Source organism: Haliotis cracherodii, unplaced genomic scaffold (genome assembly GCF_022045235.1).
Source record: "Haliotis cracherodii isolate W230 unplaced genomic scaffold, xgHalCrac1.p SCAF_6, whole genome shotgun sequence".
NCBI lineage: Eukaryota > Metazoa > Mollusca > Gastropoda > Lepetellida > Haliotidae > Haliotis > Haliotis cracherodii.
This window is the reverse complement of record NW_027266319.1, coordinates 53,805,364-53,877,452: the sequence shown is the minus strand read 5'-3', so window position 1 is coordinate 53,877,452 and position 72,089 is coordinate 53,805,364. Positions and strand designations below refer to the sequence as shown.

The 72,089-nt window shown below is 40.8% G+C and overlaps 2 protein-coding genes across 3 annotated transcripts; one reads left to right on the top strand and one right to left on the bottom strand.

Annotated features, from left to right (window-relative positions):
• Positions 1-43,705: 43,705 nt before the first annotated feature.
• Positions 43,706-53,815, top strand: LOC139444851 (betaine--homocysteine S-methyltransferase 1-like). The gene is made up of 7 exons (XM_071225838.1): positions 43,706-43,810; positions 46,671-46,861; positions 47,339-47,533; positions 51,802-51,913; positions 52,032-52,210; positions 52,377-52,458; positions 53,251-53,815. Exons 1-7 carry the CDS (start codon positions 43,798-43,800, stop codon positions 53,523-53,525), a joined length of 1,047 nt encoding a protein of 348 aa, XP_071081939.1. The 5' UTR covers positions 43,706-43,797; the 3' UTR covers positions 53,526-53,815.
• Positions 53,816-58,784: 4,969 nt separating this feature from the next.
• Positions 58,785-71,114, bottom strand: LOC139445633 (betaine--homocysteine S-methyltransferase 1-like). 2 transcript variants are annotated; one of them, XM_071226810.1, is made up of 7 exons: positions 70,924-71,114; positions 68,479-68,669; positions 65,799-65,993; positions 64,230-64,341; positions 63,965-64,143; positions 59,931-60,012; positions 58,785-59,107 (listed from the first exon to the last, which is right to left on the bottom strand). In XM_071226810.1, exons 1-7 carry the CDS (start codon positions 70,934-70,936, stop codon positions 58,830-58,832), a joined length of 1,050 nt encoding a protein of 349 aa, XP_071082911.1. In that variant the 5' UTR covers positions 70,937-71,114; the 3' UTR covers positions 58,785-58,829. The 2 variants fall into 2 exon arrangements, with proteins under 2 accessions (XP_071082911.1, XP_071082912.1); XM_071226811.1 differs by lacking the exon at positions 59,931-60,012.
• Between the last annotated feature and the right edge of the window lie 975 nt (positions 71,115-72,089).

Sequence of the window (72,089 nt, the reverse complement as noted above, 5' to 3'; positions counted from 1 at the left end):
CTTGAAACTGAATTCCATTGTGTTCACAACCATCTTCATCAAGATCTGGGATCGTACAACATTCTCAGCCAAATGTATATATCAATAGGTTTGCTTTCATCATGAAACATTGGTATCTGTTCTGTTGGTTGGTTGGTTTGTTGTTTAACGCCGCACTCAGCAACATTCCAGCTATATGACGGCGGTCTGTAAATAATCGAGTCTGGATAAGACAATCCAGTGATTAATGTAATGAGCATCGATCCACGCAATTGGGATCGATGACATGCATCAACCAAGTCAGCGAGCCTGACCACCCGATCCCGTTAGTCGCCTTTCACGACAAGCATAGTCATCTTTTATGGCAAGAATGGGTTGCTGAAGACCTATTCTACCCCGGAATCTTCACCGGTCGGTATCTGTTCTGTACATAGTACAGAGCACAGATCATTTCGTTCATATTCAGAAAGGAGTATCCCTGGGAATAACCACCTCTTTTTTCAAGTTCGGCAAAGGTGGAAAACTGGACTTCTATTTAACTCCCTTGCTTCGGGAAGATGGCACACTCCGAATATCCCTATCAAACTTTGAGAAAGAAATAATGCCAAAAGTTGGAACTAACCACCTATCAACGCATTATAAGTATAGGTTAGAGGACGAGGACCTGAGGTCTAATCGTTGAACCTATTTAAACAACGGTCCACATTCATTTAAAGAACCCAAGCTCCTAAGATGTTGAAACAACATTGATTTGATAAGTGGATCTTAAAAGATATTCATCCCCGTGAAGATCCAGATTAGACTAGGTCTTCAACAACCCATGCTTGCCGTAAGAGGCGACAATACATCAACGTGAGTGAGTGAGTGAGTTGGAATTAACGCCGCTTTTAACAGTATTCCAGTTATATCACGGCGTGTCAGCTTAATGTGGGAGGAAAACCCGAAGTGATGCAGGTCTTAGACGTTTACCACTTCGGTGAAACCCACGAGCACGGGTATGGTGCTGACAAACCTAGAAACATAATCAGGGCGAACCGGGATTCGAACCCACAATCATAGGTTTCTGGCGTGCCCAAGGGACGCAACTCTGCACAGCGAGTCGCGGCGCCTTAGACGACTGGGCCACCCGTGCCCCCCAATACAACAACGAACAAACAAGCAAATAAAAGACATTGAAGAACACTGCGAGATTCGCACCTGCGTGATGCACGTGAAATATGTTCCTCGAGTCTTTTGCACGTGCACCTCGCTCTATGGTGACTCGGATTATGAAATGCATGTCCCGGGATCAAGTATACAATTTATCTGGACCAACTCGAGCGCATTTATCAATCACCAAAATGATATTTGTCCATGTTGATGGGCCTATTATGAGCAAACAAAGCCCTGGTCAAGAAAGATTAATATTATTTCTTTCTATCTGTTAGTTTCTTTGAACAAAAAGCTACCATATCACACTTACAGTCTGTACGTGCAAAGTACAGAACCGTGTTCGAAATAGCTGTCTCCTTAAATTGGGGTGGTACTATTTGCGTATTGCTGGCCACACTGTCTAGTTGAAAATGCATAATTATTGATACGAATCATTTAATGCCATTTAGAAAGTGATCAATTGTAACAATGTTATATTTGGGATAACCCTTTCTTAGACAAGTACACATTGTCGCATTTGTTTGGGTTGAGTCCCATCCGAGAATCTGTACTTTACTAAGAAAGTGTTATCCCAAATATAACATTTTCTTACATTTGACCACTTTCTTAATGGCATTGAGTGTTCATAGCTTTCGGCCATGGGAACCCTGCCAATTTACGCTTGCCAGAGGGGTAAAAGTACGTGATTTAGACTACCAGTTGTCGGACTTTAATTTTAGTGGAAGCCTCTGTGGCTGAGTGGGTTAGATTGCTGACTTAATAGTGCGCTGGCGATTAGGTGCCTAACTTTGGCAGTGTGGGTTCGAATACCGGTTTGGACTCAACCCCCAAAAGTAGGCGAATCTGTATTTTACTAAGAAATTGCTATCCCAAATATAACATTTGTTACACGAATCATTCAGTCTGTTCAGGCGTCATTTAATGTCAAAGTCTGTTGGTTAGTTTTCTTTTCGTAGTTTATCGGAAACTCATGTGAAGTAGTAACTGGGTTTTTGGTGTTCACTGTTGCGTGTCGATTCCCAAATTAAAACAATATGTTAACCCAGAAATATGCACGTAAAGAACTTATCGTGAAAGCAACAAACAACCAACAAGTGGTATACAATCAACAAATGTTTTTAAAAAATCACTCAGCTGACAAATCAATACAAATTACTGCACAGCAATTAAAATGGCAGTACACGATACAGTGGTAGTACAATATTCAATGGCAATAAATATTAAGGGCGATCCTCACATCAAAGCCCGTTCCAAAGCTATGAAATACATGAGAGATCCCTAAACATGCTCTTGTCCCACTATATAGACGGACTGATAAGTTAATGGAAATGACTATAGTTTCCTCACCAGTATATCGGTACTAGAACATTAAAGAACTTCCCATAACATACTGTCACCGTCTGCGGTATGACGGACCGGAAGTTTACACACCTCACGAGCATCTAAATATAGTAACTGTCTGATGACTGATCACTATTCAAACAATCCAATGAGCGTCTACCGAATCCCAACATAAGCAATGCAACACAGCTACAATCACCGTTAAACAATAAATTACACTGTCTAATAACTTATTATGACTGGTATACATGTATCGTTATTAGCTTGTTCGGCAAGGGTGGAATCTGGACTTTCTTGCCTCGGGACGATGTGCGTGTTAAAGTAAGAACCACCACAATCGTCAGACAGGTGTTTAAGGTGATGGTACTAAAATACATTTAGGTAAGCATAGCAGGGTCAGTAAAATATGAAGAGGGCTTGCAACTTTAATTGTTAGCCAGCCCACCTGGCCAATAAACATTGGAAACTAATGTATACACTGGCCTAGTACAACGTACTGCATAAAACACACGTCTCACTCTTCATAAACGGACAGACTGTAAGTCCTTGGCCCACCTGCACAAAGCGATCTTAGCGCTAAGACTATCAGTCAAGTCAAAGACGTTTATTGTATCAAAGGCCATCGGCCCATATACAAGTTCAGATAAATACAGTGGGTGAGAATTTACAGATTGGGAGATACAACAAAAATTATAAAAATATAACATTCATTAAACAATCGGTGATAATCATGAGGACTTTCTAGGGTAAGGTAATTAAAATTCTGAATTTCTACTCAACATGTTATTTCGTAGTTCCATCCCATTTTTTACAAATAAAGACAGTTTAAACATTACGTCGGCATCATTCGGTGACAAAATAGAAACAAACGCTATTCTTCTCGTCTTAGATAAGAAACATTCTGGTATATATTTAGTACGTAGTTCTGCATAATAAGGACATTCAAAGGTAAAATGTATTTCGTCTTCTATAGCAGAGTTACAGAATGAACAAATTCTTCATATTCTTTCAAGTGATATATTCCGTCCATAATTAATCATAAGTTTTGACAAGCCAAGTCTGTATTTAATATATACACTTCTTAGGTGACTATTTGTTAAAACTGATAGATATTTTTCTGGCTCTAACAAAGTCTTACATGTTCCGTACCAATCATAACGTGAACTGTTTTCCAAGTTGCATTGCCACCTTGATAGAACATATTTATTGCTATTTTACGAAAATCATTTAGAAATAAATGTTGATCACCAACAGATTGGTTAAGCCATATATACCCATACCCATGTGAGAATAATAGTGTCCTAATATGCGATATCCATGTAACCTTACCGATACTATCTAAATGTAACAGCATGTTATAAGCTTTTTTCGGAAGCCGATGTTCTGGCATACGGATGATATTAAACCAATATTTTAAACACTTTATTTGCGAAATAATGTAAAGGGGGTATCTTCCACATTCTCGATATATCATATTATTTGGTGTTGCTATTCCAACGCGAAGAAACTTTTTACATGCCAGTAGGTGAATTCTTTCTAAACATTCATATCTTCGGTAACCCCACACTTCAGATCAATACAATAGAATTGGCTGTATTTGAGTATCAAATAATTTGAAAAATACTTTTGGTGTAATAACTCCAAGTTTATGTGAAACAGACATATTAGGTAAAGCTCGTTTCCCTCGCTGTGATATGTCAGATACACACTTGTCCATAGTCAGTGTTGAATTAAACATTATGCCGAGATACTTATAACAATTAACTACATTAATTTGTTGTCCATTTAAGTACCATCTTTCCTTAAAATTTAAAGGACCCCCTTTTCTGAATACTATAATTTCTGTCTCATCTAAATTTACAGATACATTCCATTCCTTAGTATATTAATCTAATACATACAACTGATTCTGTAGACCAATAACAGTGTCAGATAGTAAAATAACATCATCGGCAAAAAGGAGCATAAGAAGTTCAAGGATGTCAAGATACATCTGTATACCATGCTTACCGTTACTTGAGATTTCATAATATAATTCGCTAATGAAAAACGAAAATAACAGAGGACTCAATATATGCTAATATTTGCTTATCAAAGAGTTTGTGGAGAAATGGCATTATATCCAACTAGGAACATATAAGCATTTCTATCAGCACTTGATCGTGCATGGCAGATTTTCCTTTTTTTAACTTATTTATTGATGATGTAATTTCATGTTCAGTTATCGTAGAATTTAGTATGAATGCATCAATATCTGTAAACTGATTAGAACTGAGTTCATTTTCATCATCTGAGTGAGGAGAAAAAACATTGTCATTTGCAAAAACCTCTGTAAAATGGCAAAGCCGTTCTGCTTTCGTTAGATGATTCTTCTGTCTGGGTTTGTTTTGTAATGATTATATCTATTTCCAAAAGCTAGATTGATTATTTATGCTTCTATGCAATCTTTCAACTGATTTCTTACATGAAATGGATTTAAATTTTCTTCAAAAAAATTTATAATGATTTCTTTGTCTACAGTAAACAATTCTGTTAGCGACTGTTCTTTGTGTTCTAAATCTCCTAAGTGCCATACGTGTTTCTCGTTTCGCTTGTCTACATTCTAGACTTAGTGGTTTTTGATTGGCAAATTGTGAATTATGTCGTATTGTCTTTTTCATGCAGCTAGCAGAGTTTAATACAATGTCGACAAAGTGGCTAATTGCATTTTCAATAGCATTGTCAATTTCTTTGAGGACCATTTCTTTGTTTTCAGTAATATTATATCTCAGGTTATCAAGAAACAAACTGGAGTAATAATCATTCGATACAATGTTCTCTGATGCTTGTGGATCCATACATGAATCACTGTTACATCTATTACCCATATTTGGAAATTTATACATCAATTCTAATGGAAAGTGATCAGAATCATATCGATCACCGACAGTGAACATATTGATAAACTGAAAAAAATCTGGTGAACTTACAAAATAATCGTTCACACTAGAGCCATGTTGGCTACAATAAGTAAATCCCCCATTAGTATCACTATATACACGTCCATTTACGATGTAAAGTTTAAAAACATAGCATAAATCCAACAACATTTGACCAAATCTATTTACAACTGTATCCTGTGAAGTACGACCCTCAACATGGTCATCCTCCTCCTCAGGGAAAGGAGAGGTATGATTGAAGCTATCATCATTATTGCTAATATCAGGGTTATTTCTCTCAGGTGAAAGGTGACCCATCCCAACCAGAAGACTATCGCCCTATTACTTTTCTTAGCTGTTTGGGAAAATTATTCTTTTCAGTAATAAAAAATAGACACACTAATTTCATCGAAACAAATCAGCTTCTTAGTGAAACACAGACAGGAATCAGAAGAATTACTCAGCCGCAGACAATGTATTCATATTATACGACCTCACTGAATTGGTTGGGGCAATGAATACACAAAGCTATTTTTAGAAAGTGGTCAAATGTAACAAATGTTACATTTGGGATAACACTTTCTTAGTAAGTACAGATTCTCGTACTTTTTGGGGTTGAGTCCCGTCTGGGATTCGAACCCACACTTGCCAGAGTGAGGCAACCCAATCGCCAGCATACAAAGTCAGCTATCTAACCCACTCAGCCATCGAGGCTTCCACAAAAATGAAAGTCCGACAACTAGTAGTCTAGATCAAATTTTTCGAGCAGACCTCTCACAAGTGTGAATCGGCATGGCTCTCATGGCCGAAAGCTATGAATATACAATGCCATTTTTAGAAAGTGGTCAAATGTAACAAATGTTATATTTGGGATATAACACTTTCTTAGTAAAGTACAGATTCAAACCCTGGACGGAACTCAACCCAAAAAAGTACGAGAATCTGTACTTTACTAATAAAGTGTTATCCCAAATATAACAGTTGCTTAGGGAAAGAAAGAAAAAACTATTCTATGCTTTTATTGATTTTCGCAAAGCGTTTGACGAGTCAGCTTTAACAAAAAAAATGTCCGATAATAATGATATTTAAAATATGTTAACAAATATCAAATATGTGTCCGTAGTAAAGGTAATCTTCCCTTGGCTCAACTGGAGTGCGGCAAGGCGAATACCTGTTGCCAGTACTATTGTCACTTTTTGTAAATGATTTAGAGCAGTACCTTAGATTATAATTGCCATGGTATTTCTATTACTTCCCACTCAAATGATATATGTATGCTTTTAAATGTATTCATTGTCCTGTTGATGCAGATGATACTTTCTTGGAAACCACTAAAGAACTGCACAACACGTTGGATAACTTTCAGGTGTTCTGTAAACACATGACATGTAAAAAGTTATTTGTGGTTCTAAAACAAGTTAAGATTTGTCTTCACTATTCATGATCCAGTTATTGAAAATACTAACAAATTACGTATTTAGCAAGAATACTCTCTAAAAATAACCAATTCGTCTCATGTAATGCAACCTCGTTGATTACACTACAAAAGCCATGTTTTTTTTCTACCGAAAAAACGTCATTTACTTAATTTATCATTTCAGTGTCAAATTAGATTTGAATGTATGGTTAAACCAATATTGTTTTACGGTTCTGAAATATGGAGCGTAGGTAACTGTGCCATACTCGAAAATCTGCAATCACGCCTCATCCAAATGTTACTGAAAGTTACAAAAATCCACATCACTTACTATATTATATGGGGAAACAGGAACTTAATTGAAGTGTTCTTTGTTATTGGTCAAAATTAATGGAGACAAAAATCTGCGAAGTTTTCACATATTGTTTATAAGTTATTACTAATGGTGTGAATTCTGATATCTAAACATAAATGGGCTATTAATCTCCTATTAATAGAAGACCTGGGATTTAGTGATGCTTGTTGCAAAGTGGATTCGATATAGATAACCAGAAATCCTTTATGTCCAAAAGACTTAAAGACCAATATTTACAAATCCGGACCAATACAATTACAAACTGAAACATCTCATCTTACAAAATGAGGAAGTACTGTTATCATTTGAACAATACCTTAATATGTTTGATGCAATATATGGAATGCCACTATTGTCCCTTAGATTATCAAATCATCGGCTCCCAGTAGAAACTGGCAGATAGGGAAAAACAGTGTATGAAAGAAGAAGTCAACTCTAAAGGGAATTGGAGATGAATTCCACAATATGCCTGCCTACACAACCGACAGTATTTTACTTTTTACAGGCGGTGAACTGACAAATGATAGTTGATACTTGCATGAATAAATGTATTTTCTTTCTCCAACTAATGCTTAATCCTTGTGCAATGTAGTTCTATACACATGTTCAGCCGAATGATGGCTTCCTACATACCCGCTGGTAGTATATATTTTACAGCGCAAACATTTACTTGATACATAACAGTTCACAACTGACAGGGGAAAGTGTCCAATTGACTGCAATACGTTTTTTATTCTAAAATATTATTTTTCTTAAATCCAAAGGTTTGTGCTATTTGTGCACACGAGGTGCTACCTACTCCTACACCATACGGAACACACATACATTAACACGATGTATTCTTAACGATTAATCGCCCACTTTCATTAAGTCTGAAAATGGTGCAATGTTAATCACCAGCTGCATGTCACAGCCCTTAACACTAGTACCATTAAGGATGAATGTGGTATATCCTGGTTGATTAATGGATCACAAACCTTAATGCAACCCGACAAATAGAGACAAGTCCCATCCAATAGTGCTCTTGCAACAGATGTAAGCACACTTCAAACAACACTCGCGTAAAAGTATACTTAGGAAGTGCGAACAAACATATTTTATTATCATATTTACATTTGTAGGCTTCTCAATCAAGGACCTGACACTTTGCCCAAACAGAATAAGTTCACGGGGTATGAATGTATAAATACCAGGAGTGCTCCATCATTACTACTGTGGTGTGACTTGTCTCCCTCTGGTAAGTATTGCTTCCTACATTATTTATCCTGACTACTTTAATAGTTGGAGTTTTGCACATAACGTCAAGTGCCCTTTTGTAGACAATATATTGTACAGGCAGCTTTGATGTTTTGTAACGATAATCTTTTGTCAAGATCTATGAAGTACATATATCAGGTAATGATACCTTTTGGGGGCTCAGTATTGTTTTCCTGCCAACAATATGTAAACATTTCCTGAGTACATTTCGGGTCGATTGTGAGAGAGAGTTTCAGCTTAAACAATTTCATAAGATTTCGATTGAAAGTTTCCACAAGATTTCAACGATTTCAACAATCTAATAACATTTCGGGAACACCTTGTGTCAATTTCCACAGCTATTTGCCCTTTACACCAAGTGGAATCTCTTTCGGCAGAACATCTAGGAAGGTTACTCCCTTGCATTGACAATTTGTGTTATATTCACAATAGAAAACAGCTCAAAATGCATTTGTGCCTTGTCCTCCTGCTTGTGGCCGCAGCCGTGATCCAGTCAGATGCCTGGAGGCGGAGAATTAGATGGAGAAGAGTTGCCAGAATAGCACTGAGAGTCGCACCAATAGTCCTGGGTAAGCAATGCCTATGAGTGACTTTTAAAGTGCCCAACAAACAAACACATTCCATTTTTCAAAACTATGCATTACGTTTTTCAGTCTTCGTGGAATTTAGAATTTAAAAAAATGACCTCACTCCCTTCATGGAAGTATTTGAAAATTGATTACATGTCACGGCATCCCATATGCGTGGATTGATGCTCATCATGTTTGTTTGTTTGTTACGTTTTTCAGTCTTTGTGGTTTTAGAAAGGCGCGTAGGATAAAACATTCACCTCACTTCCTTATTGGAAGTATTTGATTTTTGATTGCATGTCACGGCATGGATTGATGTTCATTATGTAAGTCACTGCATTGTTTAGTCCACACTCAATTATTTAAAGACTACCGTCATATAGCTGGAATAAGGCTGAGAGAAAACACAGACAATCGAAAATTGTTTTTCAATGAAAATGGAAGTCTATTCCAGTAAACAAAGAATGAACATGTGGCCACGTTATAAATCACTACAGAATGAGTCAGAATGTTATTGGCTGCTTGTTTTTAAGTATATCTTAGACAGTCCCCCGAAGAGCTACATGCGGTGAGGGGATAAAATGGAAAGGAGTAATAGAATAGCTTTGTGTCCATTTGATTTCAATATTCATATTCATCGCCTGATTAAAATGACATATTGCTCATCTTCCATAACCCAAAATGCATTCATATTCTTTCATTTTGTATCTTTCCAAACATGACTATTTTCTTTTAAGGCAAACGTAATGTGGATAACCTTGATACAAACAAGGACGGCACAATTGACCAATCAGAAGCTGAGACGCTAATGGACAGACGATCGGCCATGGAGCTCCTTTCTTTCGCTGATGAAAATGGTTAGCGCTTTTGTATACGATTTCATTTATTCAAAGGAAATGTTTATTCCTAAAATAATTTTCGCTATTTCTCATGGGACAATATGGACCCGTTTTCCCCTTATGGATCTGTTGACTCCTGAATATATACATTCTGACTGACTGCCATAACTTTTCTACGTGTAGGAGACTCAAGCGTGAGTTTAGAAGAGTTCTCAAGGAGCATCGACTACTTTGGGCAGTGAGTTAAAGGTAAGGTATAGAAAATCTTACTGCTATGATTCTGTTTTATGAAGTAGAAACTGTCACTACTTCAACATAACTTTATCCGAAATTATATGTTCAAGCAACGAGTTCACAAGAGAATTTGTGGATGTCTACTTTCTTATGAGGCACACAACGTTTCGGAGCTTATACATGCTCCATCAGGTGAATGTTTCTAGGACGCAGAGAGCATATGTATATGTACATGTAAAAACAACAAAAGTAATAAGAAAACAAAGTTTGATACTAGGTAAACCAAAACTTAATTACGCAAATTGGTGATTAGCAATGGACAAATGAAAGTTAGCTGTAGTTCATGTCAAATAGAGGAAGATCGTTTGATTTGATGATTTTCTTTTATAGATCCTCCCATTGAAGAGGCTTTGATGTCGCCCTTTGAAAACGATTTTGAGGATGATACTGAATAGTTTTCCTCATACGTAAATGATTTCAATAAATCATAGCAATCACCTTTGTCATGCTTTGTTCATTAACTTTATAGTAGCAGTCATTGCAGAGAGCAAGTGATCCAATACGTAATGCTTAAAACTGAATTCCATTGTGTTCACAACCATCTCCATCAAGATGTGCAAGCACGTGCAATATGTTCCCCAGGCCTTTTGCACGTGCACCTAACTCTTTGGTGACTCGGGTTATGAAATGCATGTCCCGGGGCAAGTATTCAATTTGTTGGGACCAACTCGAGCATACTTATCAGTCATATAAATAATATTACTTGTCTGTGTTGATGGGCCTATAATGAGCAAACAAAGCCCTGGTCAAGAAAGATTAATATTTCTTTCTATCTGTCAGTTTCTTTGAACAAAAAGCTACCATATCACACTTACGTGCAATGTACAGAACCGTGTTGGAAATAGCTGCCTCCACTCTTGCCAAATGTCAGTGACGTTTAAATTGGGGTGGTAATATTTGCGTGCGTAATGCTGGCCACACTGTCTTATTGAAAATACATAATTATTTATACGAATCATTTAATGCTATTTACTCACTCACTCACTCAAATGTAACAAATGTTATATTTGGGATAACCCTTTCTTAGTCAAGTACAGATTCTCGTATTTGTTTGGGTTCGCCTTCCGAGAATCTGTACTTAACTGAGAAAGTGTTATCCAAAATATAACATTTGTTACATTTGAGTGAGTGAGTGAGTTGGGTTTAACGCCGCTTTTAACAGTATTCCAGTCATATCACGGCGTGTCAGCTTAATGTGGGAGGAAAGCCCGAAGTGATGCAGGTCTTAGACGTTTACCACTTCGGTGAAACCCACGAGAACAGGTATGGTGCTGACAAACCTAGAAACTTAATTGGGGTGAACCGGGATTCGAACCCACAATCATTGGTTTCTGGCGTGCCCAAGGGCCGCAACTCTGCACAGCGAATCGCGGCACCTTAGACGACTGGGCCACCCGTGCCCCCTTGTTTCTTTTGACCACTTTCTAAATGACATTGTGTGTTCATAGCTTTCGGCCATGGGAGCCATGTCCATTTAAGCCTGTCAGAGGCGTACACAAAGTACTTGATTTAGATACCACTTGGAAGCCTCGGTGGCTGAGTGGATTAGATTGCTGACTGTGTGCTCGCGATTAGGAGCCTCACTCTGGCAGTGTGGGTTCGAATCCCGGATGGGATTCAACCCCAAAAAGTACGCGAATCTGTATTTTACTAAGAAAATGCTATCCCAAATATAACATTTGTTACACAAATCACTTAGTCAGTTCAGGCGTCGTTTTATGTCAAAGTCTGTTGGTTAGTTTTCTTTTCGTAGTTTATCAGAAACCCATGTGAAGTAGTAACTGGGTTTTTGCTGTTCACTGTTGCGTGTCGATTCCCAAATTGAACCAATATGTTAAGCCAGAAATATGTACGTAGAGAACCTAGCGTGAAAGCAACAAACAACCAACAAATGGTATACAATCAACAAATGTATTACAAAATTCACTAAGCTGACAAATCAATACAAATTACTGCACAGCAATTACAATGGCAGAAAACGATAGAGTTGTACTACAATATTCAATGGCAATAAATGAAGTTAAGGGCGATCTTCACATGAAAGCCATTTCCAAAGCTATGAAATACATTAGAGATCCCTAAACACGCTCTTGTCCAACTATACAGACAGACTAATAAGCTAATGGAAATGACTATAGTTTCCTCACAAGTCTATCGGTACTAGAACATTAGGACTTCCCATAACATAACACCGTCCGCGGTATGACGGACCAGAAATTTACATGATCTAAATATAGTAACTGGCTGATGACTGATCACTATTCAAACAATGCAATGAGCGTCTACCGAATCCCAACATAAGCAATGCAACACAGCTACAATCACCGTTAAACAATAAAATACACTGTCTAATAACTAATTATGACTGAAATACATGTATCGTTATTAGCTAGCTCGGCAAGGGTGGAAGCTGGACTTTTACAGTCAGTTCACTTTCTTGCCTGGGGAGGATGTGCGTGTTTAAGTAAGAACCACTACAATCGTCAGACAGGTGTTTAGGGTAATGGTCTAAAATACATTTAGGTTAGCATAGCAGGGTTAGTAAAATATGAAGAGGGCTTGCAACTTTAATTGTTAAGAAGCCCACCTGGCCAATAAACATTGGAAACTAATTTATACACTGGCCTAGTACAACGTACTGCATAAAACACACATCTCACTCTTCATAAAGGGACTATTAGTCCTTGGCCGATTTGCACAAAGCGATCTTAGCGCTAAGACTATCAGTCAAGTCAAAGACGTTTATTGTATCAAAGGCCATCGGCCCATTTTCAAATTCAGATAAATACAGTGGGTGAGAATTTACAGATTGGGAGATACAACAAAAAATTTTAAAAATATAACATTCATTTAACAATCGGTGATAATCATGAGGACTTTCTAGGCTAAGGTAATTTAAATTCTGAATTTCTACTCAACATGTTATTTCGTAGTTCCCATGTTTTACAAATAAAGACAGTTTAAACATTATGTCGGCATCATTCGTGACAAAACAAACGCTATTCTTCTCGTCTTAGATAAGAAAAATTCTGGTATATATTTAGTACGTAGTTTCGCATAATAAGGACATTCAAAGGTAAAATGTATTTCGTCTTCTATAGCAGAGTTACAGAATGGACAAATTCTTTGTATTCTTTCAAGTGATATATTCCGTCCATAATTAATACCCATACCCATGTGAGAATAATAGTGTCCTAATATGCGATACCCATGTAACCTTACCGATAGTATCTAAATGTATGAGCATGTTATAAGCTTTTTTCGGAAGCCGATGTTCTGTCAAACAGCTGATATCAAACCAATATTTTAAACACTTTATTTGCGAATTAATGTAAAGTGGGTATCTTCCACATTCTCCTTATATGATATTATTTGGTTTGGCTATTCCAACGCGAAGAAACTTTTTACATGCCAGTAGGTGAATTCTTTCTAAACATTCATATCTTCGGTAACCCCACACTTCAGATCAATATAATAGAATCGGCTGTATTTGAGTATCAAATAATTTGAAAAATACTTTTGGTGTAATAACTCCAAGTTTATGTGAAACAGACATTATATTAAGTGAAACTCGTTTCCCTCGCAGTGATAAGTCAGATACACACTTATCCTTATTCAGTGTTGAATTAAACATTATACCGAGATACTTATAACCATTAACTACATTAATTTGTTGTCCATTTAAGTACCATCTTTCCTTAAAATTTAAAGGACCCCCTTTTCTGAATACTATAATTTCTGTCTCATCTAAATTTACAGATAAATTCCATTCCTTAGTATATTTATCTACTACATACAACTGATTCTGTAGACCAATAACAGTGTCAGATAGTAAAATAACATCATCGGCAAAAAGGAGCATAAGAAGTTCAAGGATGTCAGGATACATCTGTATACCATGCTTACCGTTACTTGAGATTTCATAATATAATTCGCTAATGAAAAACGAAAATAACAGAGGACTCAATATACATCCCTGAGTGAGTGAGTATGGTTTTACGCCGCTTTTAGAAATATTCCAGCAATATCACGGCGGGGGACACCAGAAATGGGCTTCACACATTGTACCCATGTCGGGAATCGAACCCGGGTCTTCGGCGTGACGAGCGAACGCTTTAACCACTAGGCTACCCGACCGCCCCCTATACATCCCTGACGTAAACCAGATGTGCAATCGATAAATTCAGTAACACCAGAATCACTACGTACACATGACTTGATATTTGAATACATTGATTGTAGTATATTAAACATCTTCCCTTGTAGTCCAGCTTTTCTTAAACAACACCATAATTTATAACGATCAACTGTATCAAATGCCTTTTTAAAATCAATAAAAGCAACTTAAACCTTGTGTTTACGACGTGTTAGACATTTTTGAATTGCAGCATATAATGTAAAAACATGATCTATGGTTGAATATTTTTTTCTAAAACCAGCTAGAACTTCTGGTATCTTATCTCTCAAATTCAAAACAGAGGTTAAAATTTTCCCCAGAACACTCATTAATGAGATCCCCCTGTAGTTGTCAAGGTTTCTCGGATCGCCTTTTTTATGTAGAGGGACTATTTCTGAACACGACCAACTGCTTGGAAATATTTGATTATCAAAGAGTTTGTGGAGAAATGGCATTATATCCAATTGGGAACATTTAAGCATTTCTATCAGCACTTGATCGGGCATGGCAGATTTTCCTTTTTTTAACTTATTTATTGATGATGTAATTTCATGTTCAGTTATCGTAGAATTTAGTATGAATGCATCAATATCTGTAAACTGATTAGAACTGAGTTCATTTTCATCATCTGAGAGAGGAGAAAAAACATTGTCATTTGCAAAAAACTCTCTAAAATGGCAAAGCCATTCTGCTTTCGTTATATGATTCTTCTGTCAGGGTTTGTTTTGTAATGATTATATCTGTTTCCAAAATCTAGATTGATTGTTTATGCTTCTATGCAATCTTTCAACTGATTTCTTACGGGAAATGGATTTAAATTTTCTGCAACAAAATTTATAATGATTTCTTTGTCTACAGTAAACAATTCTGTTAGCGACTGAAAATATGTTAACAAATATCAAATATGTGTCCGTAGTAAAGGTAATCTTCCCTTGGCTCAACTGGAGTGCGACAAGGCGAATACCTGTCGCCAGTACTATTGTCACTTTTTGTAAATGATTTAGAGCAGTACCTCAGATTATAATTGCCATGGTATTTCAATTACTTCCCACTCAAATGATATATGTATGCTTTTAAATGTATTCATTGTTCTGTTGATGTAGATGATACTTGCTTGGAAACCACTAAAGAACTGCACAACACGTTGGATAACTTTCAGGTGTTCTGTAAACACATGACCTGTAAAAAGTTATTCGTGGTTCTAAAACAAGTTCAGATTTGTCTTCACTATTCATGATCCAGTTATTGAAAATACTAACGAATTACGTATTTAACAAGAATACTCTCTACAAATAACCAATTCGTCTCATGTAATGCAACCTCGTTGATTACACTACAAAAGCCATGTTTTTTTCTACCGAAAAAACGTCATTTACTTAATTTATCATTTCAGTGTCAAATTAGATTTGAATGTATGGTTAAACCAATATTGTTTTACGGTTCTGAAATATGGAGCGTTGGTAACTGTGCCATACTCGAAAATCTGCAATCACGCCTCATCAAAATATTACTGAAAGTTACAAAAACCCACATCACTTACTATATTATATGGGGAAACAGGAACTTAATTGAAGTGTTCTTTGTTATTGGTCAAAATTAGTGGAGACAAAAATCTGCGAAATTGTCACATATTGTTTATAAGTTATTACTAATGGTGTGAATTTTGATATCTAAACATAAATGGGCTATTAATCTCCTATTAATAGAAGACCTGGGGTTTAGTGATGCTTGTTGCAAGTGGATTCGATATAGATAACCAGAAATCCTTTATGTCCAAAAGACTTAAAGACCAATATTTACAAATCCGGACCAATACAATTACAAACTGAAACATCTCATCTTACAAAATGAGGAAGTACTGTTATCATTTGAACAATACCTTAATGTGTTTGATGCAATATATGGAATGCCACTATTGTCCCTTAGATTATCAAATCATCGGCTCCCAGTAGAAACTGGCAGATAGGGAAAAAACAGTGTATGAAAGAAGACGTCAACTCTAAAGGGATTGGAGATGAATTCCACAATATGCCTGCCTACACAACCGACAGTATTTTACTTTTTACAGGCGGTGAACTGACAAATGATAGTTGATACTTGCATGAATAAATGTATTTTCTTTCTCCAACTAATGCTTAGTCCTTGTGCAATGTAGTTCTATACACATGTTCAGCCGAATGATGGCTTCCTACATACCCGCTGGTAGTATATATTTCACAGCGCAAACATTTCCTTGATACATAACAGTTCACAACTGACAGGGGAAAGTGTCCAATTGACTGCAATACGTTTTTTATTCTAAAATATTATTTTCTTAAATCCAAAGGTTTGTGCTATTTGTGCACACGAGGTGCTACCTACTCCTACACCATACGGAACACACATACATTAACACGATGTATTCTCAACGATTAATCGCCCACTTCCATTAAGTCTTAAAATGGTGCAATGTTAATCACCAGCTGCATGTCACAGCCCTTAACACTAGTACCATGAAGGATGAATGTGGTATATCCTGGTTGATTAATGGATCACAAACCTTAATGCAACCCGAAAAACAGAGACAAGTCCCATCCAATAGTGCTCTTGCAACAGATGTAAGCACACTTCAAACAACACTCGCGTAAAAGTATACTTAGGAAGTGCGAACAAACATATTTTATTATCATATTTACATTTGTAGGCTTCTCAATCAAGGACCTGACACTTTGCCCAAACAGAATAAGTTCACGGGATCTGTAGGGGTATGAATGTATAAATACCAGGAGTGCTCCATCATTACTACTGTGGTGTGACTTGTCTCCCTCTGGTAAGTATTGCTTCATACATTATTTATCCTGACTACTTTAATAGTTGGAGTTTTGCACATAACGTCAAGTGCCCTTTTGTAGACAATATATTGTACAGGCAGCTTTGATGTTTTGTAACGATAATCTTTTGTCAAGATCTATGAAGTACATATATCAGGTAATGATACCTTTTGGGGGCTCAGTATTGTTTTCCTGCCAACAATATGTAAACATTTCCTGAGTACATTTCGGGTCGATTGTGAGAGAGAGTTTCAGCTCAAACAATTTCATAAGATTTCGATTGAAAGTTTCCACAAGATTTCAACGATTTCAACAATCTAATAACATTTCGGGAACACCTTGTGTCAATTTCCACAGCTATTTGCCCTTTACACCAAGTGGAATCTCTTTCGGCAGAACATCTAGGAAGGTTACTCCCTTGCATTGACAATTTGTGCTATATTCACAACAGAAAACAGCTCAAAATGCGTTTGTGCCTTGTCCTCCTGCTTGTGGCCGCAGCCGTGATCCAGTCAGATGCCTGGCGGCGGAGAATTAGATGGAGAAGAGTTGCCAGAATAGCACTGAGAGTCGCACCAATAGTCCTGGGTAAGCAATGCCTATGAGTGACTTTTAAAGTGCCCAACAAACAAACACATTCCATTTTTCAAAACTATGCATTACGTTTTTCAGTCTTCGTGGAATTTAGAATTTAAAAAAATGACCTCACTCCCTTCATGGAAGTATTTGAAAAATGATTACATGTCACGGCATCCCATATGCGTGGATCGATGCTCATCATGTTTGTTTGTTTGTTACGTTTTTCAGTCTTTGTGGTTTTAGAAAGGCGCGTAGGATAAAACATTCACCTCACTTCCTTATTGGAAGTATTTGATTTTTAATTGCATGTCACGGCATGGATCGATGTTCATAATGTAAGTCACTGCATTGTTTGGTCCACACTCAATTATTTAAAGACTACCGTCATATAGCTGGAATAAGGCTGAGAGAAAACACAGACAATCGAACATTGTTTTTCAATGAAAATGGAACAGTCTATTCCAGTAAACAAAGAATGAACATGTGGCCACGTTATAAATCACTACAGAATGAGTCAGAATGTTATTGGCTGCTTGTTTTTAAGTATATCTTAGGCAGTCCCCCGAGGAGCTACATGAGGTGAGGGGATAAAATGGAAAGGAGTAATAGAATAGCTTTGTGTCCATTTGATTTCAATATTCATATTCATCGCCTGATTAAAATGACATATTGCTCATCTTCCATAACCGAAAATGCATTCATGTTCTTTCATTTTGTATCTTTCCAAACATGACTATTTTCTTTTAAGGCAAACGTAATGTGGATAACCTTGATACAAACAAGGACGGCACAATTGACCAATCAGAAGCTGAGACGCTAATGGACAGACGATCGGCCATGGAGCTCCTTTCTTTCGCTGATGAAAATGGTTAGAACTTTTGTATACGATTTCATTTATTCAAAGGAAATGTTTATTCCTAAAATAATTTTCGCTATTTCTCATGGTACAATATGGACCCGTTTTCCCCTTATGGATCTGCTGACTCCTGAATATATACATTCTGACTGACTGCCATAACTTTTCTACGTGTAGGAGACTCAAGCGTGAGTTTAGAAGAGTTCTCAAGGAGCATCGACTACTTTGGGCAGTGAGTTAAAGGTAAGGTATAGAAAATCTTACTGCTGTGATTCTGTTTTATGAAGTAGAAACTGTCACTACTTCAACATAACTTTATCCGAAATTATATGTTCAAGCAACGAGTTCACAAGAGAATTTGTGGATGTCTACTTTATTATGAGGCACACAACGTTTCGGAGCTTATACATGCTCCATCAGGTGAATGTTTCTAGGACGCAGAGAGCATATGTATATGTACATGTAAAAACAACAAAAGTAATAAGACACAAAATGTTTGATACTAGGTAAACCAAAACTTAATTACGCAAATTGGTGATTAGCAATGGGGAAATGGTGAGGCAAGGGCAAATTATCGCTGATTGGTGATTAGCAATGGACAAATGAAAGTTAGCTGTAGTTCATGTCAAATATAGGAAGATCGTGAGATTTGATGATTTTCTTTTGTAGATCCTTCCTTTGAAGAGGCTTTGATGTCGCCCTTTGAAAACGATCTTGAGGATGATACTGAATAGTTTTCCTCATACCTAAATGATTTCAATAAATCATAGCAATCACCTTTGTCATGCTTTGTTTATTAACTTTATAGTAGCAGTCATTGCAGACAGCAAGTGATCCAATACGTAATGCTTGAAACTGAATTCCATTGTGTTCACAACCATCTCCATCAAGATCTGGGATCGTACAACATTCTCAGCCAAATGTATATATCAAAAGGTTTGCTTTCATCATGAAACATTGGTATCTGTTCTGTTGGTTGGTTGGTTTGTTGTTTAACGCCGCACTCAGCAACATTCCAGCTATATGACGGCGGTCTGTAAATAATCGAGTCTGGATAAGACAATCTAGTGATTAATGTCATGAGCATCGATCCACGCAATTGGGATCGATGACATGCATCAACCAAGTCAGCGAGCCTGACCACCCAATCCCGTTAGTCGCCTTTTACGACAAGCATAGTCATCTTTTATGGCAAGAATGGGTTGCTGAAGACCTATTCTACCCCGCAATCTTCACGGGTCGGTATCTGTTCTGTACATAGTACATAGTACAGAGCACAGATCATTTCGTTCATATTCAGAAAGGAGTATCCCTGGGAATAACCACCTCTTTTTTCAAGTTCGGCAAAGGTGGAAAACTGGACTTCTATTTAACTCCCTTGCTTCAGGAAGATGGCACACTCCGAATATCCCTATCAAACTCTGAGAAAGAAATAATGCCAAAAGTTGGAACTAACCACCTATCAACGCATTATAAGTATAGGTTAGAGGATGAGGACCTGAGGTCTAATCGTTGAACCTATTTAAACAACGGCCCACATTCATTTAAAGAACCCAAGCTCCTAAGATGTTGAAACAACATTGATTTGATAAGTGGATCTTAAAAGATATTCAGCCCCGTGAAGATCCAGGTTAGACTAGGTCTTCAGCAACCCATGCTTGCCGTAAGGGGCGACAATACATCAACGTGAGTGAGTGAGTGAGTTGGAATTAACGCCGCTTTTAACAGTATTCCAGTTATATCACGGCGTGTCAGCTGAATGTGGGAGGAAAGCCCGAAGTGATGCAGGTCTTAGACGTTTACCACTTCGGTGAAACCCACGAGCACGGGTATGGTGCTGACAAACCTAGAAACATAATCAGGGCGAACCGGGATTCGAACCCACAATCATAGGTTTCTGGCGTGCCTAAGGGACGCAACTCTGCACAGCGAGTCGCGGCGCCTTAGACGACTGGGCCACCCGTGCCCCCCAATACAACAACGAACAAACAAGCAAATAAAAGCCATTGAAGAACACTGCGAGATTCGCACCTGCGTGATGCACGTGAAATATGTTCCTCGAGTCTTTTGCACGTGCACCTCGCTCTATGGTGACTCGGATTATGAAATGCATGTCCCGGGATCAAGTATACAATTTATCTGGACCAACTCGAGCACACTTATCAATCACCAAAATGATATTATTTGTCCATGTTGATGGGCCTATTATGAGCAAACAAAGCCCTGGTCAAGAAAGATTAATATAATTTCTTTCTATCTGTTAGTTTCTTTGAACAAAAAGCTACCATAATCACACTTACAGTCTGTACGTGCAAAGTACAGAACCGTGTTCGAAATAGCTGTCTCCTTAAATTGGGGTGGTACTATTTGCGTATTGCTGGCCACACTGTCTAGTTGAAAATGCATATTTATTGATACGAATCATTTAATGCCATTTAGAAAGTGGTCAATTGTAACAAATGTTATATTTGATATAACCCTTTCTTAGACAAGTACACATTGTCACATTTGTTTGGGTTGAGTCCCATCCGAGAATCTGTACTTTACTAAGAAAGTGTTATCCCAAATATAACATTTTGTTACATTTGACCACTTTCTTAATGGCATTGAGTGTTCATAGCTTTCGGCCATGGGAACCCTGCTAATTTACGCTTGCCAGAGGGGTAAAAGTACGTGATTTAGACTACCAGTTGTCGGACTTTAATTTTAGTGGAAGCCTCTGTGGCTGAGTGGGTTAGATTGCTGACTTAATAGTGCGCTGGCGATAAGGTGCCTAACTTTGGCAGTGTGGGTTCGAATATCGGCTGGGACTCAACCCCCAAGAGTACGCGAATCTGTATTTTACTAAGAAAATGCTATCCCAAATATAACATTTGTTACACGAATGATTTAGTTTGTTCAGGCGTCATTAATGTCAAAGTCTGTTGGTTAGTTTTCCTTTCGTAGTTTATCGGAAACCCATGTGAAGTAGTAACTGGGTTTTTGGTGTTCACTGTTGCGTGTCGATTCCCAAATTAAAACAATATGTTAACCCAGAAATATGCACGTAAAGAACTTATCGTGAAAGCAACAAACAACCAACAAGTGGTATACAATCAACAAATGTTTTTAAAAAATCACTCAGCTGACAAATCAATACAAATTACTGCACAGCAATTACAATGGCAGTACACGATAGAGTGGTAGTGCAATATTCAATGGCAATAAATATTAAGGGCGATCCTCACATCAAAGCCCGTTCCAAAGCTATGAAATACATGAGAGATCCCTAAACATGCTCTTGTCCCACTATATAGACGGACTGATAAACTAATGGAAATGACTATAGTTTCCTCACCAGTCTATCGGTACTAGAACATTAGGACTTCCCATAACATAACATAACACCGTCCGCGGTATGACGGACCAGAAATTTACACGATCTAAATATATTCACTGGCTGATGACTGATCACTATTCAAACAATGCAATGAGCGTCTACCGAATCCCAACATAAGCAATGCAACACAGCTACAATCACCGTTAAACAATAAAATACACTGTCTAATAACTAATTATGACTGATATACATGTATCGTTATTAGCTTGTTCGGCAAGGGTGGAATCTGGACTTTTACAGTCAGTTCACTTTCTTGCCTCGGGACGATGTGTGTGTTAAAGGTAATGGTCTAAAATACATTTATTTTTGTGTGTGTTTTGTTTGTTGTTTAACGCCGCACTCAGCAATATTCCAGCTATATGACGGTGGTCTGTAAATAATCGAGTCTGGACCAGACAATCCAGTGATTGATATCATGAACATCAATCCACGCAATTGGGATCGATGACATGCATCAACCACGTCAGCGAGCCTGACCACCCGATCCGGTTGGTCGCCTCTTACGACAAGCATAGTCGCCTTTTATGGCAAGCATGGGTTGCTGAAGACCTCTTCTATCCCGGATCTTCCCGGGCTCAAATCATCGGCTCCTAGTAGAAACTGGAAACTTTGGAAACTAATTTATACACTGGCCTAGTTCAACCTACTGCATAAAACACAAATCTCACTGTTCATAAACGGACAGACAATTAGTCCTGGACCCACTTGCACAAAGCGATCTCAGCGCTAAGACTATCGTAAGCCTATGTTAAAGTATGGGAGTTACGATCATCTTACGCCAAGATCGCTTTGTGCAAGTGGGTCCTGATGTAAGTACAGTCGTTTCAGGACCTGTCATTCATACAAAGTTTTCACTTTGACTTTGAGGCAAGGAATAACTCTGTCGTGAGACTAGCTTTACGTTTCTCATTTATATATAGGGTCATTATGTTCAGATATGCGCTTCATAATACATAATGTTTTACTTACATCAGTGACGTCTGGAGTGTGAATCCTTTTAAGTTTCCATGCGTGTAGTCTCGCCGTGTTCTAATGATCGAAACGACACATGTTGATTTCCGGCCAGGTGGACGATATTCTTGCCAAGCACGACAATTTCGTGCAATATTACCCAGCTGCCCCGGGGAGGCAAATAGCGACTCTGGTGGAAATTTGTAATGTTTGTTTATATCTCGGCTGTGTATTTATTATGTAGTAAAGTATTTTCGACACTGAAATACGTTTGCGATTGCGATAATTCTATTACATGTCAAATCAGGTGTATTAGCATTTGTTCATTTCATTTGTAGCTCACCTGGCTGAAAATGAAGTTAGCTCATGTCGTGGCGCGTTGTCCGTCTTCCTGTTGTCTGTCGTTACCGCATATATTTTCGACATCTCCTCTGAAACTACAAGGTACGCAGAGCTGAAACTTTGTATGAATAGTCCCAGTTATGGTGTTTCTAAAAATGTCTCCAAGAGTCTCAATCCGACCTTAACATGGCCGCCATAATGTCTTTATGATTAAGGTGAGCTATAGAGCTTTGCAGCTCTCTTTCGTTCGGGAGACCAGTGGTATTAAGTTTTGTAGAGGGATTCTATTCCCGGTTCGTGCCGATTATGTTTCTAGGTTTGTCAGCACCATATCCGTGCTCGTGGGTTTCACCGAAGTGGTAAACGTCTGAGACCTGTATCACTTCGGGCTTTCCTCCTACATTAAGCTGACACGCCGTGATATATCTGGAATACTGTTAAAAACGGCGTTTAACACACTATTACATGGTTCGGATAATATCATGAGCAATTATGTTAATAAGTGAGTGAGTGAGATGAATTAAACAACGCTTTGAACAGTATTTTGGATCGACTACTTAATATTCCTGCTAGGCCCGTGAAGATCCGGGGTAGAATAGGTCTTCAGCAACCCACGCTTGCCGTAAAAGGTGACTATGCTTTTCGTAAGAGTGAGTGAGTATGGTTTGAGGCCGCTTCTAGGAATATTCCTGCATTATCACGGCTGGGAATACCAGAAATAGGCTTCACACATTGTATCCATATCGGGAATCGAACCCGGGTCTTCGGCGTGACGAGCAAACGCTTTAACCACTAGGCTATCCGACCGCCCCTTTTTCGTAAGAGGTGATCAGGCTGGCTGACTTGGTTGATGCATGCCATCGTATCCCCATTGCCTAGATCGATGTTCATGAAATCAAACCCTAGTACTAGTCATTCACTCACTCAGACCATAGTGGGTGGGGGAGTTAGAGAGTTACCGATACATTATACCCGTGAAGATCCGGGGTAGAATAGGTCTTCAGCAACCCATGCCTGCCGTAAAAGGCGACAATGCTTGTCGTCAAAGGCGACTAACGGGATCGGGTGGTCACGGTCTTGGTTGATACACGTCATCGTATCCCAGTTGCGTGGGTCGAGGCTCATGATGTCAATCACTGGATTGTCTGATCCCGACTCGGTTCTTTACAGACCGCCGTCATATAGCTGCAGTGCTGCTGAGTGCGGCGTTTAACAAGAAACAAACAAACAAACAAACATTGCCCGGCAATTGTGTATTTCCTGTAGTTTCACCTCAAAACAAACAATGCTCCAACTTTATTTTGCATAATACATGTATATTTATCAAGGTATTTAGGAAAGGTCAGCTTCCAGTCCGATATGGGTATTGTGCAAGGTGTTATCGACGAGGCTTTGCAGTTCAGTAACAGGAGCGACGGACTTTGATAGTGCGGCAACCATAAATAATCTGTTGTCTGACACTTGGCCTATATCGCCTGACCCTGGACAACGTTCTCTGTTGTTAACCTGCATTGTTCTGGTTTCATTTCATGCTTGCCGTAAAAGGCGTAACGGGATCGGGTGGTCAGGCTCGCCGACCTGGTTGATGCATGTCATCGCATACCAATTGCGTTGATCGATGCTCGTGATGTTAATCACTGGATTGTCTGGTGTAAACTTGATTAAACACATGAGCATCGATCCACGCATATGGGATGCCGTGACATGCAGTAAATTTTCAAATACTTCCATGAGGGGAGTGAGGTCATTTTTTTTAATTCTAAATTCCACGAAGACTGAAAAACTTAATGCAAAGTTTTGGAAAATGGAATGGGTTTGCATGAAGCACGAAGTGATTTTATGTAATATTCTACTACGAATCATGAGGAATATCGTATTAAAGGATCGAACTAGGCGATTTAGAAAGAAAAAGAAATTGTTCCTGAAAAAGCAGAAAACAACTTGGCCTCGGGGTTGACTAAAACAACTAATAAATAGTTTGCTTGAGATGCAGGATGTCGTGAACAAAATAGAAGAAACAATGTCTTGAAGACGCACCTGACCCAATCAAGGGTGTTTACAAGTAAACACTGACCTGTAGACTTGAACCCGACATTATACCATGAAAATGTTTTGGGAAGCGAACTCATGCCTCCAAGTTAGTGATTGAGTATGGTTTTATTGCCGCTTTTAGCAATATTCCTGCATTATCACGGCGGGGGACACCAGAAATGAGCTTCACACATTGTACCCATATCGGGACTCGAACCCGGGTCTTTGGCGTGACGAGCGAACGCTTTAAGCACTAAGCTAAACCCACCGCCCCCATGACTCCAAGCGAGCATACCTTCAACTCGCCTACCGCATTGCTCATAATGGCTTTTATGTTCCTATGAAACGGACTACTATTTGATATTTTGCAGATTAACTGTACAAAATTCCGATTGTCGAAATTCAACTATTAACATAGATCGAAAATGGTGTGAGTGAGTGAGTGAGTTGGGTGTAACGCCGCTTTTAACAGTATTCCAGTTATATCACGGCGTGTCAGCTTAATGTGGGAGGAAAGCCCGAAGTGATGCAGGTCTCAGACGTTTACCACTTCGGTGAAACCCACGAGCACGGGTATGGTGCTGACAAACCTTGAAACATAATCGGGGCGAACCGGGATTCGAACCCGCAATCATGTCCAGGCGTGTCCAGGGGACGTAACTCTGCACAGCGAATCGCGACGACTGGGCCACTCGTGCCCCCTCGAAAATATTAATTTTTGTCAATATAGTTGTTGTTAGAAAAGATCTGCGTGTATATTTCGATGGTCGTCGGTTCGAATCCACGTTCACCCTTATTGTGTTTCCGGGTTTGTAGCCACCATATGTTATTGCTCGTGGGTTTAAAGTGGTAATAATCCGAGCCGACCAATACTTGTTCTATCACCTTCATGTCTAGCGCCAGGCAGGGTAACAACAAGTACCTTTTTTTAACATCGTTTGGTATTACGCGGCCAGGATCGAACCACTGACCTTCCGCCCTTCGGGCAGACGCTCTATCACACTTGGTTATTCAGACTTTTAATATCTTCCTTCCATTACGGTGAATACCCTGGACCTTTTCAACACTATAGATCAGCTGCTGAAGCCATCTCCATCATACCATTCCTTCGCTCATGACAAGTATTTGATTGGACAATTATTTTTATGATCGGGTCTTAAACAAAGCAGTGGTTGAAAATGGGCACAGAGTAAGCGAAATAGGACAAACACTAACTCTCTGGATAATCGAGGCTTTGTAAGCATATTTCAACCAAGGACCATGAGAAATAAACACCTGGTCAGAGTTCATATGCATAACCACGTCCCCAACTGTTTAGAATACTTGATGTTTTAGAAGGTGACCGAAGAAGCCTTGATCCTTGTTTTTTCGAATATTACACAATCTTTGCAGTCAAAATGCCAGCGAAAGGTATGTGTATATTTCATTGTGTATTAAGTGTTGGGTTTTCTGTATTTTTTGTATCTCTATATGAGTGGGTGAGGTGAGTGGCGTTTAAAACACGTTTCACGGCTTGTCCTATGTAATGTAAGAGGCGACTAACGGGATCGGGTAGTCAGGCTCGCTGACTTGGTTGATGCATGTCATCGATCCCAATTGCGTGGATCGATACTCATGATAATAATTATCAATCACTGGATTGTCTGGTCCAGACTCGATTATTTACAGACCGCCGTCATATAGCTGGAATATTGCTGAGTGCGGCGTAAAACAACAAACCAACCAACTTACCAATGAGGGGAAATGTAGTCTCATAAAAATCAGTTCTTCTACTCCGACACGAAGTAGGTGAACTCTCATATTGCCAATCAGTGTCGAGGTCTGCAATTCTCTGAGCGAGTGAGCGATGCATTTTGACCAGCATATCTGATTTCTGTGTCTTGAACACGAACTAAAACGACAATTTCCGAATGTATATAAATAAAGACTCATCATTGTATTGTGGATATTTTGCTGACGATGTAGTTTATGCGCGCCATGGCATATAAATTCAAGAGGAAGTACCATCGATGTAGTATCAGTACAGGTTTCCTCTTGTACACAACGAATTTGACGTCACGAAAAATATGAAGCCGAATCGTCTCAGAAAGCTTACATCTGTCTCAAAAATTATAAAACACCAGATATAAATCAGTCTCGATTATCCGCCGAAACAGATTCCACTGGGCAAAAAAGGTCAAATACTGGTTAAAATTAAAATTATATGAATGGATCACTACAAATCAGTGATGACACAGGTTTTCGCAAAAATGGTAAGCATATCCCGCTCTACCGGTAGAACCCACCCTCATACAATTTGCCTGAGAAGGTAAGTGTTTGTTTGCTGCCTTTACGCCGCACAGAAAGACTCCTGACAAACGATGACACCACGCATATGTCAATTTAGATTGGACCCAGAGGGCTACAGTATCGGAGTAAAAAAATTAATGAGACATGAAGCCCCAACTGAAACAGCCTGTGGACATGTACAACCGTTATTGTGCTGACCGACCCTGTATTAAACACTGAGCTAACCTGGTATACGAACCCATAGTCAGCGGGGGAATGCTGGTTCGTTTGAGGCTCCACATGAATTTGTGTATTTGAACAATCTCATTAAAAATCAGACCTCAGTTATCGGTGCCGCTAAACAAAGATCTGAGGACATCCCATTAGGGGTCACGTCAGAACGACCTTTCATCCGACCAATCAGAGCGTCGCTTACTAGATTATGAAAGTGACATTCGGAATGTGATTTCTAATCATGCAACCTCGAAATCTTTAACTCCGAACGATTGTTACGGGTTTAACGACTGAATCCATACAATCTAGACCATCTATTAGCCATTCCAGAATGTTCTTTTGTTCAGGTTTCAAATTTGTTAACGAGAATTTGCCAAAATATGTTTCGAAGCGTAGTTGCCAATTTGAAATTAGTGCCGTAAAGCACGAGAAAGCTGCCTTCTGATTGGTCATTCAATTGGTCGTTCAAAGTTCGCGCAAGGTCGGTCTGACGTGACCAGTAATGGGATGTCCTCAGATCTTTAGCTGTAGCGAGAACTAAGATCTGATTTTAATGAGATTGTGTATTTGAATTATGTTTTTTTTCATGTAAAAAGTATCATGGAAAAAAGAAATGAAATGAAAAAAAATCAAATTTAAGCGCCATAGAATTAGCTATACTGTTTTGATATAGATGGGCGAGTGTTTTGTACGCCCCCTTCAGCAACATTCCACCCATATCGTAGCAGGGGACACTAATGTAATTTATTATACAATGGAGAATTCCCCCCGCTTTCATTGGCCGAGGAGTGATCCCTAAAAAACAAGTTCAATGTAAACGCGGATTTCGAATCAGATTCTTTGTTTTAAAGGTCTGCTTCAGCGTCTACAGGACAAAGAAGATGTTGTTGTGGCGGAGGGATATTTGTTTGAATTTGAGAGAAGAGGCTTGCTGAAAGCTGGTGCATTTGTACCGGAAGTCGTCATTGAAAGACCGGACATGGTGAAAAGTCTCCACGAAGAGTTTGTCAACGCCGGAAGTGACGTCTGTTTAGCTTTCACGGTAGAAGAATTATTTGTTTTCCATGACTGTGATGTATCGTTCATTAATGAAAATTACAGACTCATTCCATCAATTGTGTTATGAGGTTAGGAACATCGCGTTTAAGATTATTACATATAGCGACGTTAATTCATACTAGTCCAGATGCTGGTTTTGTAGTGTTAGCCCATTGAGATACCATGCCGCAGTTTTAAGATGAATACTAGAATTCCAGTACTTTCAGTCGACCAAGTTTTTGTTTTATTCCCTTATTGCCGAGCACAAGGCAGGGTAAGAACAAGTACCATCTCGTGCTTGTTTGTTTGTTTGTTGTTTAACGTCGAACGAAATATTCCAGCTCTATGACGGCGGTCTGACGAATCGAGTCGGGGCCAGACAATCAGGTGATTGACAACATGAACATTGATCCACGCAATCGGGGTACGATGACATGTATCAACTAAGTCAGCTAGCATGACCACCCGATCCCGTTAGTCGCCTCTTACGGCAAGCATGGGTTGCTGAAGACCCATTCTAACGCGGATCTTCACGGGTTTGCCATCTTTTGAACGACTTTTGGGGATGAAGTATCTGACCTTTCGCTCTACTGGCAGACCTTCTATCCACTGGACAAGGGAGGCGATCAAACGTTTTATGAAAAGATCCAAAGGAATTACTAAAAAATATATGCAATTAATGTTGTTGTATGTATATTCAAACACAGTTAATGACGTTTCTTCGTCTAAACAATATTGCATTTGTCCAACAGTACTACGGTCACAGAGAGAAACTCAGGGTTGTCGGCCGTGAAGGTGACCTTGAGAAGTTGAACAGAGATGCGTTGAGGATCGCGAGGCAGGTGGCAGACGACACCGGGACACTGATGGCGGGAAATCTCTGCAACACGACGGTGTACAGGAAGGATAACAAGGAAGCGATTGAGACGACGGAAGCCATGTTTAAAGTGAGTGCGAGACGACGGAAGCCATATTTAAAGTGAGTGCGAGTCGCCGGAAGCCATGTTTAAAGTGAGTGCGAAGAAACCAATCTGATGAGTGGGAATGTAAGTAAGTGTGGGAGCGTGTGTGTACCATGACCTTTTGAATTTGCGCTGGAATTATTAAAAACAATAATAGTCTTGATTGATACGATTATCAGATTCGATACCGCGTTTTCATCACAAGCGACACAACTCGCGCTCTAGACTGCATGGCGCTAGTTCAAGCCCAGGAATGGCAAGGGTGAAAACTAGACTTTGAAAAAGACTAGTGCCTCAAAAATTACACTGTTGCAAGGTGTTTAAGGTGTTTTCATTTATAAAATATAATTCACGCTCATGGTTTTTAATTAAAACATGTGATTTTGCAGCTGAGGTGAAAAATTATCTGATCTCGATACAAAATGAAATGCCATTTGTAGGTAGAATACGGTTTGGGATAAAACGTCAGTTAGGGGTGCAACCTTTGAATAATGTTGTCTTCTCTCAGGAACAAATCAAGTGGGCAGTAAAAGAAGGAGCGGACTACATTGTTGGAGAAACCTTCAGCGAGCTGGGAGAGGCGATGCTTGCTCTCGAGTGTGTTAACAAATATGGCAATGGTGAGATTATCGAGTTTACGTTTTGATAAAATGAAAATTTGAATAATCGCATTCCCAATACGTCATCAATAACCAAGCTGTCATCAAACCAGATCCAACTTTGTTCCAGGACTTCCGGCCGCCATTAGTTTAACACCCCATTTGGCTGACCAACTTCCGGACGGTTTGGCTTATGGCGTCGCCTGCCGCCGGCTGGAAGAAGCAGGAGCGGCGGCAGTTGGACTGAACTGTGGGCGTGGTCCCAAGACGATGCTGCCTCTCATTAGGGAGATCAGACAGGCCTGCAAGGTAGCCCTGGTTATTGTCATTGTGTGAGTGAGTGAGTGAGCTTTTAACGTATTTCAGTTATTTCACGGCGTGCCAGTCTAATGTAGCAGTACAGCCAGGGAAACTTAGACATTAACTACTTTGGTGAAATCTTCGCGCACGGGTATCGCGGAAACCAAGAATTAGAATCAGATCAGGACGAGTCTGGAATTTGAACCAACGATCATAGGAGTCTGGCAGACCAAAGGGGCATAACTCGAATTTTGACACCTTAGACGACTGGGCCAATCGTGACCCTGGATATTGTACAGACAATGACTCGTGATAGCACATGGATGACAGCACTAAATTTTTGCCAAATTAACATGTCTTAAAGCCCTTTCAATACATGCTTAAATGAACCGTCACTTTTTTCTGTTTTTTTCCCAAAAGTTCACTGGATGAATATTTTTTTACTTATGTGTAACAAAATTCCTTCTGCTATTTATAGGGGCCAATTATGGCACTTCCGGTAACATACCGCACGTGTTCTTCTCAGCCCACGTTCCAGTCGCTCAAGGATCCAGCGACCGGTAGGTAGTTTAAATGCTATGAACGTTTACAGACGTGTTTCATGTCGAGGGCTCCAGCTTATAACGTCAGTGAGTAATTTCACCTTATCTCGGAGTACACCAGTCCGTAGAGAGGAATTGGACCGAGACAGCAAACCAGTGGTTGATGGTATGAGCGTGTAGCCACATCGTCAGGATGCGCTGACAGAATAAGATTGGCGATGAGAGGTTTAACGTCGCCGTAAGATTGTTTCAATTACATAGGGATGTGCATGCACGTGCGTGTGTGTGGCTGCTTGTACTAGTTCGGAATTTTGCCGGTTTTATAGCGATAGCCCACTGAGATACGATGCCACAGTTTAACATGAATACCCCACTCAGATACAGTATACTGACTCCGAGCCGACCAGTCCTTGTTTTAGCCCATTAATGTTTTAGCGTCCTTGTTTTAGCGCCAGGCAGGGTAACAACAAGTACCATCTTTTAACGTATTTTGGTTTGACGTGGCCGGGGATCGGAACCCCGACCTCCCCGGACAGACGCTCTGTCTACTAGACCACGGGGTTGGTTCACTCTAAGATAGATCGGTGCTTTAGTTGGGGATATTTCGATGAATCTTGAGTGAGTGGGTGAGTGAGGGGATTGGTGGGTGATTGGGTGAGTGAGTGAGTTTAACGCCGCTTTAAACAGTATACCATTTATATCAATGCGTGTTAGCTTAGTGTTGGAGGAAGCTCGAAGTGATGCAGGCCTTTGATGTTTTGCCATTTTGGTTAGGTGAAGTGAAATTGGGTTTAACGTCGCGTCTAAGATTATTGCACTTATATAGCGACATGCATGCACGTGTGTGTGTGTGGCTGCTTGTACTAGTCCGGACTGATGCCGATTTATAGTGCTAGCCCACTGAGGTACCACTCCGCAGTTTAACATGAATACCCCACGCAGAAACAGTATACTGACTCCGAGCCGACCTGTCCGCGCCAGGCAAGGTAACAACAAGTACCACCTTTTAACGTCTTTTGGTTTGACGCTGCCGGGGATCGAACCCCGGACCTTCCGCTCTCCGGAGGCGGTCTTACTACTTTGTTAAACCCACGAGTTCGCCGAAGGTGTAAGGTGCTAGCCAATCCAGAAGCACAATCAAGGCCAATCTGTGATTTGAACCGACGAAAGTAGATTCCTGACACATCTAAGGGACGCAACTCTGCACAGAGAATTACGGCACATCAAACGACCACACAACCGCCTCAGTCAGAGAAATAGTTCAGATAAATAAAAGATAAAAATCGTATTTTTGTGCGTGGGGTTGTCAAATTCAAATTAATTTTATTGCTTAATGAAGGGACAAGTATTAGCCATTGAAAATCAGTGTAAGTCATGCATGCTTCAATGTGTCTTATGCAGGTACAATGTCGTTTCCGGTTGACCTTCCTGCGCATGCCTGTGGACGAAGTGAAATTGCCGACTTTGCCCGAGAAGCCAAATCCCTGGGCGTGCAGTATGTGGGACTATGTTGTGGCAACGCTTCTCACTACATCCGGGTGGTGGCGGAGGAATATGGGCGTCGACCCCCCTCCAGTAGATACTCCCCCGATATGTCCCAGCACTTTGCTTTTGGGAAGAACAAAAGTAGCGAGGATCCTTACCAGCAGGACCTCAGAAAGAAAGTTGCTGGCTTAACAGGATTATGAAGGAGAAATGTTCACCATTCTGTAACTAAATTCATTTGAAATTAGCGATAGGTTCCTGCTCGGTGTCAGCATGTATACTAGACTACGGAGAAAATAAAATAAACCTCTCAGTTGGTTTTATCGTATGTTTGATTTTTCATTTGGTTATAATATCTTAAGTTTGCGATATTATATATAAAAAATGAACTACCTGTAATTAGTCAGCACTCATAGAACATTTCTACATAGTTTAATTTTTAAAAATATAATCTTAATTCAACCTTTTTACAAACTGTTGCAGGAGTGATGGTTAAATAGACTTAATAAAATTTAACAACAGCACTTTCAATTTTCAATTACATAAAAGACAAACTTGGTTTACTCTCTTTTGTCCCTCAGTTTATTATCGCCGAAATAAACATACATCAGTGAAACCGATCTCCACCTCGGGGCTAGCTAGATATACACTTGACTAGTTAGCACCCTACCATCTCGATCTCCACCCCCGGGGCGAGCTAGATATACACTGGACTAGTACCCTGACTATCTCGATCTGCACCCCCGAGGCGAGCTAGATATACACTGGATTAGTGCCCTGACTATCTCGATCTCCACCCCCGAGACGAGCTAGATATACACTGGATTAGTGCCCTGACTATATCGATCTCCAACCCCGGGGCGAGCTAGATATACACTGGATTAGTACCCTACCATCTCGATCTCCACCCCCGCGATAGCTAGATACATACTGGATTAGTGCCCTGTCCATCTCGATCTCCACCTCCGCGATAGTTAGATACATACTGGATTAGTGCCCTGTCCATCTCGATCTCCACCTCCGGGCTAGCTAGATACATACTGGATTAGTGCCCTGTCCATCTCGATCTCCACCTCCGCGATAGCTAGATACATACTGGATTAGTGCCCTGTCCATCTCGATCTCCACCTCCGCGATAGCTAGATACATACTGGATTAGTGCCCTGTTCATCTCGATCTCCACCTCCGCGATAGCTAGATACATACTGGATTAGTGCCCTGTCCATCTCGATCTCCACCTCCGCGATAGCTAGATACATACTGGATTAGTGCCCTGTCCATCTCGATCTCCACCTCCGCGATAGCTAGATACATACTGGATTAGTGCCCTGTCCATCTCGATCTCCACCTCCGCGATAGCTAGATACATACTGGATTAGTGCCCTGTCCATCTCGATCTCCACCTCCGGGCTAGCTAGATGTACACTTGATAAGTTCCCCTACCATCTCGATCTCCATCCCGGGGCGAGTTTGATATACACTGGACTAGTACCCCTACTATCTCGATCTCCACCCCTGGGCGAGCTAGATATTCACTGGATTAGTGCCCTGACCATCTCGATCTCCATCACGGGGCGAGCTTGATATACATTGGATTAGTACCCTGACCATCTCGATCTCCACCACCGGGCGAGCTAGCTATTCACTGGATTGGTGCCCTAACCATCTCGATCTCCATCCCGGGGCGAGCTTGATATACATTGGATTAGTACTCTGACCATCTGGATCTCCACCCCCGGGCGAGCGAGATATACACTGGATTAGTACAAAGTCACGAACGGACGATCACGGACGATGATCACGGACAAGCAAAGGTAATCACCGATTTACACATGACAAGAGCACCGAGTGGGATACACGAGTACGGTTTTACGCAGCTTTCAGCAATTTGCCAGCAACATACGGCGGGGTACATCAGAAATGGGCTTCAAATGTGCTTCATTACCCGTGTGCTTCATTACCTGTGTGCTGTTTGAATATCCTTAATGCACATCTGGCTAGATTACCCGTGTGCTTCATTACCTGTGTGCTGTTAGATATCCTTACTGTACATCTGGCTTCATCACCCGTGTGCTTCATAACCCGTGTGCTTCATTACCCGTGTGCTGTTTGATATCCTTACTGTACATGTGGCTCCATTACCCGTGTGCTTCACTACCCGTGTGCTTCATTACTTGTGTGCTGTTTGATATCCTTACTGTACACCTGGCTTCATTACCCGTGTGCTTCATTACCCGTGTGCTTCATTACCCGTGTGCTTCATTACCCGTGTGCTGTTTGATATCCTTACTGTACATGTGGCTCCATTACCCGTGTGCTTCACTACCCGTGTGCTTCATTACTTGTGTGCTGTTTGATATCCTTACTGCACATCTGGCTTCATTACCCGTGTGCTTCATTACCTGTGTGCTGTTTGATATCCTTACTGTACACCTGGCTTCATTACCCGTGTGCTTCATTACCTGTGTGCTGTTTGATATCCTTACTGTACAACTGGCTTCATTACCTGTGTGCTGTTTGATATCCTTACTGTACACCTGGCTTCATTACCCGTGTGCTTCATTACCTGTGTGCTGTTTGATATCCTTACTGTACAACTGGCTTCATTACCTGTGTGCTGTTTGATATCCTTACTGTACACCTGGCTTCATTACCCGTGTGCTTCATTACCTGTGAGCTGTTTCATATCCTTACTGTACACCTGGCTTCATTACCCGTGTGCTTCATTACCTGTGTGCTGTTTGATATCCTTACTGTACACCTGGCTTCATTACCCGTGTGCTTCATTACCCGTGTGCTTCATTACCTGTGTGCTGTTTGATATCCTTACTGTACACCTGGCTTCATTACCCGTGTGCTTCATTACCTGTGTGCTGTTTGATATCCTTACTGTACACCTGGCTTCATTACCCGTGTGCTTCATTACCTGTGTGCTGTTTGATATCCTTACTGTACACCTGGCTTCATTACCCGTGTGCTTCATTACCTGTGAGCTGTTTGATATCCTTACTGCACATCTGGCTTCATTACCCGTGTGCTTCATTACCTGTGTGCTGTTTGATATCCTTACTGTACACCTGGCTTCATTACCCGTGTGCTTCATTACCCGTGTGCTTCATTACCCGTGTGCTGTTTGATATCCTTACTGATATCCTTACTGTACACCTGGCTTCATTACCCGTGTGCTTCATTACCTGTGTGCTGTTTGATATCCTCACTAGACATCTGGCTTCATTACCCGTGTGCTTCATTACCTGTGAGCTGTTTGATATCCTTACTGCACATCTGGCTTCATTACCCGTGTGCTTCATTACCCGTGTGCTTCATTACCTGTGTGCTGTTTGATATCCTTACTGTACATCTGGCTTCATTACCCGTGTGCTTCATCACCCGTGTGCTTCATTACCTGTGAGCTGTTTGATATCCTTACTGCACATCTGGCTTCATTACCCGTGTGCTTCATTACCTGTGAGCTGTTTGATATCCTTACTGTACATCTGGCTTCATTACCCGTGTGCTTCATTACCTGTGTGCTGTTTGATATCCTCACTGTTCATCTGGCTTCATTACCCGTGTGCTTCATTACCTGTGTGCTGTTTGATATCCTTACTGTACAACTGGCTTCATTACCCGCATACTTCATTACCCGTGTGCTTCATTACCTGTGAGCTGTTTGATATCCTTACTGCACATCTGGCTTCATTACCCGTGTGCTTCATTACCTGTGTGCTGTTTGATATCCTTACTGTACATCTGGCTTCATTACCCGCGTACTTCATTACCTGTGTGCTGTTTGATATCCTTACTGTACATCTGGCTTCATTACCCGTGTGCTTCACTACCCGTGTGCTTCATTACCTGTGTGCTGTTTGATATCCTTACTGCACATCTGGCTTCATTACCCGTGTGCTTCATTACCTGTGTGCTGTTTGATATCCTTACTGTACATCTGGCTTCATTACCCGCGTACTTCATTACCTGTGTGCTGTTTGATATCCTTACTGTACATCTGGCTTCATTACCCGTGTGCTTCATTACCTGTGAGCTGTTTGATATCCTTACTGCACATCTGGCTTCATTACCCGTGTGCTTCATTACCTGTGTGCTGTTTGATATCCTTACTGTACACCTGGCTTCATTACCCGTGTGCTTCATTACCCGTGTGCTGTTTGATATCCTTACTGATATCCTTACTGTACACCTGGCTTCATTACCCGTGTGCTTCATTACCTGTGTGCTGTTTGATATCCTCACTGCACATCTGGCTTCATTACCCGTGTGCTTCATTACCTGTGAGCTGTTTGATATCCTTACTGCACATCTGGCTTCATTACCCGTGTGCTTCATTACCCGTGTGCTTCATTACCTGTGTGCTGTTTGATATCCTTACTGTACATCTGGCTTCATTACCCGTGTGCTTCATCACCCGTGTGCTTCATTACCTGTGAGCTGTTTGATATCCTTACTGCACATCTGGCTTCATTACCCGTGTGCTTCATTACCTGTGAGCTGTTTGATATCCTTACTGTACATCTGGCTTCATTACCCGTGTGCTTCATTACCTGTGTGCTGTTTGATATCCTCACTGTTCATCTGGCTTCATTACCCGTGTGCTTCATTACCTGTGTGCTGTTTGATATCCTTACTGTACAACTGGCTTCATTACCCGCGTACTTCATTACCCGTGTGCTTCATTACCTGTGAGCTGTTTGATATCCTTACTGCACATCTGGCTTCATTACCCGTGTGCTTCATTACCTGTGTGCTGTTTGATATCCTTACTGTACATCTGGCTTCATTACCCGCGTACTTCATTACCTGTGTGCTGTTTGATATCCTTACTGTACATCTGGCTTCATTACCCGTGTGCTTCACTACCCGTGTGCTTCATTACCTGTGTGCTGTTTGATATCCTTACTGCACATCTGGCTTCATTACCCGTGTGCTTCATTACCTGTGTGCTGTTTGATATCCTTACTGTACATCTGGCTTCATTACCCGCGTACTTCATTACCTGTGTGCTGTTTGATATCCTTACTGTACATCTGGCTTCATTACCCGTGTGCTTCACTACCCGTGTGCTTCATTACCTGTGTGCTGTTTGATATCCTTACTGCACATCTGGCTTCATTACCCGTGTGCTTCATTACCTGTGTGCTGTTTGATATCCTTACTGTACATCTGGCTTCATTACCCGTGTGCTTCATTACCTGTGTGCTGTTTGATATCCTTACTGTACATCTGGCTTCATTACCCGTGTGCTTCATTACCTGTGTGCTGTTTGATATCCTTACTGTACATCTGGCTTCATTACCCGTGTGCTTCATTACCTGTGTGCTGTTTGATATCCTTACTGTACATCTGGCTTCATTACCCGTGTGCTTCATTACCTGTGTGCTGTTTGATATCCTTACTGCACATCTGGCTTCATTACCCGTGTGCTTCATTACCTGTGTGTTGTTTGATATCCTTACTGTACATCTGGCTTCATTACCCGTGTGCTTCATTACCTGTGTGCTGTTTGATATCCTTACTGTACATCTGGCTTCATTACCCGTGTGCTTCATTACCTGTGTGCTGTTTGATATCCTTACTGTACATCTGGCTTCATTACCCGTGTGCTTCATTACCTGTGTGCTGTTTGATATCCTTACTGTACATCTGGCTTCATTACCCGTGTGCTTCATTACCTGTGTGCTGTTTGATATCCTTACTGTACATCTGGCTTCATTACCCGTGTGCTTCATTACCTGTGTGCTGTTTGATATCCTTACTGCACATCTGGCTTCATTACCCGTGTGCTTCATTACCTGTGTGCTGTTTGATATCCTTACTGCACATCTGGCTTCATTACCCGTGTGCTTCATTACCTGTGTGCTGTTTGATATCCTTACTGTACACCTGGCTTCATTACCCGTGTGCTTCATTACCTGTGTGCTGTTTGATATCCTTACTGTACACCTGGCTTCATTACCCGTGTGCTTCATTACCCGTGTGCTTCATTACCTGTGAGCTGTTTGATATCCTTACTGCACATCTGGCTTCATTACCCGTGTGCTTCATTACCCGTGTGCTGTTTGATATCCTTACTGATATCCTTACTGTACACCTGGCTTCATTACCTGTGTGCTGTTTGATATCCTTAGTGTACACCTGGCTTCATTACCTGTGTGCTGTTTGATATCCTTACTGTACATCTGGCTTCATTACCCGTGTGCTTCATTACCTGTGTGTTGTTTGATATCCTTACTGCACATCTGGCTTCATTACCCGTGTGCTTCATTACCTGTGTGCTGTTTGATATCCTTACTGTACATCTGGCTTCATTACCCGTGTGCTTCATTACCCGTGTGCTTCATTACCTGTGTGCTGTTTGATATCCTTACTGCACATCTGGCTTCATTACCCGTGTGCTTCATTACCTGTGTGCTGTTTGATATCCTTACTGTACAACTGGCTTCATTACCCGCGTACTTCATTGCCCGTGTGCTTCATTACCTGTGAGCTGTTTGATATCCTTACTGTACACCTGGCTTCATTACCCGTGTGCTGTTTGATATCCTTACTGTACACCTGGCTTCATTACCCGCGTACTTCATTGCCCGTGTGCTTCATTACCTGTGTGCTGTTTGATATCCTTACTGTACACCTGGCTTCATTACCTGTGTGCTGTTTGATATCCTTACTGTACACCTGGCTTCATTACCCGTGTGCTTCATTACCTGTGTGCTGTTTGATATCCTTACTTTACATCTGGCTTCATTACCCGTGTGCTTCATTACCTGTGTGTTGTTTGATATCCTTACTGCACATCTGGCTTCATTACCCGTGTGCTTCATTACCTGTGTGCTGTTTGATATCCTTACTGTACACCTGGCTTCATTACCCGTGTGCTTCATTACCTGTGTGCTGTTTGATATCCTTACTGTACACCTGGCTTCATTACCCGTGTGCTTCATTACCTGTGTGCTGTTTGATATCCTTACTGTACACCTGGCTTCATTACCCGTGTGCTTCATTACCTGTGTGCTGTTTGATATCCTTACTGTACACCTGGCTTCATTACCCGTGTGCTTCATTACCCGTGTGCTTCATTACCTGTGAGCTGTTTGATATCCTTACTGCACATCTGGCTTCATTACCCGTGTGCTTCATTACCCGTGTGCTGTTTGATATCCTTACTGATATCCTTACTGTACACCTGGCTTCATTACCCGCGTACTTCATTGTCCGTGTGCTTCATTACCTGTGTGCTGTTTGATATCCTTACTGATATCCTTACTGTACACCTGGCTTCATTACCAGTGTGCTTCTTTACCTGGCGGCGGGGTACATCAGAAATGGGCTTCAAATGTGGGGAATCGAACCCGGGTCATAGGCGTGACGAGCTAACGCTTTAACCACTAGGCTACCCCATCGCCTCAAGTGGGACATTAGAATAGACAACGTCAAGAATATAATCACCGACTTACACAGGACAAGAGCAGCGATACAAGTTGGACATAAGAGTAGACAACGTCAAGAATATAATCACCGACTTACACAGAACAAGAGCACAGAGCACATTAGTGAGCGAGTTACAGTAAGTCAATCAGTAGTATTTCAGCCATATCGTGACTAGAATAAGGTTCACTATGGTGGCCGAGAGGGGACATCGCTTTCTCGCTCTATCGCTTTCTCGCTCTATCGCTTTCTCGCTTTATCGCTCTATCGCTTTATCGCTTTATCGCGGTTAAGCAATATCCCCTCTTGACCACTACAGCGGCCGCATATTATATCTGCTGCAATTGGGAGGTAATGTTGAACTTTTCTCACTATTTACTTACAACATAATTTAACTGACGTAGGTGATTTTAAAACAATGCACCGATTTTTGCGTAAAATGTAATTGATTGATTTATGGCCCTATTCAGTTGTATGTGACCATCACGCCGAATACGCTCTAAATAAATCAGGTTAAAATCTAAATATATACTTTTCAAAAGAAGTTAAGAAGACTATGGTTAATTAGTCGTGGCTGATTGTTTTGCAAAAATACAATCTTATAATTGTGGGTGTTCTATAACTTGTTTTCGGTAGTATATTATGTTACAGTGACTCATAAGGTTGTCCGTAAATGTTCTTTTTGACATTTGATGTATGTTTAACTTGAATTGTGTTTTTTGTCTTATGCAAATGTACAAATATATGTACTTGCATACAGTAATTTGATAAACACCGCTGTGAGTGAGTGAGAATGGTTTCACGTCGCTTTTAACAATAATCCAGTAATATCACGGGTAACACCAGAAATGGGCTTCACTAATTGTACCCATGTGGGAAATCGAACTGGGCCTTCGGCTTGACGATCGAACAACATAACTCACATCAGAACGCACAATTGTTAACCATACAGTTTAAATGGATAGAGAATTGCTACATAAAATTTTGTATATTCCTGCCTGAGCCTATACTATAATTGGATATCTAGTCTCTCCTGGCGGGAAAGTTAAAAGACACATATCTAATTCATCTGTATTTTCTAAGGGAAACATAACTGTGTACATGTATAACTTTTTGTTGTACTATGAACAAAATGAAAATATGAACAGTGACTATCTGTATTCTGTGAATCTTGCTTATTTATTACAATACAAGAAAATATACAAGCTAAACGAGAAAAAAATACGTGTGTATTTTGTAACAAATTTATCTACTACAAGATGTTAAAAAAATTGAATCATAAGAGGCAAAATAGCGGTGAAAATTACAGGATCACTAAATATCAGCAAAAATCGTAAAAATGTACGGCATTATGGGAAATATCGCTTTCTCGCTCTATCGCTTTCTCGCTTTATCGCTTTCATATGAAGGAATCGGGTGTTCTTTAACTTCTTTTGAATAGTATGTACTGTAAATCTTGAAATTAACGTTCGAGTTAATTATAAATGCAAAAGAATAAGCGTAGACTTAATTACCGTATTCGACGTAATAGGCGCCCAGGGCGCTCTCAAAATTAGAATATTATTTTAGTGAAAAAAAAGTTGAGTTGAAAGATAGATTTTGTGGTTTATGCTGACAGCCTGAAATGTTTATGTACGATAGATATATTTTCCCCGAATTTAATTGCCCATAATTAAGTGTACATATAACGAGTGCGTATTATACGCGAATAAATAAGTCTTGTGTACATTAATCAATCGGAAGGGGTGCTAATTGGGATTGTTCACTGGCCAATATATTAGCAACTATCGCCGTGGGCGTTTATTATAGCGGGGCGCTTATTAGTCGAATACGGTAATTATACTTTGCATTTATGTCTCAGAAATGACTGTTGATAAGACGGCCTCACTGAACACGTTGAATAGCGGAAATACCAACTTGAATATAAAACCAATCAACTATCTATTTCCACATTACGGTTACTGAGAACAATATGTCATCCAAAACTAGAAATTACATAATGGACATCCGGTAGTATTACCATTGCTTGGGTGAGGACTTCCAATTTGATGACATCTACTCCGCAAACAGAATAAACATTGATATAAGCGTTGTTTTTAGGAAAACACTATTGCTATTTAGGAAGTACATACTATTGAGCGGTGTGATTTGCTATTTGTTTTGATAACTTGGCCTGGATGCGGGGTTCCAATAGCTAAATGGGGCCATAAACCAATCAAATATTCTTTTTTATGCAGAAATACGTGGATTGTTATAAAAGCACATATGTCTGTACTGTTAAATCATATTTCAGTAGATAGTGAGAGAGTTTCAACATTCCGTCCATATGTATAATTTGAAATGTGACTGGAAAAATCTCAGCTCTCTAATATGATTAAAACCCACATCAGCCGCATTGGGCATTTACTGATTTTGATGAAACTACCTGCAGAAACTTCCATCCCGTTCCAGGAAATTTAAAACGGCAACGCCAGAGAATAACCAGTCTCGGTTATCCGCTGAAACAAATTCCATTGGTCGTAAAAGGCAACATGGTGGTGATAATTAATCCGTCGTACAACCGGCATTGATCCGGACAAGTACAAGCAGCCACAAAACACATGCATATATGCATTATAACTGCAATATTATTTAACTCGATATCAAACCCCCAAACACCTCACCACTTCTCTGAAAAAGTCGAGATGCGTTACCTTGTCCTGAGGTATTGTAAATGACAGACAGCCGTGAGTGAGTGTTCGGGGGGACAATGTGTAACCCCATATCGGGGTGACAGTGGTCTGGGAGGACAATGTGTAACCCCATATCGGGTTGACAGTGGTCCTGGCGGACAATGTGTAACCCACTATCGGGTTTAGAGTGGTCTGGGGGACAAAGTGTAACCCCATATCGGGTTGGACTGTTCGGGAGGACAATATGTAACCCCATATCGGGGTGACAGTGGTCTGGGAGGACAATGTGTAACCTCATATCGGGTTGACAGTGGTCTGGGAGGACAATGTGTAACCCCATATCGGGTTGACAGTGGTCCGGGAGGACATTGTGTAACCCCATATCGGGTTGGACTGTTCGGGAGGACAATATGTAACCCCATATCGGGGTGACAATGGTCTGGGAGGACAATGTGTAACCTCATATCGGGTTGACAGTGGTCTGGGAGGACAATGTGTAACCCCATATCGGGTTGACAGTGGTCCGGGAGGACATTGTGTAACCCCATATCGGGTTGAGAGTGTTCGGGAGGACAATATGTAACCCACTATCGGGTTTAGAGTGGTCTGGGTGACAAAGTGTAACCCCATATCGGGTTGACAGTGGTCTGGGAGGACAATGTGTAACCCCATATCGGGTTGACAGTGGTCCGGGTGGACAATATGTAACCCACCATCGGGTTTAGAGTGGTCTGGGTGACAAAGTGTAACCCCATATCGGGTTGACAGTGGTCTGGGAGGACAATGTGTAACCCCATATCGGGTTGACAGTGGTCCGGGTGGACAATGTGTAACCCACTATCGGGTTTAGAGTGGTCTGGGTGACAAAGTGTAACCCCATATCGGGTTGAGACAACGCGACACCATAACACTTCAGTATACGCTGTGTGCCGTCAAGTTATACAGGAGTCCTGTTATAATAATCCTATACCCTACTACAGTGATTAAACCAACATCGCTGAAGACATCATGCCAGTTAAAGGTGAGTTTACATATATAGTTCATCGTTTTACTTGTGAAAATGTATATCATGATTAATGTACATTCCATTGTACATGAGCGTAAGGTTCAATTAATAGCGATCGAGAAACACTGTTATTCTTAAACCGAATGAATACTGTCAAGAACAATGGCCATCTGTAATCTCGAAGCTATCACACACCTTCCACGGCAGTGTAAATACGGACCACAGAAAACTTTAAGTTTAACCGCTTGCTTTTGGTCATATTTTGAATGGACCATCCTAATTGAAATCAAATCTAATTAAAGATCTCATCAAGCTTTAGTCTATTTTAATTTTGTTTAGGATCCAATCAGCTTGTCTCAACTGTTTAATCCTTTTCCTTACTGTACACCTGGCTTCATATCCCGTATGCTTTATTACCCGTGTTATTCATTACCCGTGTGCTTCATTACCCGTGTGCTTCATTACCCGTATGCTTCATTACCCGTGTTCTTCATTACCCGTGTGCTTCATTACCCGTGTTATTCATTACCTGTGTGCTTCATTACCCGTGTGCTTTATTACCCGTGTTATTCATTACCTGTGTGCTTCATTACCCGTGTTCTTCATTACCCGTGTGCTTCATTACCCGTGTTATTCATTACCTGTGTGCTTCATTACCCGTGTGCTTCATTACCCGTATGCTTCATTACCTGTGTACTTCATTACCCTTTTCCTCCTTTACCCGTGTTATTGATTACCCGTATGCTTCATTACCCGTGTTATTGATTACCCGTATGCTTCATTACCCGTGTTCTTCATTACCCGTGTTATTCATTACCCGTGTGCTTCATTACCCGTGTTATTCATTACCCGTGTTCTTCATTACCCGTGTGCTTCATTACCCGTATGCTTCATTACCCGTGTGCTTCATTACCCGTGTGCTTCATTACCCTTTTCCTCCTTTACCCGTGTTATTGATTACCCGTATGCTTCATTACCCGTGTTATTGATTACCCGTATGCTTCATTACCTGTGTGCTTCATTACCCGTGTGCTTCATTACCCGTGTGCTTCATTACCCGTGTGCTTCATTACCCTTTTCCTCCATTACCCGTGTGCTTCATTACCCGTGTTATTCATTACCCGTGTGCTTCATTACCCGTGTTATTCATTACCCGTGTGCTTCATTACCCGTGTTATTCATTACCCGTGTGCTTCATTACCCGTGTTATTCATTACCCGTGTGCTTCATTACCCGTGTGCTTCATTACCCTTTTCCTCCATTACCCGTGTTATTGATTACCCGTATGCTTCATTACCCGTGTTCTTCATTACCCGTGTGCTTCATTACCCGTGTTATTCATTACCCGTGTGCTTCATTACCCGTGTTATTCATTACCCGTGTGCTTCATTACCCGTGTTATTCATTACCCGTGTGCTTCATTACCCGTGTTATTCATTACCCGTGTGCTTCATTACCCGTGTTATTCATTACCCGTGTGCTTCATTACCCGTGTGCTTCATTACCCGTATGCTTCATTACCCGTGTGCTTCATTACCCGTGTGCTTCATTACCCTTTTCCTCCTTTACCCGTGTTATTGATTACCCGTATGCTTCATTACCCGTGTTATTGATTACCCGTATGCTTCATTACCCGTGTGCTTCATTACCCGTGTGCTTCATTACCCGTGTGCTTCATTACCCGTATGCTTCATTACCCTTTTCCTCCATTACCCGTGTGCTTCATTACCCGTGTTATTCATTACCCGTGTGCTTCATTACCCGTGTTATTCATTACCCGTGTGCTTCATTACCCGTGTTATTCATTACCCGTGTGCTTCATTACCCGTGTTATTCATTACCCGTGTGCTTCATTACCCGTGTGCTTCATTACCCTTTTCCTCCATTACCCGTGTTATTGATTACCCGTATGCTTCATTACCCGTGTTCTTCATTACCCGTGTGCTTCATTACCCGTGTTATTCATTACCCGTGTGCTTCATTACCCGTGTTATTCATTACCCGTGTGCTTCATTACCCGTGTTATTCATTACCCGTGTGCTTCATTACCCGTGTTATTCATTACCCGTGTGCTTCATTACCCGTGTTATTCATTACCCGTGTGCTTCATTACCCGTGTGCTTCATTACCCGTATGCTTCATTACCCGTGTGCTTCATTACCCGCGTGCTTCATTACCCATGTGGTATTCTTACTTTAATGTGGCTTCATCCATTTATCTGTATGCTACTTGATATCTAGCACCTGTTGTTGTCAATATTAATCTGCTGCTTATCACATGTCATGTATATTTACCTCTCATCACTTGGTTGATGTCACTCCAGCTTGATAACGGTGTAAGAATCTACATCGAAATGTCGCTATAACCAGAAGTTGTTATCCATAAAGTTGTACGTTTTCTTACATACTCACCAACTTCCAGAATCTCAATCAAACAGTTAAATGGTCGGTCCCTTAATGTAATCATATTCCAGGTCACAAACCTCTGTCACAGATTCAGACAGACATTATAGCTGACTTATTATTAATCTTAGCATTTGTAATGATGTGTACGCCTTTCTTTATTGTTTGTTTGTTTGTTTTTAACGCCGCACTCAGCAATATTCCAGCTATATGGCAAGCATGGGTTGCTGAAAAACTATTCTTCCTTTTCTTTAAGGAATCTATTCTGATGATAAAAGGTAAGAGAACATATAGAAAGTAGTGTCTATTTATGCATCATGTAAACAAAATACAACCGGTGTAGGTCTTTGAGCGAAATATTCTCCTTCCGTTATGAATTTTTCATCTGTCTTTTATTAATCATAAAATCTAAAAACGCATACAATCACATAAACATACATCCGACAATACATTAAACACCTTCTGTTTTACAGGTCTGCTTCAGCGTCTTCAAGACAAAGAGGATGTTGTTGTGGCGGAGGGATATGTGTTTGAATTTGAGAGAAGAGGCTTGCTGAAAGCTGGTGCATTTGTACCGGAAGTTGTCATTGAAAGACCGGATCTGGTGAGAGGCCTCCACGAAGAGTTTATCAACGCCGGAAGTGACGTTTGTTTGGCATTTACGGTAAAAAAACAGGATGATTAAAATGATCCGGATCGGCTAAATCGAAGTATTCTTCCTAAGATGATACGTATCTACAACTTAAAGTTTCATTTTTGACAACTGATTTTGTTATACTTATGTGAAACATACATAAGTGGGTGATGTATAATTGTTATGAAAGGGCGTTACAATGCTTTGGGCCAACGATGTGAATAATACCAGTTGCAATAAACATGACATGATACAAACTATTTTCGAAGTTAAAACAAAGTCGGTGTGAAATTTTGATTAAGGTTTCCACAAAACTTTTTTAACCCGAAGTTCTCCTGGTCAGCGAATATATGTCATCTATGGTGGCCATAGTGTTGATAGGGATTATGCTGGGACAATTATGGTGCATCGTTTAAAATATATGGAGTTCCACCTGACGAGGTTTTATGCATGGTACTTCAGACTGCCTTAGAGCCTCACCGTAACGTTTATTCATTTCTTATACAGTACTACGGTCACAGAGAGAAACTCAGGGTTGTCGGCCGTGAAGGTGACCTTGAGAAGTTGAACAGAGATGCGTTGAGGATCGCGAGGCAGGTGGCAGACGACACCGGGACACTGATGGCGGGAAATCTCTGCAACACGACGGTGTACAGGAAGGATAACAAGGAAGCGATTGAGACGACGGAAGCCATGTTTAAAGTGAGTGTGAGACGACGGAAGCCATGTTTAAAGTGAGTGTGAGACGACGGAAGCCATGTTTAAAGTGAGTGAGAGACGAGGGAAGCCATGTTTAAAGTGAGTGAGAGACGACGGAAGCCATGTTTAAAGTGAGTGCGAGACGACAGAAGCCATGTTTAAAGTGAGTGCGAGACGACGGAAGCCATGTTTAAAGTGAGTGCGAGACGACGGAAGCCATGTTTAAAGTGAGTGCGAGACGACGGAAGCCATGTTTAAAGTGAGTGCGAGACGACGGAAGCCATGTTTAAAGTGAGTGCGAGACGACGGAAGCCATGTTTAAAGTGAGTGCGAGACGACGGAAGCCATGTTTAAAGTGAGTGCGAGACGACGGAAGCCATGTTTAAAGTGAGTGCGAGACGACGGAAGCCATGTTTATAGTGAATGCGAGACGACGAAAGCTATGTTTATTGTGAGTGTGTGGACATTCTGATTGCGAAAGGGCGTTACTAACTAAGATCTGTCTAACTAATACAAATCTGATAGATCTCTTCCCTTGTACCCCAATCCTGGTGTTCCAGCCGTCATATTGCTGGACTTACTGGAAATAAAACCATACTCACTCACTCTTCCTGGAGGTGAGGTGAAATGGGGTTTAGCGTCGCATGCATGCAAGGGTGCGTGCGTGCGTGCGTGCGTGTGTGCGTGCGTGTGTGTGTACTAGTCCGGACGAATGCCGATTTTGTAGTCCTTGCCCACTGAGATTCCGTGCGGCAGTGCCGACCGGTCCTTGTTTCATCCTCTTTATGCCGAGCGTCAGGCAGGGTAACAACAAGTACCATCTTTTAACGTCTTTTGTCTTGACGCGGCCGAGACGCTCTACCACTGGACCACGGAGACGGACCACTCTTTCCAGAGGCTAATATATATACAGATCATTAGCCGTGTGTGTTTACGTATCGTGAATATCATAAATTAGGACTAGCATTTGTATCATAAGAGCATTTGTATTCCTAATATATCCTATTTACGAAATGGAAACATACGAGGGTAATAATCTCCCATATTTAAAATAGTCGAAGTGTAAGACATATTTTTATTAGAAAGAGCGCAGAAATACAATGCCCGATTCAAGTGCCCAATTTATTATACATTGGGGGCGGGCCGGTAGCCTAGTGGTTAAAGCGTTCGCTCGTCACGCCGAAGACCCGGGTTCGATTCCCGACATGGTTACAATGTGTGAAGCCCATTTGTGGTGTCCCCCGCCGTGATATTGCTGGAATAATTGCTAAAAGCGGCGTAAAACCATATTCACTCACTCACTCACTATTATACATTGCCTCGTGACTTCAGGCCATGTTTGTTTTCTTATTAACCAACCACACATCGGGAAACAATGGATTCCTAGAAGGTAATATGTCGCCCTTACAAAAACAAGCAAAAGTGTCAAAATTAACCAAAGCACGACAATGCGACAACGCGACATTTTAATCATTTGTGTCATTGTTGCATTGTCGCGCTTTGAATAATCTTTTTTTATATACCACAGGGCGACAATGTCTCCTCCATAGGATAGGAAGGCTAACTTTTGTGGAAAGTTCTGCAAAGACTGTGGCGAAGGGCTATGTGTAGAGTTTATAGAAGGCACTTCTCGTATATATAACCTCATTTTCATATATATATCGGATCGTGATACTAAGTTTATCGGATTGGTTTATCGCTTCGATAACACTGTCAAGTATATGATAAATAGAGGTTATCACGCGAGTGTGTTTGGGGATGGTAAATATCCTGCATTAGGAATAAACATTGTATTTAGCGAGCCTTGGCGAGCCTAAATACATAGTGTTTATTCCTAATACAGGGTATTTACCATCCCCAAACACACAAGCGTGATAACCTCTTTATCATATAATGTCATTCTTTAATTCTGTTGACAATCGGTCTGTCCTGTCATAACGTTAAGAAGTGTAGTCAGATGTACACACAGCGACAAAACGAAACAAGGTAACAATTCAAAAATATTTCGGCCAAATCCAACTATTTTAATTTGTGGAGGAGGTTTCAAGCCGCAGATGTCTACACGTACAGATATGGCTACTGATCCCGCTTGGCTAGGCCCCGTGCCCTCACAAAATTGTTTCGAAATTTATATCTCAAAAGTTGCCAAAACTTATAAAATGCCTTAGCTACGTCACAGTTAGACACTGATGTTCAGTATATTAGACTGTTCTTTTGATAATGATAGCAATTATCCATGTAGTTTATCAAGAATCCCGATAGTTAATTCTGACTCGATCGCCGGATGTCGAGGGCGACGCCATGTTTGATTATAAACAGTGAAAGTAGTCCCTACTTGACCTTTGATATTTGCATCTCTATCCGCATATGACCCCAACGGATATCGTTTTTATCCGTTGGCTTTATCCTGCCGAGAAACCTACCCATTAAATGATAAAGTACGTTATCTCCTATGGGAACGGTGGGGTAGCCAAGTGGTTAAAGCGTTCGCTCGTCACGCCGAATCCCCGGGTTCGTTTCTCCACATGGGTACAATGTGTGAAGCCCATTTCAGGTGTCCCCCGCCGCGATATTACTGGAATATTTTTAAAGCGGCGTAAAATCATACTCCTTAACTCATTCAGAGTTGTGTCCCTTGGGCATACCAGAAATTGATTGGATGCATATCCCAAATATTCCTGGATTATGTTTCTAGGTTTTTCAGCACAATACTTGTGTTCATGGGTTTCACCAAAGTGAAACTCACTCACTCACTATCAATATGACACGGACTAAATGTCAGTATATATTCAAACATATAATTCAAATACACACCTATTAATTTTGTGTATATCTTTATCCTTCCCCTGCCTCTCTTTGGTTACTAATTACTCACTCACTAATGCAAAAATCAATCAATTCAAGTTGTGTGATCTGGCGAATCCCGGTTCGCTTTGATTATGTTTCTAGGTTTGTCATTGACCATGTCCGCGCTCTTAGGTTTGGATGAAGGCTAAAACGGCACCTCACCACAACGTCAAACTTATATTATAATACAGATAAATACGATTTATGTGGAAGAATTTATGTTTGCAGATGTTCTCTACTACCTGTTTCTTTACCTAAAACATAAAACAATCAATTTCTCTCACACAGGAAATATATTGCTGCAATACAGTGACGCTCGCACTTGAAACAACACTATTAATTAATACCATCTTATATTTGCGTGTTCGTTTGTTTGTTGTTTAACGCCGCACTCGGAAATATTCCAGCTATATGACGGCGGTCAGTAAATAATCGAGTCTGGACTAGACAACCCTGTGATTGATGTCATGAGCATCGATCCTCGCAATGGGGATACGATGACATGCATCAACCAAGTCAGCGAGCCTGACCATCCTATCCCGTTAGTCGTATCTTACGACAAGCAAAGTCGCCTGTTAAATCAAGCAAGGGTTGCTTAAGACGGGCCAATATCATCTTATACATTACAGGGTACAACCATACTCGTTAGTTGTAACAGCAATATTGATTAATAAGACATTACCTCAACACGCAGATGTATTATACTTTTATACAGTAAACTACGGTTATAAAGAACACGCTTATAACGAACTGACGGATATAACGAACTTACCTTTTTGCCCCGACTATTTGCTGTAGTTATGCTGTTTATATGCATATAACGAACCACGGCTACAACGAACTAAAATTTGTGGTCCCTTTGAGTTCGTTAAAACCGTAGTTTACTTTATTTTCTTTTTTATATTTTAAATACGTTCACAATATAACATAATCATACAGTTACTCTTACAGTCATCTTCATCTTCTAAGCCTAAAGGGGGCGGTCGGGTAGTATAGTGGTTAAAGCGTTAGCTCGTCACGCCGAAGACCCGGGTTCGATTCCCGACATGGGTACAATGTGTGAAGCCCATTTCTGGTGTCCCCCGCCGTGATATTGCTGGAATATTGCTAAAAGCGGCGTAAAACCTGACTCACTCACTCTAAGCCTAAAGGCAAAGCTGATTCCGAAAGAGATTCCAGTACCAAACACGATGTGTTGTCCACTGGTCGCATTCATCACATGAAACGGCATGTTGATTTTTCTCGACAGCTTCTCATACACAACACATCGATATGATCAGTTCCAGTTTGACGTGGAGTTAAATTTTATTAAATTAACTAAAACTTCAAAGCTTGCCTCCCAGTTGAAGACGAAAATCCATGACATAACTTAAATACTCTTCAAAGGGGCGTAACCCAAACTGAATCACAAAATCTTTTCTCAGGAACAAATCGAGTGGGCGGTGGAAGAAAGTGCAGACTACATCGTTGGAGAAACATTCGTTGAGTTTGGGGAGGCGATGCTCGCCCTTGAGTGCATCAATAAATATGGAGACGGTGAGTGATTTCTTTTCCTGAAGAAACGGGATTGTGTTTCAGATTGTTTGTTATTCTAATGGTAACAACGATCTATAATATATATCAAGTCTTTGAACATCGGACTTCCTTTCTTTAGGACTTCCTGCGGCTATTAGTTTGATCCCCCTTGCGAAAGATCACACGTCAGACGATTTGGCGTATGGCGTCGCCTGCCGCAGGCTGGAGGAAGCAGGAGCGGCTGCAGTTGGGTTGAACTGTGGGCGTGGTCCCAAGACAATGCTGCCTCTCATTAGGGAGATCAGACAGGCCTGCAAGGTGACTCTTTATATATGTGACAACGCAAAAAAGTAACATAGTTGCAACACGTAACAACAGCATCAACATTAATAATGATGATGATGATTCTCTAGGCGCCAGGATGTTCTCGGACAGTGAGCCTGAGAGGTAAATGTCCTAAGACTCTCTTTATTCCTATTTCTAGGGACCTGTCATGGCACTTCCGGTACCGTATCGCACATGTGCAGAACAACCTGCGTTCGTGTCCCTCCAAGATCCAGCTACAGGTAATATTACGTGCATATGTTAAATATTTATAACCTGTTCTGAACCGTAGTCCCTTTCTTCCAAGCCTCCTTCTTTTTCATTTTTAACGTTAATGATAGGAGAATTAGATAAAAAATGTGCGCAGCTTTATTTAGTAGCGTGTGCACCGTAAGTACCTTAAAGGCACGAACTGAAATATGAAGACTGGTCTTTTTCGAGATGTTTTGTTGTTTGTTGTTTAACGCCGCACTCAGCAATATTCCAGCTGTATGATGGTGGTCTGTAAATAATCGAGTCTGGACCAGACAATCCAGTAATTAAAATCATGAGCATCGATCGACGCAAATGAGATACGATGACATGCATCAACCAAGTCAACGAGCCTGGGCAGCTGATCCCGATAGCCGCCTCTTACGAAATCATAGTCGTCTTTTACGGCAAGCATGGGTTGCTGAAGATCTATTATAATTCCATCCTCATCTCTCCGTGTGGATCCCCGGGCGCGTCATGCCTATAGTCGTGAAAATATGGTACTTGTTGTTACCTTGCCTGGCGCTCGACATGAAGGGGCTAAAACAAGGACTGGTCGGCTCGCAGTCAGTATACTGTGTCTGAGAGGGGGGATTCATGTTACATTGCGGCATGGAATCTCAGTGGGCTAGCACTATAAAAGCGGCATAAGTCCGGACGAGTACAAGCAGCCACGCACGCACGCACTCACATACACACGCACACACATTTGCACGCATTTGGCTGTATAAGTGCAATAATCTAATTAATTTTCATTCATCCATTCATTCCTTCTCTAAAAGGAAAGGGGGCTTTTCCGGTTGACCTTCCTGCGCATGCTTGTGGACGAAGTGAAATTGCCGACTTTGCCCGAGAAGCCAAATCCCTGGGCGTGCAGTATGTGGGACTATGTTGTGGCAACGCTTCTCACTACATCCGGGTGGTGGCGGAGGAATATGGGCGTCGACCCCCCGCCAGTAGATACTCCCCCGACATGTCCCAGCACTTTATTTTTGGGAAGAACAAAAGTAGCGAGGATCCTTACCAGCAGGACATCAGAAAGAAAATGATGACCTAACAAAATTATGAAGGAAATCTATCAAGAATCAGTCAATGTACATATTTCTTTTTTAACCTAAAATATATTGCAAAGAAAATTAAGATCAACTCTTTGAGAGCATTAATTATAATTCTAAATATGGTAGCCAGACTGTATGCGAGTTATGATAGTACTTGTCAGTACTTGTCTTCTGCCAACAACATGCCACCTACATGTATATGGTGGTTGCTAGGTAACCTTCGAGAAAGCGCTAAAAATACTGTTAAAGTCCGGGTCTTGCTGCAATTAATCAGTTGGTATTTTTAATGTTGTACGTAAAAAAAATATTGTTTCTTTCCTTTTCTCAAAGTAATAAATTGTATATATTGTATATTGTATAATTGTATATTGTATATTTTGAAGCAGAGCAAAAAGCTGTTCCCTCTCCGACAACAACCCTTCCTCCCTTCCCAGAAAATTAAATAACGTGTATCTGAGAAGCGACTCCATCGCCGCAGTCAGTTGACTTTAGGTATGCTCTTTACACTTAAACTGTAGACGACTGACATTTAGGAATCACCTGCCATAGTGCTGACAAAGCAAGAAACACGAGCTGGTGCAAATCTGGTATTCAAGATCACGATCATAGTGAACTGTGTCGCTTCAGACAGCTGGCACTGCCACGGACATCATCACCCCCCTCCCTAGATCACAGAATACACTCCCCTGTCATCACCCCTCCCTAGATCACAGAATACACTCCCCTGTCATCACCGCTCTCCCTCGATCACAGAAGACACTCCCGGGCCATCACCCCTCCCTAGATCACAGAAGACACTCCCGTGCCATCATCACCCCTCCCTAGATCACAGAATACCCTCCCGTGCAATCACCTCCCCCCTCCCTAGATCACAGATGACACACCCTGGCCATCATCACCACCCTCCCTAGATCACAGAATACTCCCCTGTGCCCTCGGCACCCTCCCTAGATCACAGAAGACACTCCCGTGCCATCAACACCCTTCCCTAGATCACAGAAGACACTCCCGTGCCCTCGTCACCCTCCCTAGATCACAGAAGACACTTCCGTGCTATCACCTTCCCCCTCCCTAGATCACAGAAGACACTCCCGTGCCCTCGTCACCCTCCCTAGATCACAGAAGACACTCCCGTGCCATCACCACCCCTCCCTAGATCACAGAAGACACTCCCGGGCCATCATCACCCCTCCCTAGATCACAGAATACACCCCCCTGTCATCACCCCTCCCTAGATCACAGAATACACTCCCGTACATCACCACCCCTCCCTAGATCACAGAATACACTCCCGTGCCATCACAACCCCTCCCTAGATCACAGAAGACACTCCCGCGCCATTATCACCCCTCCCTAGATCACAGAATACACTCCCGCGCCATCACCAACCCCCTCCCTAGATCACAGAATACACTCCCGTGCCATCACCACCCCTCCCTAGATCACAGAATACAGTCCCGAGCCATCACCACCCATCCCTAGATCACAGAATACTCTCACGTGCCATCACCACGCAAAGGGTAAAGGGTGACTAGTATTGTATTCGGTTAACGTCTTTTAGGCATACTGTGGTATTGCGGTAAAAATCAATCAATAGTCAGTACTGCAGCGTCTTACTGTGTAAGCACAATACACTGACTTTCCACTTACTTATCCTCACGACTGTTGTTTATTGCGTAGCCTTGAAGCTTTAGCACCAGGGCAAAGACACGTCTGATGTCACTTACCCGACCATAAAAAAGTACACGAACAACCACACAAGCACATTGGTCCGCATGACTCTTGATATCTTTTAAACTTTATTTTTTAGTGAGTGAGTGAGTTGGGATGAACGCTGTTTTTAACAGTATTCCAGTTAGATCAGAGCGAGTCAGCTTTCTGCTGGAGGAAAGCCCGAAGTGATGCATATCACCACTTTGGTGAAACCCACGAGCATGGGTATGGTGCTGACAATACCAGACACATAACCGGGATTCGAGCCGACGATCATAGGTTTCTGGTGTGCCCAAGGGACGCAACTCTGCCCAGCGAATTGTGACACCGTAGAAGTCTAAGACACACATACCCATCCACATCCCTTTATTTCGTAAAGATGGAAAGATTGAATGCTCTACACAGCTTCTTACTTCCGTGGAAACTGGACAGCTGGAAATCTCAAACTTAAAGTTCCTATTTCATACTTTGGAAATTGCGGTGGCCCTCTTTAAGCTACAGTAAACTACGGTTATAACGAACACGCTTATAACGAACTGACGGATATAACGAACTAACTTTTCAGTCCCGACTATTTGCTGTAGTTATGCTGTATATAATTATGCTTATAACGAACTACGGTTATAACGAACTAAAAATAGTAGTCCCTTTAAGTTCGTTATAACCGTAGTTTACTGTAATTCACTACCTTCTGTCAAAAGATGAGAAAGATGAGATGTTACGACATAATCTCGTTTACAACCCCATGTGTTGATTACAACATGAAATTCCAACCAATAATCTTGATTCTTTATTCTTTTCTTTATCTCGTTTCTCATTTTCAAACATTAGATTGACTGTAACAGATAGAAAGGATTTCATTGAGTATATGGCTTTTAAATTTCCTTAAGTTACACATTAACTTCATAATACAGCAGTAAAATACTAGGTTGGGCTTGTTTACTTCACAAAGGCATACACATTTAACAATAAGGTAAAATACAGCAGCACAAACCTTGAAATTGCGCTAAGTACATAGTAGTCCAATAAAATGTGCAAAAACAATGCCTTAACTGCACTAAATAAACAGGAAGATTAATATTGCATATACCTTTCATAACAACTTTAGGTAATGAGAATATATATGAACAAAAGTTGAAGTCTAGGACATATTTCCGTAAACCATGTCTAAATAAGCCACAAACCCAAAATTATGAAGAATTATGTATGGTAGAAATTAAGAAGATGCATTTATAAACAAATTCCTATTGATGAATTTTCAAATGCGTTAATATATGTGCCTTACCATTACTTTAGACCTCACTGGCTCCTAGCATGACTTCCTCATGCATGTTGCTTAAAGGGGAAGTGTACACGCAAAAATCACTTTCTTTCTTTTTCTAAACAAAACGCAATTTTAGAATTAGTTAGTATCTGTGTTTGAAAATATACACTCATTTTTTTCACAGTGAAAGTAGGAAGCTCACAATAGTGTGAAAGTGATATGCCGTTATGAGGCCTTCGTTTTACGAGCGAAATAGGCCTGAGTTATCCCCCTTAGATTATGACGTAATTGGTGCCAATTCAACTGGGTCCCTGTCTATTCTCAACGCAAAAGATATCAAGGACCAGTTTGCGGTAAAACAACATGGTCTACGACACACTCGGGCGCAAGGTGACTCAGCATAACACAATTCTGGCTGGCATCTGAGATGCTAGAATCACAAAACTGTACCTACACCACGTGAAGCGGCTCTAACAAAGCATGATGACGTCATAATGTTTATCAATTGGCACCAATGACGTCATATTGCAAGGGACATAAGCCATGGTGTTTTTGTTATGGAAATAGAACACTTGGTAAATGTGAAAAATATAAATCGTTTTAGTGCAAAAAATATGTTAATTAAATATGATGTTTTTATATTTTTGTCTATGACACTTCTATGTTAACACTTTTAATGTGGAAAAAGTACAAGAAAAAATGGTTCATTTCCGTGTGAACTTGCCCTTTAAAACACATGGTGACATGACCACGACAATCTGTGATTATCTCCCCTCTTATTAAGGTTGACATAAATTTGGCACATGATAAAAAATGAAACATAACATTCAAAACCAGGAAATTAAATAAACATCCTAACCATAACAATTATTTAATACTGTAAAATACTGTTGTTATATGCAATAGATAATTTGTGCAAATTCTAGAAACTAGATTTTATACCTCCTTAACCAATTGAGCTATCATAATTGATAGAAAATGGAAATAAAAATCTTGACCATTACACCCTGATATCTTAAGCTTATATGCTTTATGACGGCAGATGAAGACTTCAGAAACGAAAGTTTTTGTTTGTTGTTTAACACTGCACTCAGCAGTATTCCAACGGCTGTCTGTAAACAAACGAGTCTGGACCAGACAATCCAGTGATTGACATCAAGAGCATCTATCTATGAAAATGGGATACGATGTCATACAACAATCAAGTCAGCGAGCCTTACTACCCGATCCCTGTAGTGGCCTCTTACGGCAAGCATTGGATGCTGATGACTAAGTCAACCGGATCTTCACGGGACCAGAAACGAGAGTAATCGCCGAAAATGACAACCATAGTTGTACACGGTAAATTGTTTATTATTGTTTTTGAGTGCGTCGTAGTTTCACGTCCACTTGGAACCTTGGAAACAATTATGGCGGCGGGATAGCACAATGGATAGCTTGTCGGCCTCGTGAGCGACTGGTCCTGGCTCGATTTCCGAAGTCGATTTAGTCGTCCGTCTGTGTGTTACCGCAAGGTCAGAGTTGACATAAAACTACCACTCACTCACTCTAAGCAATATTGAACAATTTGCCGTATATAGTTATGGTTGTGATTTCATGTGTTTATTTTCGTTTTCACTGAGATACCTTCTGTTGTTAAGGTTTCTGTTCAACACTTTGCCAGTGTTACTATTCTTTATATTCTGGGTGTCGTTGATCTACAACTGGTAAATCAAAACTTTGTCTTTTATATATGCCTGGACATACACAATAGAAACCAAGAAATTGGGAATTAACGTAGCGTTCAAAAGTATTTCACTCTTACGTATCATATAGTATATTTGATTTCTTGCTTGATTGTACCCGCGTGGGGAGTCGAAACCGGGTTAGAATATTTCCCCCAACAACCGATACTGGTTCAAAAAGGTTCTGGGGGCACGGGTGGCCCGGTCGTCTAAGGCTCTGTGATTCGCTGTGCAGAGTTGCGTCCCTTGGGCACGCCAGAAACCTATGATTGTGGGTTCGAATCACGGTTCGCCCCGATTATGTTTCTAGGTTTGTCAGCACCATACCCGTGCTCGTGGGTTTCACCGAAGTGGTAAACGTCGGAGACCTGCATCACTTCGGGCTTTCCTCCCACATTAAGCTGACACGCCGTAATGTGACTGGAATACTGTTTAAAGCGGCGTTTAACCCAACTCACTCACTCAAAAAGGTTCTTCAAAATCTAAAACAGGTAACCCCTGATGAAAGGGATTTTATTTGTGCAATGACAATCAATAAAGATATACATCCATAGTTAAATAAAAGCGTCAAAGCGACATCCTTAAAGTACAGACGGTAAAAACTAACTCCCTGTAACTTTCATTTTGAGCGCCTGCTGGTAAGGATCCTCGCTGCTTTTGTTCTTCCCAAAAATAAAGTGCTGGGACATATCGGGGGAGTATCTACTGGCGGGGGGTCGACGCCCATATTCCTCCGCCACCACCCGGATGTAGTGAGAAGCGTTGCCACAACATAGTCCCACATACTGCACGCCCAGGGATTTGGCTTCTCGGGCAAAGTCGGCAATTTCACTTCGTCCACAGGCATGCGCAGGAAGGTCAACCGGAAAAGCCCTCTTTCCTTTAAAGAATGAATGAGTGAATGAATAAAAACCGGAAACGACATCATACATCTAACAGACACATTGAATCTAGACTAACATCTAGTCTCTGAAATGAACATATCGTACAGAAAAAAACAGTTGTTCAGTTATCTTAATAAAAATATAATAAAAGGGAGCCCAGTGACTCTCTTCCTGATACTACGGTAATCTAGACTTGCCAAACATTATAGACTTGCAGCCCGATACATATTTGTATCAGGGTCTGTAAGACAGACTACATTGAATCATACATGAGTTAAAACGTTTTACAAAATATTCAATGGCTCATACTTTTCAAAGCTTGCTAGGGTCCGACGTTAAAAAAGAGGATTTCAGATTGCAGATAACGAATGAAACGAAGGGGCAAGAAGGTCTGGGGTCTTGAATAAACAAAAAACCTAGCTGTATGTACATTCAGAGACTTAATGAAACGAGACCATCAACGATCAAGCAAGATAACATGTTGAAATCGTCAAACAATAACATCACGTGTTCCAAGTTGTAAACAACTGCCAGTGACCTGAAGAGAACCGGGGTCACGGGTGGCCCAGTCGTCTAAGGCGCCGCGATTCCCAGTGTAGAGTTGCGTCCCTTGGGCACGCCAGAAACCTATGATTGTGGGTTCGAATCTCGGTTCGCCCCGATTATGTTTCTAGGTTTATCAGCACCATACCCGTGCTCGTGGGTTTCACCGAAGTGGTAAACGTCTAAGACTCGCATCACTTCGGGCTTTCCTACCACATACTTGTACATATTCCAGCTTAATCACTGGACGGACAGAAACAAAGACATAGCACCTACCTGTCGCTGGATCTTTGAGAGACTGGAAGGTAGGCTGTTCTGTACACGTCCGGTATGGTACTGGCAGCGCCATAACAGGCCCCTAGAAACAAAAACACATGTCTGCATATTCGAGACATGACATAACAGATTATCCATAATGATATGAAAGAACCGATGTTCTTTAACTTCTTCTGAGTAGTGTATATTCTTTGATTACCACAAGAAGATTATTGAATAATGAATTTTGGTTGGGAGTGGGTGAGTATGGTTTTACGCCGCATTTAGCAATATCTCAGCAATATCACGGAGGGGGGCTCCAGAAATAGGCTTCACACATTGTACCCATGTCGGGAATCGAACCGGGTCTTCGTTGTCACGAGCGAACGCTTTAACAAGCAGGCTACCCGACCGCCCCAATTTTGGTTAGGGTCTCCAAGTAGGTCGGTTACTTGTTTCAGATCTATTTAAGAGGTCAGTCTATGGTTGTACCAATTTTAGAAGCGTGGCACCAGTTTGACAGCCATAATACAAGAGGATCAAATATGCTCAAGAGCTTCAATTTCAGTTTGGCAATATGTGCCAGAATTATCATTGCTAATACCAATTTTACATTCAAATTGGTTATTAATGGCAAACTGAGAAGCCATTAGCCCTAAATAGGACCAATATATACTCTGCAAAAAATAATACGCGAAAGTGATTTTAGATGTATATTATCATATAAATAATCAACAGATTGTAAGTGATTGTTCAAAATTGGCACACATCGCAATCCTGTATTGCCGTAGTTGGGGGCCGTGGTTGTTCTTTCACGTGAGTGACGTAGCCGTATGAATCTGTTCTGTGCTCTAGCTGTGAAACCTTGTCGGCCGGGTCTAGGGAGGTCATGATCACGTTTTGTTCCGCTCGTTTGATAACGGTGCATCAGTCTTGTAATGGTGCTACGTGGAAAAACCCTGCCAACGACCGAAGATGATTCGCCTGTATGCAGTCAGCCGATGGCCGTTGTTCCGTCAGTCGTGGCATGTTTTCGCTGTTCACATATTGTAAGATTGTGACGGCATGCAAATGAAAACCCAACGTTTTCATAGCTCAACGACTCATGTTGCACGTGCATGTCATGTTTGTGTGTTTCGGCGGCAGGCTCTCACATGGTTGTGTTTTTTTGCGATTTTTTCATCTTTTCACCAAATTTTCTGCGGTACCTAATTTCACACAAATCAATCCAAATCCATGCAGAAATGATGAATTCATTTTTGGCATTCATTTCGTATGGATATTGGCAACACTCTGTCAGATATTTACGATATTACTACTTTTGCGTTTCTTTGTAAGCAGAGTATATAACATTTGAGGTTGACATGGGTAGGCAAAACAAATTGATATTTGGATAAGATGTCAACTTCTTTGGAATATATTTGTTTCTTGATTGAAGATGGAGTTTACACACAATCATAAAATGGCATTCATTTCCTACAACATTTAAGGTTCCAAGATGTGCAAATATTGTTCTACTTTTGAAACATGCCTTTAAATGAACTGAACTTGCACTGAAATGAGCTAATCAGACTCGAATCGTTTTGATTGTAACAGATATAAGATATTCTTTGAGTATAAATAGTTGTTTTCGGCCAATATATTTTCTTTCAACGGAATCAAATGCCTTTGAAAGGCTGGTATTAACGAGTTACATTTTGGCTGGACTAACGAGTCTATGCATAGTCAAATCAAAATCGCGCACCGAAATCGAAATCCGGTTCGTAAAGTGTCATGCAGATTTCGGTCGACTGCAGGATTTGCAAAGCATGTGCACCGCCAACTCATTGTAAACAGATATTTTCTAAATCTTTTCATGTTTTTAATCAAGGTGCTCACGTGATTTGATGCACTTCGTGATGTAAGACTCATTTTATCCCAATATAGATCTTGATTATCGACCAGATCGTCTTGACTGGGTGCCAGCGCTTTGTTTGAAGCAAATGCAAGTCATACGAGAGGTTGAATCTTATTGGCGATCTGATACCTCTCTTGCCTCGGGAAGATGATGCCTTTGCGAAATCGACAAAACATGCACATACGTTACCTCTCTTTTAGAGAGTCTAATTGAAGCTCGTAAAATGACAACATTGTCCAATGTGGAATATCCAGCTCTAGATCCTGTCTGTTCTTTATATTTGTTTCCTACTGCATCTGGCCAAAACGTTAGTCTGCCATTAAGAATCATAATATATATATCATCAGTAACAGAACCCAATTAGGATCAGTATATTCATCCCTTAGTATTCAATATTTTTGTACTCTTCAAAAGAAGTAGATATGTTTGGTTCTGCAATACTGTACAGGTCATTAAAATAATCGTACCAAGTCTCTGAAATGATATTGTTTTTATACTTAGTACCTGATAAAGCTTGAACTTTGTACCAAAACGTTTTGAAATCCGTCAATGAATATATCAATTTAGATTGACGTTAAATTTCAAAAGTAACTTTACCATTCCTACATACAGCTTTATACCTATTTCTTGTAGCAAGATAGTGCTGAAGAGATACTTTGTGAATATATTTACGAAAGAATGACATCTCTGTTGTTTAAAACATTCACATTTAACATCATACAAATCCTTACAGAATCTTACAGAACGTTTCCTACAATCAGCTGATCACATACAGATATATGCGATTAGTTTAATTCCGTGATCAATGTATGTACCGCATGCTCAAATTTCTATTACACTGCTACCACTTCAGTGAATAATGACCTCTTACCCCATTCCATGTTTTTTGTTTGTTTGTTTGTTGTTTAACGCCTTACTCAGCAATATACCAGCTATATGACGGCGGTCTGTTAATAACCTAGTCTGGACCAGACAATCCAGTGATTAACATCATGAGCATTGATGCACGCAATTGGGATCGATGACATGCATCAACGAAGCCAGCGAGCCTGACCACCCGATCCCGTTAGTCGCCTCTTAAGACCTCATTCCATGAATACTTAATACTAACCATAGGGTCACCTGGACTGACCTCTCTGATTAATCAATATTCGTAGAAAGATAAAATGCTATAGGAAGATGTTCTGATTCACTTCTTGAAATAATACTTAAAGACAGAACATACTCAAATCACCAACATGATTCTATGATATAATCACTTACACTGCACCCATTAAGCCCAACCGATGTATAATTGTCTATTCCCTTGTCAGTATGACATCGACAGTTTATAATGTGCAAATTCAATAATCGAAAAATAGTGAGGTGAGGTGAAATGGGGTTTAACGTCGCGTCCAAGATTATTGCACTTATATAGCGACGTGCATGCACGTTTTTGTGTGTGTGTGGCTGCTTGTACTAGTCCGGACTGATGCCGATTTATAGTGCTAGCACACTGAGATACCATGCCACAGTTTAACATGAATACCCCACTCAGACACAGCATACTGACTCCGAGCCGACCAGTCCTTGTTTTAGCCCCTTAATGCCGAGCGCCAGACAGGGTAACAACAAGTACCATCTTTTAACGTCTTTTGGTATGACGCGGTCGGGGATCGAACCCCGGACCTTCCGATCTCCTGGCGGACGCTCTACCATTAGACCACGGAGGCGGTCCTCGAATATTATATATTTTGCCAAATTTGTTAGATTGCTGGTCAGAGAGGAACCTAGGTCTGTCCAAACCATCTGATATATATCCGTTATTAAAAAAAAATATCATTAGTTAAATATCTGTAATTATCATCAGTGCAATCATCAAGTCAAGTTTAATTTCAAGAGGTAGCAAAAGAGCTGTAGAATCCATATAAGAATGTAAGATGAGGTCATGTCGCTTATCGTATTGACCCTTTTGGTTCAACACGTGTAAAGATCCATGTTTTTCACATGACAACAAATTATTGTCCTCAATCGTACTTACAGACGATTTAGTGTATGGACCCTGGCAATATAAATGTGTTTCAGAATAGTCTGCATTTGTTTTGGATTAATGTGTCCGCCACGTGGAATAACCAATTATCTGACCGTAAATTTCTGTCTCTTATGGAATGTTTCCTACCTTGCAGGCCTGTCTGATCTCCCTAATGAGAGGCAGCATCGTCTTGGGACCACGCCCACAGTTCAACCCAACTGCAGCCGCTCCTGCTTCTTCAAGCCTGCGGCAGGCGACGCCGAACGCCAAACCGTCTGACGTATTGTCCACGGCATGGGAAATAAAGCTTATGACTGCCGGGAGTCCTGGAAAGACACGTCAGTGTGTTGCTGTATCTTTAGACGTCATGCCATTTTGAAATAATATTTATTCATTTTAGAATAAATCTCACCATTTCCATATTTGTTGATGCACTCAAGGGCAAGCATTGCCTCCCCTAGTTCACTAAAACTCTCTCCAACAACGTAGTCAGCTCCTTCCTCCACCGCCCACTCTATTTGTTCCTGAAGATAAAAAGGCAATCTTATATTATTGTGTCATTTCCTGAAATACACCAGTCAGTTGGCGAGTATGGTCTTACGTCGCATTTAGCAGTATTCCAGCGATATCACGGCGGGGAACACCAGAAATGGGCTTTCCACATTGTACCCATATTGGGAATCGATGAAGTATATTATTTTATTTTGTACTATTCTCACAAGATTTTCACAATTTATAGCGTGATTCGGATGTCCCTTTGGCAAGGAACTCTCCTAAGTCTTTTAGCATCTAGATATTAAGCAGAATACCCGAGGAAGATCCGGGGTAGAATAGGTCTTCAGCAACCCATGCGACTATGCTTATCGTAAAGACGACTAACGGAGTCCGGTGGACAGGCTCGCTGACTTGGTTGATGCATATAATCTTATCCCAATCGCGAGGATCGATGAAGTTAATCACTGGATTGTCTGGTCCACACTCGATTATTTACAGACCGCCGTCAAATAGCTTGAATATTGCTGAGTACGGCATTAAACAACAAATAAACAAACAAACAAAATATAAGCAGATGGTTGGTCAGTCGTAAATACGTGTTTGACATGCTTAGTTTCTGTAAGAAGTTTTCGAACTTCATCTCGTTCAGTCTAAGATGGGATAATGGCATTCTCACTTTGACATTCCTCGAAGGAATTATTGTCTTTACAGTTGAATAAGCAATCCAAATGTTCTAAGTTGTATTTCTGTGTTAGATAGTTTGTTTGTTTGTTTGTTTGTTTGTTTGTTGTTTAACGCCGCACTATTCAGCTTTTTGACGGCGGCCTGTAAATAATGGAGTCTGGACCAGACAATCCAGTGCTTGAAATCATGATCATCGATCTACGCAATTGGGATACGATGGCATGCATCAACCAAGTCAGCGAGTGTGACCACCCGATCCCGTTTTTCGTAATGAACTACCCCCGCGTCAGTAACGTGGCGTGCTGGCCTTGACATCACCGCTGAAATCAAGCTTTAGCTCTGGTATAATACACATACATTTGGGATGCGATGGCATGCATCAACCTGGTCAGCGAGAAGCTCGAAAGTAGTTGGAATGATGTTCAGTTAAACAAGTTAAACAAGGCGTTAAACAACAAACAAACAATATCAACTGATGTTGACAAATACGTTTATCTAAACACAAGAATATATCTATAAACATGGCCTCCGTCGTCTCGCACTTACTTTAAACATGGCTTCCGTCGTCTCGCACTCACTTTAAACATGGCTTCCGTCGTCTTGCACTCACTTTAAACATGGCTTCCGTCGTCTCGCACTCACTTTAAACATGGCTTTCGTCGTCTCGCACTCACTTTAAACATGGCTTCCGTCGTCTCGAACTCACTTTAAACATGGCTTCCGTCGTCTCGCACTCACTTTAAACATGGCTTCCGTCGTCTCACACTCACTTTAAACATGGCTTCCGTCGTCTCACACTCACTTTAAACATGGCTTCCGTCGTCTCAATCGCTTCCTTGTTATCCTTCCTGTACACCGTCGTGTTGCAGAGATCTCCAGCCATCAGTGTCCCGGTGTCGTCTGCCACCTGCCTCGCGATCTTCAACGCATCTCTGTTCAACTTCTCAAGGTCACCTTCACGGCCGATAACCCTCAGTTTCTCTCTGTGACCGTAGTACTGTAAAAGGAAAAAGACCTTTCTTGAAAAAAATAAATTATTCTGGTATTTACAAGTAATAATAACCTTGAAGAAAAATAAATAAATAAATTGTCGATGTCCTGAAAATGTTTCCTATGTCATGGTGATCTGTAAACAACCAAGTCCGATTTTTGCAAACAAGTGCTTGACAGAATGAGCAACGACCAACCCCATCACTCATTAGTTGAAACTCGCCCCTGTTATGCCATTTGGTTTGTACATCATACCGGTGATTGTGGGTTTCGCCCACATTTAGACATCTGTGATAATGTTTGTTTGTTTGTTTGTTTGTTTGTTTGTTGTTTGCCGCACTCAGCAATATTCTCCTCTATGACGGCGGTCTGTAAATAATCGAATCTGGACCAGACAATCCAGTGATTGACATCATGAGCATCGATCCACGCATTTGGGATATGACCGAAATACCTTCGAAGTAGGTCGTGACATCTGGAATTAACAGCGGGTTTCATTTCGAATTTTCAAAAAATGACAATTAATGTTAAGTTATGCAAAATAACGTACAGCGCATGGCGGAGCATTGCAGTTCACGCGGAACACCACGTACAGCATGCCACATTGCATGTCTCTTATTGTTTTGTCTGAGATATAATAACTACCCTCCAGAAACCATCACATGTAACATGTTTTGACTAGTTCAGTATACGTTACAAACTTAAATATGTTTAAGTGTAGTTCACATATAGTCGAGGAAACCAGTGAGCATTCAGTATAGATGGGCGTGTTTTGCATATATCTTGCAAAATGTGTTTTTTTCATTTATTGGTGAATTGCTCAGTTACATACCAAAATCTGTTTCTACATTTCTAAGCATTGAAAAAAATCATAAATGTTTGCACTGTAAACGAATCAACATGTATGCGTATTAGACGAGAGCTGAGGCTTGATTTCAAGAATGATGTCAAGGCCAACACAGTACTTGACTATAACGTGTGTCTGGGCATATGTGTACGTGTATTCGCATGTGTGTTATATACTTATGAAGAGCTTAGAACCATAAGGGCTAATGTCATGTGGAGTCTGTTTTGAGAAAAGTGAAGAAAACATATAATATTATGCATGTTAATGAACATTTTTTTACCGATAAATTCCTAGACATTAACGCAATCTGACAGCAGAGATATAAATGTTGTTATAAAAAACATTCACAAACGGAAATAAACTTACGTTTTCAATTTGTGTTAGTGTGGAAAGGGCCAATGTCTGGCCCTTTTATACCGTCAGGCATTTGCCATGTTTTACCTTGTGAGATTGATAAACTACTACTAAAAGTACAAACACATACTATTGAAGTACTTTTGAATGGTAGCGAGCGAGTGAGTGAGTATGGTTTTACGCCGCTTTTAGCAATATTCCAGCAATATCGCGGCGGGGGACACCAGAAATGGGCTTCACACATTGTACCCATGTCGGGAATCGAAGCCGGGTCTTCGGCGTGACGAGCGAACGCTTTAACCACTAGGCTACCCGACCGGCCCTTCTACAGGTAGACAGGAACTCATAGATGTTATTTATGCAATAATATGCAAAAAGGGCCAAAGTGCATTTTGGCCCCTTTTAACTTTTTTTATATATATTTTACAATAACCAATGGTGGGCGGGGAAGGATAGATCTGTACAGGATATTAAAGTAATGGTATCTCTATAACTCTCCCATCCCCTATTGTCTGAAGGGGCACGGATGGCCCAGTCGTCTAATTCACCGCGATTCGCTGTGAAGAGTTGCGTCCCTTGGGCACGCCAGAAACCTATGATTGTGGGTTCGAATTCCGGTTCCCCCCCATTTGTTACTAGGTTTGTCAGCACCATACCCGTGCTCGTGGGTTTCACCGAAGTGGTAAACGTCTGAGACCTGCATCACTTCGGGCTTTCCTCCCACATTAAGCTGGCACGCCGTGATATAACTGGAATACTGTTAAAAGCGGCGTTAAACACAACTCACTCACTCACCATTGTCTGAAGCACAACCCGATGAAGGGAAGTGATTTACTGTGAGCTTGCACTGTAGTGTTTAACCAGAGTCTGAGCGATACGTAGTTAATGAGATAATAAGATCATCGATGGCAAAAGTACCAGTATATTTGAAAATAAAACAAATTGAAAACCAATATTTCAATCATTTAGTACGGGCATATATTCAAACTATTCAAGTACTTATCCTTGATATCGGAAATAATACATGATGCAAATTTAGAAATGTTTATCTTCCCCCAAAAAAACGATATTTGAAAATTATACATTTTGAAACTATTGAAACATTTTATGAAGATGAAGAGAAATGCTTTCAACACGAGATATGGTCAAGTATTTAAATATTGGTTATCAACCTCGAAATTCATGCCTGGAAATGTCTGCAAACCTAGTCATAGTGTACGATGGATTGCGAACTTGACAACGTAGATTCTTTTGGAATTGTATTTCTTAAACATGTTTTATCCTTTATTACCGTAAATGCCAAACAAACGTCACTTCCGGCATTGACAAACTCCTCATGGAGATTTTTCACCAGATCCGGTCTTTCAATGACAACTTCCGGTACAAATGCTCCAGCTTTCAGCAAGCCTCTTCTCTCAAACTCAAACAGATATCCCTCCGCCACAACAATGTCCTCTTTGTCTTGTAGACGCTGAAGCAGACCTTTGAAACAGAAGATGTAGGGTTAGATGTACTGTGTCTGTGATGGTATGCGTTTCTAAGTGATGCTCATACACAAGTCCCCGCGATGAATCTGTCTATCTTTTAATAAAATTAATCTTTCCCTTTTTAAAACCTTAACATGTTTCGATCACTTTAGACTAGGGTCTACTCGGTCCAGCTCTTTCCATGATGATGTAACGACCACTCTTCCATTGGAACCGATTTCCCACTTCATGAATGAAGCGGTAAAACAGAACTCTGCTCAATAACAGTATACATGAAATTGACATTAAATATTCCCGTAAAGGGGTTGAGGGGGAGTGAGGGCATAAAGTATTTACGCAAGAGTAATTAGGGGAAATTTTGTAATAATATCGGCCATGTTCGTCATCGTAGGGGTGATGTGCCTAGATTCGTCAATTTTCAAAGCTATTTTGTCTTTTACGCCCATTGGAATCGGCGGATAATCGAGACTGGTTATTCTCTGGCGTTGCCGAATTATATTTACTTGAACTGGGTCGATGTTTCTGCTGGTGGACAGACGTCCCTGTGTTTCATCATAAGCTCGGAGCTAAGCATTTATCAACTAAGATGAGTCAACAACAATAGAAATGTTTGGGCCGAGACATGATAACTGCCGCTGCCACTGTGTTTCAAAGGGAACAGGCCCATTCTTGTCGTAAAAGGTGACTATGCTTATCGTAAGAAGCGACTAAGATCGGGTGGTCAGGCTCGCAAGTCACCGTATCCCAATTGCGTGGATCGATGCTCATGATGTTATTCACTGGATTGTCTGGTCCAGACCCGATTATTAGCAGACCGCCGTCATATAGCTGGAATATTGCTGAGAGCGGCGTTAAACAACAAACAAACAAACAATCAAGAGACCTATATTCTTTAAACATTCTTCTTTACTTATATGCAGTACAATGATTCGGTCATTCAAATGGCAATACAGTTAGAAGCTATGGTTTGTTTGAGAAGGACCTGTCCACAGATCTCCATCACCATCTCCATCTCCATTTCTTTAACGACGTGACAACTTTCTCATTACACCACTGGGTGTAAGACCCTGTACATCATTATGCCAATCTAAATCACATATACAGAAGATAAATTATACAATTCGGCCAGTTTGTTTTTCTCTTACGGGATAGAAGATTGATATTTTCACGACACTCATGTAGTGGACTAAATTATGATCTGTACTGAGTGTATCTTAACACTAACCCGTCATGTGCTTGTTGAAATTCTTACCACTATTTACTTGAATGTTTATGTTTAATTAACAACCAAATGTTATTCACATCTTTGTACGAGTGAGTGAGTGAGTGAGTTGGGTTTAACGCCGCTTTTAACAGTATTCCAGTTATATCACGGCGTGTCAGCTTAATGTGGGAGGAAAGCCCGAAGTGATGCAGGTCTCAGACGTTTACCACTTCGGTGAAACCCACGAGCACGGGTATGGTGCTGACAAACCTAGAAACATAGTGGGGGCGAACCGGGATTCGAACCCACAATCATAGGTTTCTGGCGTGCCCAAGGGACGCAACTCTGCACAGACATCTTTGTACGATATGGCGTTGATCGTTGAATTGTGATTAACGTACCGATGCTCCTATATGTGGCATTTCAGATCTGACCACAGTGAGCTCATATTTAAAGCTGTACATCAGCATATTGATAAGTGAGTGAGTGAGTGAGTTTGATTTGACGCCCCTTTTAGCAATATTCCAGCAATATCATGGCGGGGGACACCAGGAATGGGCTTCACACATTGTGCCCATGTCGGGAATCGAACCCGGGTCTTCGGCTCTCTCTCTCTCTCTACCCAATATTTAAAGGAATACACCCAATATTCATAGTAATACACCCAATATTTATAGGAATACACCCAATATTCAGGGATACACGTTCAGCAAACAGCCTGCAATTGCAACTGCTTCTTTTAAATGTAGAATGAACTGTTGACTACAATCTTACTCTTCGTATGACAGAGGTCCGCCCCTGTGGTCTAGTGGTAGAGCGCCTGCCCGGAAAGTCGAAGGTCGGTGGTTCGATCCCCGTCCGCGTCATACCATAAAACGTTAACAGATGGTACTTGTTGTTACACACACACGCGAACACACACGCACACACACACTTGTGCATGCACGTCGCTATATACGTGCAATACTCTCGAACGCGGCGATAAAGCCCACATCATCTTCACTTTCGTGTGATATAACTGTTATAAATATAGTTTATTACCTACTTTTGCTGGTCATTGTGATCTCCGCTCGTCCTCAGAAGAATCAAATGGTTTCCGTTTTTTCAGCAGTGTTCCCTCCAGTCGAAACTAAACGACAGCTATTGACTTGGATCATGTACGGATCATGTACGGATCACGTACGGGATAGGTGTGGTACTCTGATTGGCTGTGACGTGTGTGTGGTCAGCTCTTGATGAAATGGGTCGCGTTGAAGGGCTGATGAAATTCAGCCAGATGCTTTTCTAACATGAACTCTGTTTATCAAAACAGAGCTGACACAACATAGATAACAGAGATAAAAGCTCCATAATGCATTAATGATTAAATGAACGAATATCATTCTCTACAGAATTTTTTTTATATTGACACATTTCCCTCCAATGCGCTGAAATGAGAAGCTCATATCATTCGTGTCGTGTATTGACGACCTAGATTTGCATATGGGTGACCCACTCTCATTATTGGCGCCCTACTTTCAGATATTGGCGCCTTACTATAGACCAACTCTCAGAGGTGAATCCAGAACGGTTGTGTCTGCAATAAAGATACAAAAAACTCACAATATAACACAGAAACACACGCTTACAAAGTTTTCATCCTCTTTATTACAGGGGCGGTCGTTGTTAAAGTGTTCGCTCGTCACGCCGAAGACCCTGGTTCGATTCCCGATATGGGTACAATTTGTGAAGCCCATTTCTTGTGTCACCCGCCATGATATTGCTGGAATGTTGCTGAAAGCGGCGTAAAACTACACGAAACCTGTAGTTGTATACAAACGAAAATCACAGATGTTTTGCATATACAGTGCATGATCGATCATACGCAGAATGTAGGACTGCGTTACATAAGCCGAAGATACACGTCGTTGCTGTGTACTGATTACAGTCATTATAGTAAAGGTATCAACCAAGTTTTAGGCATGGTAACACAAAATTTACCAACAATAACAAAGACAATGTTGAGTGGACATAATGGAAACGTGGCTACATGACGCAATTAGTCCATCCTATTACGAAAACTGCCACGTCAGGCAAAGCAATATCTCCTGTTTAAAAGAGTTACTGTCATTATAACTTTACTGTTGATTTAAACATATTTATTCACAAGGAGTGAACCGGATTGGGGGACAAGTTCTTCCAACTTTACTATTGGAACTATATATACAAGAC

Bases quoted from the DNA above. Each gene is read 5' to 3' on its own strand.
- LOC139444851 (XM_071225838.1), top strand. The intron at 47,534-51,801 runs GTGAGTGTGAGA...ATCTTTTCTCAG, and splicing joins CGACGGAAGCCATGTTTAAA to GAACAAATCGAGTGGGCGGT. The intron at 52,211-52,376 runs GTGACTCTTTAT...TCCTATTTCTAG, and splicing joins AGATCAGACAGGCCTGCAAG to GGACCTGTCATGGCACTTCC.
- LOC139445633 (XM_071226810.1), bottom strand. The intron at 60,013-63,964 runs GTAGGAAACATT...TTTTGTTTCTAG, and splicing joins AGATCAGACAGGCCTGCAAG to GGGCCTGTTATGGCGCTGCC. The intron at 59,108-59,930 runs GTAGGTGCTATG...CATTCTTTAAAG, and splicing joins TCTCAAAGATCCAGCGACAG to GAAAGAGGGCTTTTCCGGTT.